This window comes from Oncorhynchus tshawytscha, linkage group LG28, assembly GCF_018296145.1.
Source record: "Oncorhynchus tshawytscha isolate Ot180627B linkage group LG28, Otsh_v2.0, whole genome shotgun sequence".
Lineage (NCBI taxonomy): Eukaryota > Metazoa > Chordata > Actinopteri > Salmoniformes > Salmonidae > Oncorhynchus > Oncorhynchus tshawytscha.
The window spans coordinates 41,320,806-41,392,894 of record NC_056456.1 but is presented as its reverse complement, the minus strand read 5'-3'; the positions used below and the strand labels follow the sequence as shown (position 1 = coordinate 41,392,894).

Below are 72,089 nucleotides of genomic sequence, written 5' to 3'. Positions count from 1 at the left end.
CACACCATCCTATTATAACTACTGTATATACTGTCTATACAACCCATCCTATATAACTAAATCAAATCAAATCAAATTACCTATATAACTACTGTCTATACACACCATCCTATTATAACTACTGTTTATACTGTCTATACACACCATCCTATATAACTACTGTCTATACACACCATCCCATTATAACTACTGTCTATATACACCATCCTATTATAACTACTGTCTATAGACACACCATCCTATTATAACTACTGTCTATACACACCATCCTATTATAACTACTGTATATACTGTCTATACAACCCATCCTATATAACTAAATCAAATCAAATCAAATTACCTATATAACTACTGTCTATACACACCATCCTATTATAACTACTGTTTATACTGTCTATACACACCATCCTATATAACTTCTGTCTATACACACCATACTGTATAACTACTGTCTATACACACCATCCTATTATAACTACTGTCTATACACACCATCCTATATAACTACTGTCTATACACACCATCCCATATAACTACTGTCTATACACACCATCCTATATAACTACTGTCTATACACACCATCCTATATAACTACTGTCTATACACACCATCCCATATAACTACTGTCTATACACACCATCCCATATAACTACTGTTTATACTGTCTATACACACCATACTATATAGCTACTGTCTATACACCCCATTCTATATAACTACTGTCTATACACACCATCCTATATAACTACTGTCTATACACCCCATTCTATATAACTACTGTCTATACACACCATCCTATATAACTACTGTTTATACTGTCTATACACACCATCCTATATAACTACTGTCTATACACACCATCCTATATAACTACTCTATACACACCATCCTATATAACTACTGTCTATACACACCATCCTATATAACTACTGTCTATACACACCATCCTATATAATTACTGTCTATAGACACCGTCCTATATAACTACTGTCTATACACAGCATCCTATATAACTACTGTCTATAGACACCATCCTATATAACTACTGTCTATACACACCATCCTATACAACTACTGTCTATTATGGTTCCCCATTAGCTGCTGCCTTCCTGGGGTTTATTATGGATCCCCATTAGCTGCTGCTTGTCTTCCTGGGGTTTATTATGGATCCCCATTAGGTGCTGCCTTCCTGGGGTTTATTATGGATCCCCATTAGCAGCTACTCTTCATGGGGTTTATTATGGATCCCCATTAGCAGCTACTCTTCCTGGGGTTTATTATGGATCCCCATTAGCAGCTACTCTTCCTGGGGTTTATTATGGATCCCCATTAGCTGCTACTCTTCCTGGGGTTTATTATGGATCCCCATTAGCTGCTACTCTTCCTGGGGTTTATTATGGATCCCCATTAGCAGCTACTCTTCCTGGGGTTTATTATGGATCCCCATTAGCAGCTACTCTTCCTGGGGTTTATTATGGATCCCCATTAGCTGCTACTCTTCCTGGGGTTTATTATGGATCCCCATTAGCAGCTACTCTTCCTGGGGTTTATTATGGATCCCCATTAGCTGCTACTCTTCCTGGGGTTTATTATGGATCCCCATTAGCTGCCTGCCTTCCTGGGGTTTATTATGGATCCCCATTAGCTGCCTGCCTTCCTGGGGTTTATTATGGATCCCCATTAGCTGCTGCCTTCCTGGGGTTTATTATGGATCCCCATTAGCAGCTACTCTTCCTGGGGTTTATTATGGATCCCCATTAGCTGCCTGCCTTCCTGGGGTTTATTATGGATCCCCATTAGCTGCTACTCTTCCTGGGGTTTATTATGGATCCCCATTAGCTGCTACTCTTCCTGGGGTTTATTATGGATCCCCATTAGCTGCTGCCTTCCTGGGGTTTATTATGGATTCCCATTAGCAGCTACTCTTCCTGGGGTTTATTATGGATCCCCATTAGCTGCCTGCCTTCCTGGGGTTTATTATGGATCCCCATTAGCTGCTACTCTTCCTGGGGTTTATTATGGATCCCCATTAGCTGCCTGCCTTCCTGGGGTTTATTATGGATCCCCATTAGCAGCTACTCTTCCTGGGGTTTATTATGGATCCCCATTAGCTGCCTGCCTTCCTGGGGTTTATTATGGATCCCCATTAGCTGCCTGCCTTCCTGGGGTTTATTATGGATCCCCATTAGCAGTTACTCTTCCTGGGGTTTATTATGGATCCCCATTAGCAGCTACTCTTCCTGGGGTTTATTATGGATCCCCATTAGCAGCTACTCTTCCTGGGGTTTATTATGGATCCCCATTAGCAGCTACTCTTCCTGGGGTTTATTATGGATCCCCATTAGCAGCTACTCTTCCTGGGGTTTATTATGGATCCCCATTAGCTGCCTGCCTTCCTGGGGTTTATTATGGATCCCCATTAGCTGCTACTCTTCCTGGGGTTTATTATGGATCCCCATTAGCTGCCTGCCTTCCTGGGGTTTATTATGGATCCCCATTAGCAGCTACTCTTCCTGGGGTTTATTATGGATCCCCATTAGCAGCTCCTCTTCCTGGGGTTTATTATGGATCCCCATTAGCTGCTACTCTTCCTGGGGTTTATTATGGATCCCCATTAGCTGCTACTCTTCCTGGGGTTTATTATGGATCCCCATTAGCAGCTACTCTTCCTGGGGTTTATTATGGATCCCCATTAGCAGCTACTCTTCCTGGGGTTTATTATGGATCCCCATTAGCAGTTACTCTTCCTGGGGTTTATTATGGATCCCCATTAGCAGTTACTCTTCCTGGGGTTTATTATGGATCCCCATTAGCAGCTACTCTTCCTGGGGTTTATTATGGATCCCCATTAGCAGCTACTCTTCCTGGGGTTTATTATGGATCCCCATTAGCTGCCTGCCTTCCTGGGGTTTATTATGGATCCCCATTAGCTGCTACTCTTCCTGGGGTTTATTATGGATCCCCATTAGCTGCTACTCTTCCTGGGGTTTATTATGGATCCCCATTAGCAGCTACTCTTCCTGGGGTCCATCAAAATTAAAGCAGTGTATACAATTTGAAAAATATTACAATACATTCACAGATTTCACAACACACTGTGTGCCCTCAGGCCCCTACCACTACCACATATTTACAGTACTAAATACATGTGTACGTATAGTGTGTATGTTATAGTGTGTATGTTATAGTGTGTGTGTGTATGTTATAGTGTGTATGTTATAGTGTGTGTGTGTGTGTATAGTGTGTATGTTATAGTGTGTGTGTGTGTATAGTGTGTATGTTATCATGTGTGTGTGTGTGTGTGTGTATGTTGTGTGTGTGTGTATAGTGTGCATGTTATAGTGTGTGTGTTAGTATAGTGTGTATGTTATAGTGTGTGTGTGTGTATAGTGTGTATGTTATCGTGTGTGTGTGTGTATAGTGTGTGTGTGTGTATGTTATAGTGTGTGTGTAGTATAGTGTGTATGTTATAGTGTGTATGTTATAGTGTGTGTGTGTATAGTGTGTATGTTATCGTGTGTGTGTGTGTATAGTGTGTATGTTATATGTTGTGTGTGTGTGTGTATAGTGTGTATGTTATAGTGTGTGTTTGTGTATAGTGTGTATGTTATGTGTGTGTATAGTGTGTGTGTGTATAGTGTGTTATGTGTATGTGTTTGTGTGTATGTTATAGTGTGTAGTGTGTGTTATAGTGTGTGTGTGTAGATAGTGTGTATATTATAGTGTGTGTATGTGTGTGTGTGTGTGTAGTGTGTATTTTATCGTGTTATGTGTGTATAGTGTGTATGTTATATGTGTGTGTGTGAGTATAGTGTTATAGTGTGTATGTTATCGTGTGTATAGTGTGTATGTTATAGTGAGTGTGTATAGTGTGTATGTTATAGTGTGTGTGTGTGTGTATAGTGTGTATGTTATAGTGTGTGTGTGTGTGTTATAGTATAGTGTGTATGTTATAGTGTGTGTGTGTATAGTGTGTATGTTATAGTGTATGTTAAGTGTGTGTGTATGTGTGTGTATAGTGTGTATGTTATCGTGTGTATAGTGTGTAGTGTTATTTTATGTATGTGTGTATAGTGTGTATGTTATTGTGTGTGTGCATGTGTCTGTGTATATGTTTGTGTTGCTTCACAGTCACCGTTGTTCCATAAGGTTTAAAAAAAAAAAAAAAATTTGCATCAGTTACTTGATGTGGAATAGAGTTCCATGTAGTCATGGCTCTATGTAGTACTGTGGAATAGAGTTCCATGTAGTCACCTCCATAGTCTGTCTGTTCTGGACTTGGGGACTGTGAAGAGACCCCTGGTGGTATGTCTAGTGGGGTATGTATGGTTGTCTGATCTGTGTGCCAGTAGTTTAAACAGACAGCTCGATGCATTCAACATGTCAATACCTCTCATAAATACAAGTAGTGATGAAGTCAATCTCTCATCCACTTTGAGCCAGGAGAGATTGACATGCATATTATTAATATTAGCTGTCTGTATATCCAAGGGCCAGCCGTACTGCCCTGTTCTGAGCCAATTGCAAAAGTCTTTGTGTCTTGTCGAAGGACACCTGGATAGTTCATCAGATTGACTTCATGGCCTTCATTGGAAAGGTTATCAACCTGACTGCATTCGTGGAAAGAACTGCCAAATTGAAGATCATTTGTGGAAGCAGCAACAGAGTTTTTATTAAATTGAAGTTTAGGGTTGGAAGAGATTTGGGGGAGGGTCTATTATAAATTAGTAGGGTTCTTTTTTATTTTCTCAGAAGTACTGAGTTATAGGTAGGAGGATTAAGAAATGTGGAGCTGATGTTGTAACCCGGGATTGACCACACACTCCAGCACGGTAGGTGGCGGCATGTACCTTTAACGTTGGTTTGCGGACCGTCGGCGTATGCCTTCTTCCGACGACATCCCCACACCCTCCACTTCCTGTAAACAAAGCTCGTCTCTTTAACTCGCTGTTTGTGTTCACAAAAATGGCTCAAGCTGGACTCTTCCTCGACCAAGACCAATTCAACTGTTCCATATGTCTGGATGTGCTGAGGGATCCTGTGACCATCCCGTGTGGTCACAGCTACTGTTCGGTCTGTATTAAAGGATACTGGGACCAGGACGATTTTCTGGGTTTTTACTGCTGTCCGCAGTGCCGCCAGAGCTTCAACCCGAGGCCTCTCCTGGGCAGAAACACCATGCTATCCGATGTGGTGGACAAGTTCAAGAAGACAGGACTTCAAGCTGCTCCCCCGGAACAGTGCTACGCCGGACCGGAGGACGTGGAATGTGACGTGTGCACCGGGAGGAAGAACCGAGCCGTTAAATCCTGTCTGGTGTGTTTGGCCTCTTACTGCGACACCCACCTCCTGCCTCACTACGAATCAGCTCCGTTTAAGAAACACAAGTTGGTCCAGGCCTCCAAGAAACTACAGGAGACGATCTGTCCGCATCACGACAAGCTGCTGGAGGTGTACTGTCGGACCGACCAACACTGTATATGTTACCTGTGTATGACGGCGGAGCATAAGGGCCACGACACGGTCCTGGTGGAGACTGAGATCCAGCAAAAACAGGTGGGATATCGGCACGGCCGTTCTCTGTTGATCATTAACTGCTCGTTGTCACCCAAGACAAACTTATAGGATTGATCTAACCATAGAAGTAGAAATTAGAATATTTCTAATGGACATTAACCTTTTTTTTTTTTTGTCGTGATAAAAGGTCAGACATTTTGGTCAACCATTGCCCTTATGAATAATGACTCTGTTCCATTACATTACACATGAAGCCTAAATCACACCGAGAGACGGGGTCGGGATTTGTGTGGAAGAGTTGAGTGTCAATTCACATGCACTGCGTCGCACATGGGCAATTTAGTTGTCATGTGAATCCATAATAAACTGTTGTGTTTGTTATGTTCGCTATGTAGCCCTTATGCATTATTGTTGTGTGTATCTTTTGGCTCACCTTATGTCCTATGGGGGCCACCGTACCTGCCTGCTCTAAACAGTTATGATGTTAGTTCACAGAATGTGTGGGGACAGTTGTAACTAATACACACCAGAGCAGTTCATAAAGAGTTCAGCTAGTCTGGTTCTTTCTTCACAATAGTATTCTCTCTTGAAATCAGAGTTCGTGGAGTTTCCCAGCCATGGTTGCAGTGTGTGTGTGTGTGTGTGTGTGTGTGTGTGTGTGTGTGTGTGTGTGTGTACACACTACCATTCAAAAGTATGGGGTCACTTAGAAAATACCTTGTTTTTGGAAGAAAAGCTCTCCATTAAAATAACATCAAATGTCATTGGTCACATACACATGGTTAGCAGATGTTAATGCGAGTGTAGCGAAATGCTTGTGCTTCTAGTTCCGACAATGCAGTAATAACCAACGAGTAATCTAACCTAACAATTTCACAACAACTACCTTGTACACACAAGTATAAAGGAATTAATAAGAATATGTCATAGAAATATATGGATGAGCGATGGCCGTGCGGCATAGTTTAGTAGGATGGAGGCTGTATGGATCTGAACTACTACAGTGTAGTTTAGTAAGATGGAGGCTGTATGGGTCTGTAACTACTACAGTGTAGTTTAGTAGGATGGAGGCTGTATGGGTCTGTAACTACTACAGTGTAGTTTAGTAGGATGGAGGCTCCATAGCTCTATGGATCTGTAACTACTACAGTGTAGTTTAGTAGGATGGAGTCTGCTCCATAGCTCTATGGATCTGTAACTACTACAGTGTAGTTTAGTAGTATGAAGGCTCCATAGCTGTATGGGTCTGTAACTGCTACAGTGTAGTTTAGTAGGATGGAGGCTGTATGGATCTGTAACTGATACAGTGTAGTTTAGTAGGATGGAGGCTGTGTGGGTCTGTAACTGCTACAGTGTAGTTTAGTAGGATGGAGGCTGTATGGATCTGTAACTACTACAGTGTAGTTTAGTAGGATGGAGGCTGTATGGGTCTGTAACTACTACCTTGTAGTTTAGTAGGATGGAGGCTCCATAGCTGTATGGATCTGTAACTGCTAGAGTATAGTTTATTAGGATGGAGGCTCCATAGCTGTATGGATCTGTAACTGCTACAGTGTAGTTTAGTAGGATGGAGGCTGTAGGGTCTGTAACTACTACAGTGTAGTTTAGTAGGATGGAGGCTGTATGGGTCTGTAACTACTACAGTGTAGTTTTTAGTAGGATGGAGGCTGTATGATGGTCTGTAACTGCTACAGTGTAGTTTAGTAGGATGGAGGCTGTATGGATCTGTAACTACTACAGTGTAGTTTAGTAGGATGGAGGCTCCATAGCTGTATGGGTCTGTAACTGCTACAGTGTAGTTTAGTAGGATGGAGGCTGTATGGATCTGTAACTGCTACAGTGTAGTTTAGTAGGATGGAGGCTGTATGGATCTGTAACTGCTACAGTGTAGTTTAGTAGGATGGAGGCTGTATGGATCTGTGACAGATGATTCTATCATCTTTTAGTTGAAGGTTTTTTTTCTCGCTGATTAAAGATAAGGGCCATATGTTTCGAAAGCGGTATTACGTGTGATTATTGTTGACGTTTCTAAACGTTAAAACACTGACTCATGTAGTTAACATGAGTCAGTCGTGGGTGAAGCTAATGACTGAGAACTGCAGCGAGAAGGCAGAGTGCTGCCTAGAGCATTAGATAGCTAGGTTTACCAGTACTGTGATGATATTGTGTAAAATAATGCATTTTGTGTCAGACCTACACACGGTATGTTAAAGAGCTGAGAGATGATGGTGACATTTTTGTGAAGACAATGGCTTTAATAGCATGATAGCATGATTTAAAAGTCCTGAAAAATGATTATCAGCCCCAGACTACCCTTTACAGTTCTAGCTGAAGTCAATGTTTATGTCATGAAGCAATGTTAATGATCTGTCTGTCTGCCTGTCCGTCTGTACATTTCTCTTCAGAGCCAGCTGGGGGAGCTGAAGAGGAGGTCTCAGCAGAGGATCCAGGAGAGGGAGAAGGACATGCAGGAGCTGAGACAGGCCATCAGCTCTCTAACTGTGAGTATCTGTCTGTCTAACGATGGGAGAAGGACTTGCAGTTGCAGATTCTCCAATTGTGAGTAGCAATATGGGGAATGGACTGGGCCACACTAGTCCTGATACTAAACCTCTGTCTGTTTCTGTTAGTATTCATTGAACTTATTTGATCATTAAAATATGCAACACGACTTCAGCCTTACACAATATTGCATTAGTACTTTAGATATATTCAGGACCTATATAGGGGCGGCAGCGTAGCCTAGTGGTTAGAGCGTTGGACTAGTAACCAGAAAGTTGCAAGTTCAAACCCCTGACAAGGTACAAATCTGTCGTTCTGCACCAGAACAGGCAGTTAACCCACTGTTCCTAGGCCGTCATTGAAAATAAGAATTTGTTCTTAACTGACTTCCCTGGTTAAATAAAAGGTAAAATAAAAAAATAAATATAGACATCTGCTGTGTGTCTGTGCCCCTCCAGCGTTCAGCGCGGTCGGCCGTGGAGGACACTGAGAGGGTGTTTACAGAGCTGATCCGCTCCATGGAGCTGAAGAGGTTTGAGGTGAGGGAGTTGATCAAAGCCCAGGAGAAGACTGCTGTCAGCCAAGCTGAAGGACTGCTGGCCAAACTGGAGCAGGAGATGTCTGAGTTGAGGAGGAGAGATGCTGAGTTGGAGCAGCTTTCACACACTGAGGACCACATCTTCTTCCTACAGGTGACTGATGTAGAGTAGGTATCCATGTCTCTCTCCTGGCCAGGCTATGTCTCTCTCTCTCTCCTGGCCAGGCTATGTCTCTCTCTCTCTCTCCTGGCCAGGCTATGTCTCTCTCTCCTGGCCAGGCTATGTCTCTCTCTCCCGGCCAGGCTATGTCTCTCTGACCTGGCCAGGCTATGTCTCCTATGTCTCTCTGACCTGGCCAGGCTATGTCTCTCTGACCTGGCCAGGCTATGTCTCTCTGACCTGGCCAGGCTATGTCTCTCTGACCTGGCCAGGCTATGTCTCCTATGTCTCTCTGACCTGGCCAGGCTATGTCTCTCTGATGTCTCTCTAACCCATCTGTCTCTGTGTTGTTGTAGAGCTGTCAGTCTCTGAGCTCCTCTCCTGTGATTGGAGGCCTGCCAGCTGTGACCTTCGACCCCAACTTCACCTTTAACATGGTGATGTCATCGGTAGCTGACTTCAGAGGGCTCCTGGAGGAGGTGTGTCAGGGGAGCTTCATCAGCATCTACGAGAAAGGTACATAACCATTTATCTCCTGAGAGAGGTACATAACCATTTATCTCCTGAGAGAGGTACATAACCATTTATCTCCTGAGAGAGGTACAGAACCATTTATCTCCTGAGAGAGGTACAGAACCATTTATCTCCTGAGAGAGGTACAGAACCATTTATGTCCTGAGAGAGGTACATAACCATTTATCTCCTGAGAGAGGTACATAACCATTTATCTCCTGAGAGAGGTACAGAACCATTTATCTCCTGAGAGAGGTACAGAACCATTTATCTCCTGAGAGAGGTACAGAACCATTTATCTCCTGAGAGAGGTACAGAACCATTTATCTCCTGAGAGAGGTACAGAACCATTTATCTCCTGAGAGAGGTACAGAACCATTTATCTCCTGAGAGAGGTACAGAACCATTTATCTCCTGAGAGAGGTACAGAACCATTTATCTCCTGAGAGAGGTACAGAACCATTTATCTCCTGAGAGAGGTACAGAACCATTTATCTCCTGAGAGAGGTACAGAACCATTTATCTCCTGAGAGAGGTACAGAACCATTTATCTCCTGAGAGAGGTACAGAACCATTTATCTCCTGAGAACCTCTTCTTTACTCTTCTTTCAAGTTAAAAGTTAAAGTGGGACTTCTTAAAATATGTATATCATAAAAATAAATAAAAAATTCAGACACCAAAACCATTTGATACTGGAAGTTAAACAAAAATAGTCAGCACCTGTCCTTAAAAGGCCTGATTTTGATTTATTTATTCCTCTGAGAACTAGGCAGGATCCATACAGTACCTTGAGTAAATACAGCAGACTGTCTGTGTTTCTCCCCAGTGAGAGAGGTGTCTATAGTAGAGTCACCAGAACCCCCCAGCTGTTTCCAGGCTGATCCAACAGCATGTGAGTTACTGTGCACCTTTACTCTACCTCTACCTCTACTCTACCTCCTATCAACCTCTAATCTACCTCCTACCTCTACTCTATCTCTAATCTACCTCCTATCTACCTCTAATCTACCTCCTATCTACCTCTACTCTACCTCCTACCTCTCTACCTCCTATCTACCTCTAATCTACTCTACCTCTAATCTACCTCCTACCTCTACTCTACCTCCTACCTCCTACCTCCCTCTAATCTACCTCCTACCTCTACTCTACCTCCTATCTACCTCTACTCTACCTCTAATCTACCTCCTATCTCTACCTCTACCTCTACTCTACCTCCTATCTACCTCTAATCTACCTCCTATCTCTACTCTACCTCTAATCTACCTCCTACCTCTAATCTACCTCTACTCTACCTCCTATCTACCTCTACTCTACCTCTACTCTACCTCCTATCTACCTCTAATCTACTCTACCTCTAATCTACCTCCTACCTCTACTCTACCTCTACTCTACCTCCTATCTACCTCTAATCTACCTCCTATCTCTACTCTACCTCTACTCTACCTCCTACCTCTACTCTACCTCCTATCTACCTCCCTATCTCTACTCTACCTCCTATCTACCTCTAACCTCCTCTACTCTCTACCTCTACCTCCTACCTCTACTCTACCTCCTACCTCTACTCTACCTCTACTCTACCTCCTATCTACCTCTAATCTACCTCCTATCTCTACTCTACCTCTACTCTACCTCCTACCTCTACTCTACCTCCTATCTACCTCTACTCTACCTCCTACCTCTACTCTACCTCTGATCTACCTCTACTCTACCTCTAATCTACCTCCTACCTCTACTCTACCTCCTACCTCTACTCTACCTCCTACCTCCTATCTCTACTCTACCTCCTATCTCTACTCTACCTCCTATCTCTACTCTACCTCCTATCTCTACTCTACCTCCTAATCTACCTCCTATCTCTACTCTACCTCCTACCTCTACTCTACCTCCTACCTCCTACCTCTACTCTACCTCCTACCTCTACTCTACCTCCTATCTACCTCCTATCTCTAATGTAATGATTCAACCCTTTCTCATCCATTGCAGTGCTTTTAAAATGTATTTAGCCTTTATTTAACTTAGGTCAGTTGGTTCTGTGTTTCTGGCACTGGGCCTAGGAGTTGTTTCTGGACTAGAGTCTGTTTGGCACTGGGTCTAGGAGTTGTTTGTGGACTAGAGTCTGTTTGGCACCGGGCCTAGGAGTTGTTTCTGGACTAGAGTCTGTTTGGCACCGGGCCTAGGAGTTGTTTCTGGACTAGAGTCTGTTTGGGACCGGGCCTAGCAGTTGTTTGTGGACTAGAGTCTGTTTGGGACCGGGCCTAGCAGTTGTTTGTGGACTAGAGTCTGTTTGGGACCGGGCCTAGCAGTTGTTTCTGGACTAGAGTCTGTTTGGCACCGGGCCTAGCAGTTGTTTGTGGGCATTGCCTATGTTCTGACCCGTTCTGTCTCCTCCTACCTAGTGGTGGCTCCTCCGCCAGCTCTGGCTGCAATAGAGCAGAGCTCCAGTGGGGAGGATCTCAACCCGTTCCTCAGCCCGGGAACTGCAGTCCCCACATTCGGGGGCTTCGCGTTCTCACCCTTCGGTAAGTTGAAACCTAATAGTAGATAATGCTGAAACCAACTCTACAACTCTTTTGGTCAAATCCAGTACTAGACGATGATAGTTTTGGGTTTTAGTCTGATGTGGAGACTTGCTCTACCTGTTGTTTTGAGGGAGACCTGTCGGATCAACCTGAAAGGTAGGTGTAGGAGCTAGTTGTACTTTAACATGACTCAGCCATCCCCGACAGCAGTGTTGCTCAACTCCGGTCCCACAGCCCAACTCCGGTCCCCCTTCCCACAGCCCAACTCCGGTCCAGCCCCCCTCAAAAGCCCAACTCCGGTCCACAGCCCCTCAAAAGCCCAACTCCGGTCCACCCCTCAACAGCCCAACTCCGGTCCACCCCTCAACAGCCCACTTCCGGTCCACCCCTCAACAGCCCACCTCCGGTCCAGTCCCCCTCAACAGCCCAACTCCGGTCCACCCCCTCAACAGCCCAACTCCGGTCCACCCCTCAACAGCCCAACTCCGGTCCACCCCCTCAACAGCCCAAGTCCGGTCCACCCCCTCAACAGCCCAACTCCGGTCCACTCCGGTCCCCCTCAACAGCCCAACTCCGGTCCACCCCTCAACAGCCCAACTCCGGTCCACCCCCTCAACAGCCCAACTCCGGTCCACCCCCTCAACAGCCCAACTCCGGTCCACCCCTCAACAGCCCAACTCCGGTCCACCCCTCAACAGCCCAACTCCGGTCCACCCCCTCCAGCCCAACTCCCTCAACAGCCCATCTCCGGTCCACCCCCTCAACAGCCCAACTCCAGTGATCCGGTCCCCCCCAACAGCCCAACCTCTGTCCCAGGTTGTATCTAGTTTTACAGTAAAGTGAAGACACGTCACTATACAGCTGTGTCCCAGGTCTTCCTAGAGTTGTGCTGACTATCTCTTCTGTCGTCTCAGGATCCAAGCTCTCCTCCTCCAACGGCTCCAGACAGAGGATGATGCAGCGGAAGTCACGCAGGAAGCTGTAACTCCGGCAGAGAGAATGGTTTTGCTGAAGAGAGGGAGAGGGGATGCCCAAGCAGAGGTTGTGACTGTGGGAAGACCGGTTGGAGAGAACCAGACGGGACCTCTCTCTTGTCAGACATAATGTATTCACCTGATGAATCAGTACCTGTTGCTTTCAACAGTGATACAGTATCACTTTTTAAAGACATGATTTACAATTATGTTTTTTTTTTCCCAGACATATTTAATTATAATAAATCAGTCTGTAATGAATGCTTTTAAGTGACACAATGAAATAAATACACAGATCTGCTTTTAAAATGGTCTGTCTTGCTTCTTCATTCTGGTGGTGTATTCATTAGTGGGACACTGTTGCTGAATGTTTACGTCTGTTTGCTTCCTAGTCCTATAGCTGGCATCACAACACAAACACAGGCCTAGGGAGGAAGTTCCTGAACAATGAGGGCAGTCCTGTCCCACAGAGAATAAATCACTGAGCGTGGTACTGTAGTGTTAAATGCACTTTAACAAAAGTTGCAGCGATGTGTTGGGGTTAGCATGTAGTTGGAGATAAACGTTAACGTGCCGTTTCACAACGTATGCGGGAATGTCTACCTGTCCTTGTCTCCGTGGTAACCATGGTTAGTCTGGGGTTTAACACGCCTGTTATAGTGTGGACTGGTTAGTCTGGGGTCTAACACACACCTGTTATAGTGTGGACTGGTTAGTCTGGGGTTTAACACGCCTGTTATAGTGTGGACTGGTTACTGTCTGGGTCTAAACACACACCTGTTATAGTGTGGACTGATTAGTCTGGGGTTTAACACGCCTGTTATAGTGTGGACTGGTTAGTCTGGGGTTTAACACGCCTGTTATAGTGTGGACTGGTTAGTCTGGGGGTCTAACACACACCTGATATAGTGTGGACTGGGTCTAACACACGCCTGTTATAGTGTGGACTGGGTCTAACACACACCTGTTATAGTGTGGACTGGTTAGTCTAACAGGGGTCTACCCACACACACCTGTTATAGTATGGACTGGGTCTAACACACACCTGTTATAGTGTAGTCTGGGGTCTAACACACACCTGTTATAGTGTAGACTGGGTCTAACATACACCTGTTATAGTGTAGACTGGGTCTAAAACACACCTGATATAGTGTGGACTGGGTCTAACACACGCCTGTTATAGTGTGGACTGGGTCTAACACACACCTGTTATAGTGTGGATATAATAGGCTGACCTCTGAAACCAGACTGTAACAGGCGTGTGTTGAACCCCAGACTAACCAGTCTACACTATAACAGGCGTGTGTTAGACCCAGTCTACACTATAACAGGTGTGTGTTAGACCCCAGACTAACCAGTCTACACTATAACAGGTGTGTGTTAGACCCCAGACTAACCAGTCTACACTATAACAGGTGTGTGTTAGACCCCAGACTAACCAGTCTACACTATAACAGGTGTGTGTTAGACCCCAGTCTAACCAGTGTTAGACCCCAGACACTATAACAGGTGTGTGTTAGACCCAGTCCACACTATAACAGGTGTATGTTAGACCCCAGACTAACCAGTCTACACTATAACAGGTGTGTGTTAGACCCAGTCCACACTATAACAGGTGTGTGTTAGACCCCAGACTAACCAGTCCACACTATAACAGGTGTGTGTTAGACCCCAGACTAACCAGTCCACACTATAACAGGTGTGTGTTAGACCCAGTCTACACTATAACAGGTGTGTGTTAGACCCAGTCCACACTATAACAGGTGTGTGTTAGACCCCAGACTAACCAGTCCACACTATAACAGGTGTGTGTTAGACCCCAGTAACCAGTCTACACTATAACAGGTGTGTGTTAGACCCAGTCCCACTATAACTAACCAGTCTACACTATAACAGGTGTGTGTTAGACCCCAGACTAACCAGTCCACACTATAACAGGTGTGTGTTAGACCCCAGACTAACCAGTCCACACTATAACAGGTGTGTGTTACCAGTCCACACTATAACACCCAGTCTACACTATAACAGGTGTGTGTTAGACCCCAGTCTAACCAGTCCACACTATAACAGGTGTGTGTTAGACCCAGTCTACACTATAACAGGTGTGTGTTAGACCCCAGACTAACCAGTCCACACTATAACAGGTGTGTGTTGTTAGACCCCAGACTAACCAGTCCACACTATAACAGGTGTGTGTTAGACCCAGTCTGACACTATAACAGGTGTGTGTTAGACCCCCCAGACTAACCAGTCCACACTATAACAGGTGTGTGTTAGACCCCAGACTAACCAGTCCACACTATAACAGGTGTGTGTTAGACCCCAGACTAACCAGTCCACACTATAACAGGTGTGTGTTGACCCCAGACCAGTCACACTATAACAGGTGTGTGTTAGACCAGTCCACACTATAACAGGTGTGTGACCCCAGACTAACCAGTCTACACTATAACAGGTGTGTGTTAGACCCCAGACTAACCAGTCCACACTATAACAGGTGTGTGTTAGACCCCAGACCCCAGACTAACCAGTCCACACTATAACAGGTGTGTGTTAGACCCCAGACTAACCAGTCCACACTATAACAGGTGTGTGTTAGACCCCAGACTAACCAGTCCCACATAACAGGTGTGTAACCAGTCCACACTATAACAGGTGTGTGTTAGACCCCAGACTAACCAGTCTACACTATAACAGGTGTGTGTTAGACCCCAGACTAACCAGTCCACACTATAACAGGTGTGTGTTAGACCCCAGACTAACCAGTCTACACTATAACAGGTGTGTGTTAGACCCAGTTAGACCCAGTCCACACTATAACAGGTGTGTGTTAGACCCAGTCCACACTATAACAGGTGTGTGTTAGACCCAGTCCACACTATAACAGTCCACACTATAACAGGTGTGTGTTAGACCCAGTCCACCACTATAACAGGTGTGTGTTAGACCCCAGACTAACCAGTCCACACTATAACAGGTGTGTGTTAGACCCCAGACTAACCAGTCCACACTATAACAGGTGTGTGTTAGACCCCAGACTAACCAGTCTACACTATAACAGGTGTGTGTTAGACCCCAGACTAACCAGTCCACACTATAACAGGTGTGTGTTAGACCCAGTCTACACTATAACAGGTGTGTGTTAGACCCCAGACTAACCAGTCTACACTATAACAGGTGTGTGTTAGACCCCAGACCCAGTACACTATAACAGGTGTGTGTTAGACCCAGTCTATAACACTATAACAGGCGTGTGTTAGGACCCCAGACTAACCAGTCTACACTATAACAGGCGTGTGTTAGACCCCAGACTAACCAGTCTACACTATAACAGGTGTGTGTTAGACCCCAGACTAACCAGTCCACACTATAACAGGTGTGTGTTAGACCCAGTCCACACTATAACAGGTGTGTGTTAGACCCAGTCCACACTATAACAGGTGTGTGTTAGACCCAGTCCACACTATAACAGGTGTGTGTTAGACCCAGTCTACACTATAACAGGTGTGTGTTAGACCCAGTCTACACTATAACAGGTGTGTGTTAGACCCCAGACCCCACACACTATAACAGGTGTGTGTTAACCAGTCTACACTATAACAGGTGTGTGTTAGACCCCAGACCCAGTCCACACTATAACAGGTGTGTGTTAGACCCCAGACTAACCAGTCCACACTATAACAGGTGTGTGTTAGACCCCAGACTAACCAGTCCAGACCCAGTCTACACTATAACAGGTGTGTGTTAGACCCAGTCTACACTATAACAGGTGTGTGTTAGACCCAGTCTACACTATAACAGGTGTGTGTTAGACCCCAGACTAACCAGTCCACACTATAACAGGTGTGTGTTAGACCCCAGACTAACCAGTCCACACTATAACAGGTGTGTGTTAGACCCCAGACTAACCAGTCCACACTATAACAGGTGTGTGTTAGACCCAGTCCACACTATAACAGGTGTGTGTTAGACCCAGTCCAGTCCACACTATAACAGGGTGTGTGTTAGACCCCAGACTAACCAGTCTAACACTATAACAGGTGTGTTTCAGACCCCAGACTAACCAGTCCACACTATAACAGGTGTGTGTTAGACCCCAGACAGTCCACACTATAACAGTAGACCCCACACTATAACAGGTGTGTGTTAGACCCCAGACTAACCAGTCTACACTATAACAGGTGTGTGTTAGACCCAGTCTACACTATAACAGGTGTGTGTTAGACCCAGTCCACACTATAACAGGTGTGTGTTAGACCCAGTCTACACTATAACAGGTGTGTGTTAGACCCCAGACTAACCAGTCCACACTATAACAGGTGTGTGTTAGACCCCAGACTAACCAGTCTACACTATAACAGGTGTGTGTTAGACCCCAGACTAACCAGTCTACACTATAACAGGTGTGTGACCCCAGACTAACCAGACCCAGTAGACCCAGTCTACACTATAACACTATAACAGACTAACCAGTGTGTTAGGACCCCAGACTAACCAGTCCACACTATAACAGGTGTGTGTTAGACCCAGTCCACACTATAACAGGTGTGTGTTAGACCCCAGTAACCAGTCCACACTATAACAGGTGTGTGTTAAGACTAACCAGTCCACACCAGGTGTGTGTTAGTAACCACACTATAACAGGTGTGTGTTAGACCCCAGACTAACCAGTCCACACTATAACAGGTGTGTGTTAGACCCAGTCTACACTATAACAGGTGTGTGTTAGACCCAGTCCACACTATAACAGGTGTGTGTTAGACCCCAGACTAACCAGTCCACACTATAACAGGTGTGTGTTAGACCCAGTCTACACTATAACAGGTGTGTGTTAGACCCCAGACTAACCAGTCTACACTATAACAGGTGCGTGTTAGACCCAGTCCACACTATAACAGGTGTGTGTTAGACCCAGTCTAACCAGTCCACACTATAACAGGCGTGTGTTAGACCCCAGACTAACCAGTCTACACTATAACAGGTGTGTGTTAGACCCCAGACCCAGTCACACTATAACAGGTGTGTGTTAGACCCAGTCTACACTATAACAGGTGTGTGTTAGACCCCAGACTAACCAGTCCACACTATAACAGGTGTGTGTTAGACCCAGTCCACACTATAACAGGTGTGTGTTAGACCCCAGACTAACCAGTCTACACTATAACAGGTGTGTGTTAGACCCCAGACTAACCAGTCCACACTATAACAGGTGTGTGTTAGACCCCAGACTAACCAGTCTACACTATAACAGGTGTGTGTTAGACCCAGTCCACACTATAACAGGTGTGTGTTAGACCCAGTCCACACTATAACAGGTGTGTGTTAGACCCCAGACAAACGAGTCCACACTATAACCGGTGTATGTTAGACCCAGTCCACACTATAAAAGGTGTGTGTTAGACCCCAGACTAAACAGTCCACACTATAACAGGTGTATGTTAGACCCAGTCCACACTATAACAGGTGTGTGTTAGACCCAGTCCACACTATAACAGGCGTGTGTTAGACCCCAGACTAACTAGTCCACACTATAACAGGTGTGTGTTAGACCCAGTCCACACTATAACAGGCGTGTGTTAGACCCAGTCTACACTATAACAGGTGTGTGTTAGACCCAGTCCACACTATAACAGGTGTGTGTTAGACCCCAGTAACCACACTATAACAGGTGTGTGTTAGACCCAGTCCACACTATAACAGGTGTGTGTTAGACCCAGTCTACACTATAACAGGTGTGTGTTAGACCCAGTCCACACTATAACAGGTGTGTGTTAGACCCAGTCCACACTATATCAGGTGTGTTTTAGACCCAGTCTACACTATAACAGGTGTGTGTTAGACCCAGTCCACACTATAACAGGTGTGTGTTAGACCCAGTCTACACTATAACAGGTGTGTGTTAGACCCCAGACTAACCAGTCCACACTATAACAGGCGTGTGTTAGACCCCAGACTAACCAGTCTACACTATAACAGGTGTGTGTTAGACCCCAGACTAACCAGTCCACACTATAACAGGTGTGTGTTAGACCCCAGACCAGTCCACACTATAACAGGGTGTGTTGTAACCAGTCCACACTATAACAGGTGTGTGTTAGACCCAGTCCACACTATAACAGGTGTGTGTAAGACCCCAGACTAACCAGTCCACACTATAACAGGTGTGTGTTAGACCCAGTCCACACTATAACAGGTGTGTGTTAGACCCCAGACTAACCAGTCCACACTATAACAGGTGTGTGTTAGACCCAGTCTACACTATAACAGGTGTGTGTTAGACCCAGTCCACACTATAACAGGTGTGTGTTAGACCCCAGACTAACCAGTCTACACTATAACAGGTGTGTGTTAGACCCAGTCCACACTATAACAGGTGTGTGTTAGACCCAGTCCACACTATAACAGGTGTGTGTTAGACCCCAGACTAACCAGTCCACACTATAACAGGTGTGTGTTAGACCCAGTCTACACTATAACAGGTGTGTGTTAGACCCAGTCCACACTATAACAGGTGTGTGTTAGACCCCAGACTAACCAGTCTACACCATAACAGGTGTGTGTTAGACCCAGTCTACACTATAACAGGTGTGTGTTAGACCAAGTCTACACTATAACAGGTGTGTGTTAGACCCAGTCTACACTATAACAGGCGTGTGTTAGACCCCAGACTAACCAGTCCACACTATAACAGGTGTGTGTTAGACCCAGTCCACACTATAACAGGTGTGTGTTAGACAGGTGTGTGTTAGACCCAGTCCACACTATAACAGGTGTGTGTTAGACCCAGTCCACACTATAACAGGTGTGTGTTAGACCCTATAACAGACTAACCAGTCTACACTATAACAGGTGTGTGTTAGACCCCAGACTAACCAGTCTACACTATAACAGGCGTGTGTTAGACCCCAGACTAACCAGTCCACACTATAACAGGTGTGTGTTAGACCCCAGACTAACCAGTCCACACTATAACAGGTGTGTGTTAGACCCCAGACTATAACACCAGACCCCACACTATAACAGGTGTGTGTTAGACCCCAGACTAACCAGTCCACACTATAACAGGTGTGTGTTAGACCCAGTCCACACTATAACAGGTGTGTGTAGACCCCAGACTATAACAGTCCACTATAACAGGTGTGTGTTAGACCCCAGACTAACCAGTCCACACTATAACAGGTGTGTGTTAGACCCCAGACTAACCAGTCCACACTATAACAGGTGTGTGTTAGACCCAGTCCACACTATAACAGGTGTGTGTTAGACCCAGTCTACACTATAACAGGTGTGTGTTAACCCAGTCCACACTATAACAGGTGTGTGTTAGACCCCAGACTAACCAGTCCACACTATAACAGGTGTGTTAGACCCAGTCCACACTATAACAGGTGTGTGTTAGACCCAGTCCACACTATAACAGGTGTGTGTTAGACCCCAGACTAACTACACCAGTGTGTTAGACCCACTATAACAGGGGTGTGTTAGACCCAGTCCACACTATAACAGGTGTGTGTTAGACCCACTAACCCACACTATAACAGGTGTGTGTTAGACCCCAGACTAACCAGTCCACACTATAACAGGTGTGTGTTAGACCCCAGACTAACCAGTCTACACTATAACAGGTGTGTGTTAGACCCCAGACTAACCAGTCTACACTATAACAGGTGTGTGTTAGACCCAGTCCACACTATAACAGGTGTGTGCTAGACCCAGTCTAACCAGTCCACACTATAACAGGAGTGTGTTAGACCCCAGACTAACCAGTCTACACTATAACAGGTGTATGTTAGACCCAGTCCACACTATAACAGGTGTGTGTTAGACCCAGTCCACACTATAACAGGCGTGTGTTAGACCCCAGACTAACCAGTCTACACTATAACAGGTGTATGTTAGACCCAGTCCACACTATAACAGGTGTGTGTTAGACCCAGTCCACACTAACAGGTGTGTGTTAGACCCAGTCTACACTATAACAGGCGTGTGTTAGACCCCAGACAAACCAGTCCACACTATAACAGGTGTATGTTAGACCCAGTCCACACTATAAAAGGTGTGTGTTAGACCCCAGACTAACCAGTCCACACTATAACAGGTGTGTGTTAGACCCCAGACTAACCAGTCCACACTATAACAGGTGTGTGTTAGACCCAGTCCACACTATAACAGGTGTGTGTTAGACCCAGTCTACACTATAACAGGTGGTGTAGTGTTAACAGACCCCAGACTAACCAGTCTACACTATAACAGGTGTGTGTTAGACCCAGTCCACACTATAACAGGTGTGTGTTAGACCCCAGACTAACCAGTCCACACTATAACAGGTGTGTGTTAGACCCCAGACTAACCAGTCCACACTATAACAGGTGTGTTAGACCCAGTCTACACTATAACAGGTGTGTGTTAGACCCCAGACTAACCAGTCTACACTATAACAGGTGTGTGTTGACCCAGTAACAGGTGTGTGTTAGACCCCAGACCCAGTCCACACTATAACAGGTGTGTGTTAGACCCCAGACTAACCAGTCTACACTATAACAGTGTGTGTTAGACCCAGTCCACACTATAACAGGCGTGTGTTAGACCCCAGACTAACCAGTCCACACTATAACAGGTGTGTGTTAGACCCCAGACTAACCAGTCCACACTATAACAGGTGTGTGTTAGACCCTAGACTAACCAGTCCACACTATAACAGTGTGTGTTAGACCCCAGACTAACCAGTCCACACTATAACAGGTGTGTGTTAGACCCAGTCCACACTATAACAGGTGTGTGTTAGACCCCAGACTAACCAGTCCACACTATAACAGGTGTGTGTTAGACCCAGTCTACACTATAACAGGCGTGTGTTAGACCCAGTCTACACTATAACAGGTGTGTGTTAGACCCCAGACTAACCAGTCCACACTATAACAGGTGTGTGTTAGACCCAGTCCACACTATAACAGGTGTATGTTAGACCCCAGACTAACCAGTCTACACTATAACAGGCGTGTTAGACCCAGTTGACACTATAACAGGCGTGTGTTAGACCCCCGACTAACCAGTCTACACTATAACAGGTGTGTGTTAGACCCCAGACTAACCAGTCCACACTATAACAGGTGTGTGTTAGACCCACAGACTAACCAGTCCACACTATAACAGGCGTGTGTTAGACCCCAGACTAACCAGTCCACACTATAACAGGTGTGTGTTAGACCCCCGACTAACCAGTCTACACTATAACAGGTGTGTGTTAGACCCCAGACTAACCAGTCTACACTATAACAGGTGTGTGTTAGACCCAGTCTACACTATAACAGGTGTGTGTTAGACCCAGTCCACACTATAACAGGCGTGTGTTAGACCCCAGACTAACCAGTCTACACTATAACAGGTGTGTGTTAGACCCCAGACTAACCAGTCCACACTATAACAGGTGTGTGTTAGACCCCAGACTAACCAGTCTACACTATAACAGGTTTTAACACTTTTTACACAATTGGTGGCTGACAAAATACTTTTTTGCCCCACTGTATACACCAGACATATACACCAGACATATACACCAGACATATACACCAGACATATACACCAGACATATACACTAGACATATACACCAGACATATACACCAGACATATACACTAGACATATACACCAGACATATACACTAGACATATACACCAGACATATAAACCAGACATATACACCAGACATATAAACCAGACATATACACCAGACATATACACTAGACATATACACCAGACATATAAACCAGACATATACACCAGACATATACACTAGACATATACACCAGACATATACACCAGACATATACACCAGACATATACACTAGACATAGACATATACACTAGACATATACACCAGACATATACACCAGACATATACACCAGACATATACACTAGACATATACACCAGACATATACACTAGACATATACACCAGACATATACTCTAGACATATACACCAGACATATAAACCAGACATATACACCAGACATATACACTAGACATAGACATATACACCAGACATATACACCAGACATATACACCAGACATATACACTAGACATAGACATATACACCAGACATATACTCTAGACATATACACCAGACATATACACCAGACATATACTATAGACATATACACCAGACATATACACTAGACATAGACATATACACCAGACATATACACCAGACATATACACCAGACATATACACTAGACATATACACCAGACATATACACCAGACATATACACTAGACATAGACATATACACCAGACATATACACCAGACATATACACCAGACATATACTCTAGACATATACACCAGACATATACACCAGACATATACACTAGACATATACACCAGACATATACACCAGACATATACACTAGACATAGACATATACACCAGACATATACACCAGACATATACACCAGACATATAAACCAGACATATACACTAGACATAGACATATACACCAGACATATACACTAGACATATACACCAGACATATACACCAGACATATACACTAGACATAGACATATACACCAGACATATACACAAGACATAGACATATACACTAGACATATACACCAGACATATACACCAGACATATACACAAGACATAGACATATACACTAGACATATACACCAGACATATACACCAGACATATAAACCAGACATATACACTAGACATATACACCAGACATATACACTAGACATATACACCAGACATATACTCTAGACATATACACCAGACATATACACCAGACATATACACTAGACATATACACCAGACATATACACCAGACATATACACTAGACATATACATATACACCAGACATATACACTAGACATATACACCAGACATATACACTAGACATATACACTAGACATATACACTAGACATATACACCAGACATATACACTAGACATATACACTAGACATATACACCAGACATATACACTAGACATATACACCAGACATATACACTAGACATATACACCAGACATATACACCAGACATATACACTAGACATATACACCAGACATATACACTAGACATATACACCAGATATATACACTAGACATATACACTAGACATAGACATATACACTAGACATATACACTAGACATATACACTAGACATATACACCAGACATAGACATATACACCTGACATATACACTAGACATATACACTAGACATAGACATATACACTAGACATATACACTAGACATATACACTAGACATATACACTAGACATAGACATATACACCTGACATATACACAAGACATAGACATATACACTAGACATATACACTAGACATAGACATATACACCAGACATATACACTAGACATAGACATATACACTAGACATATACACAAGACATATACACTAGACATATACACCAGACATATACACTAGACATATACACTAGACATATACACTAGACATATACACTAGACATATACACCAGACATATACACTAGACATAGACATATACACTAGACATATACACCAGACATAGACATATAAACTAGACATATACACCAGACATATACACTAGACATAGACATATACACCAGACATATACACTAGACATATACACTAGACATATACACCAGACATATACACTAGACATAGACATATACACCAGACATATACACTAGACATAGACATATACACCAGACATATACACTAGACATAGACATATACACTAGACATATACACCAGACATATACACTAGACATATACACTAGACATATACACCAGACATAGACACCAGACATATACACCAGACATATACACCAGACATATAAACCAGACATATACACTAGACATATACATATACACTAGACATATACACTAGACATAGACATATACACCAGACATATACACCAGACATATACACCAGACATATAAACCAGACATATACACTAGACATAGACATATACACCAGACATATACACTAGACATATACACTAGACATAGACATATACACTAGACATATACACTAGACATATACACTAGACATATACACTAGACATATACACTAGACATATACACTAGACATAGACATATACACTAGACATATACACTAGAGATATACACTAGACATATACACCAGACATATACACTAGACATATACACCAGACATATACACTAGACATAGACATATACACTAGACATATACACTAGACATAGACACCAGACATATACACTAGACATATACACTAGACATATACACCAGACATATACACTAGACATATACACTAGACATATACACTAGACATATACACTAGACATATACACCAGACATATACACTAGACATATACACCAGACATATACACTAGACATAGACATATACACTAGACATATACACTAGACATAGACACCAGACATATACACTAGACATAGACATATACACCAGACATATACACTAGACATAGACATATACACCAGACATATACACTAGACATATACACTAGACATATACACCAGACATATACACTAGGCATAGACACTAGACATAGACATATACACTAGACATATACACTAGACATAGACATATACACTAGACATAGACATATACACTAGACATAGACACTAGACATAGACATATACACTAGACATATACACTAGACATATACACTAGACATAGACATATACACTAGACATATACACTAGACATATACACTAGACATAGACATATACACTAGACATAGACACTAGACATATACACTAGACATATACACCAGACATATACACTAGACATATACACTAGACATAGACACTAGACATATATACTAGACATAGACATATACACTAGACATATACACTAGACATATACACTAGACATATACACCAGACATATACACTAGACATATACACTAGACATAGACACTAGACATAGACATATACACTAGACATAGACATATACACTAGACATATACACCAGACATATACACTAGACATATACACCAGACATATACACTAGACATATACACTAGACATAGACACTAGACATAGACATATACACTAGACATAGACATAGACATATACACTAGACATAGACATATACACTAGACATATACACTAGACATAGACATATACACTAGACATATACACCAGACATAGACATATACACTAGACATATACACCAGACATAGACATATACACTAGACATATACACTAGACATAGACATATACACTAGACATATACACTAGACATATACACTAGACATATACACTAGACATATACACTAGACATATACACTAGACATATACACCAGACATATACATATACACTAGACATAGACATATACACTAGACATATACACCAGACATAGACATATACACCAGACATATACACTAGACATATACACCAGACATATACACTAGACATATACACCAGACATATACACCAGACATATACACTAGACATATACACTAGACATATACACTAGACATATACACCAGACATATACACTAGACATATACACTAGACATATACACCAGACATATACACCAGACATATACACTAGACATATACACTAGACATATACACTAGACATATACACCAGACATATACACCAGACATATACACTAGACATATACACTAGACATATACACTAGACATATACACTAGACATATACACTAGACATATACACCAGACATATACACCAGACATATACACTAGACATATACACTAGACATATACACTAGACATATACACTAGACATATACATATACACCAGACATATACACCAGACATATACACTAGACATATACACTAGACATATACACTAGACATATACACTAGACATATACACTAGACATATACACTAGACATATACAATAGACATATTTTATTTATTTTATTTCACCTTTATTTAACCAGGTAGGCCAGATCACCTTTATTTAACCAGGTAGGCTAGTTGAGAACAAGTTCTCATTTGCAACTGCGACCTGGCCAAGATAAAGCATAGCAGTGTGAGCAGACAACACAGAGTTACACATGGAATAAACAATTAACAAGTCAATAACACAGTAGAAAACAAAGGGGGAGTCTATATACAATGTGTGCAAAAGGCATGAGGAGGTAGGCGAATAATTACAATTTTGCAGATTAACACTGGAGTGATAAATGATCAGATGTGAGGTAGAGATATTGGTGTGCAAAAGAGCAAGTAAATAAATAAAAACAGTATGGGGATGAGGTAGGTGAAAATGGGTGGGCTATTTACCAATAGACTATGTACAGCAGCAGCGATCGGTTAGCTGCTCAGATAGCTGATGTTTGAAGTTGGTGAGGGAGATAAAAGTCTCCAACTTCAGCGATTTTTGCAATTCGTTCCAGTCACAGGCAGCAGAGTACTGGAACGAAAGGCGGCCAAATGAGGTGTTGGCTTTAGGGATGATCAGTGAGATACACCTGCTGGAGCGCGTGCTACGGATGGGTGTTGCCATCGTGACCAGTGAACTGAGATAAGGCGGAGCTTTACCTAGCATGGACTTGTAGATGACCTGGAGCCAGTGGGTCTGGCGACGAATATGTAATGAGGGCCAGCCGACTAGAGCATACAGGTCGCAGTGGTGGGTGGTATAAGGTGCTTTAGTGACAAAACGGATGGCACTGTGATAGACTGCATCCAGTTTGCTGAGTAGAGTGTTGGAAGCCATTTTGTAGATGACATCGCCGAAGTCGAGGATCGGAAGGATAGTCAGTTTTACTAGGGTAAGCTTGGCGGCGTGAGTGAAGGAGGCTTTGTTACGGAATAGAAAGCCGACTCTTGATTTGATTTTCGATTGGAGATGTTTGATATGAGTCTGGAAGGAGAGTTTGCAGTCTAGCCAGACACCTAGGTACTTATAGATGTCCACATATTCAAGGTCGGAACCATCCAGGGTGGTGATGCTAGTCGGGCATGCGGGTGCAGGCAGCGATCGGTTGAAAAGCATGCATTTGGTTTTACTAGCGTTTAAGAGCAGTTGGAGGCCACGGAAGGAGTGTTGTATGGCATTGAAGCTTGTTTGGAGGTTGGATAGCACAGTGTCCAATGACGGGCCGAAAGTATATAGAATGGTGTCGTCTGCGTAGAGGTGGATCAGGGAATCGCCCGCAGCAAGAGCAACGTCATTGATATATACAGAGAAAAGAGTCGGCCCGAGAATTGAACCCTGTGGCACCCCCATAGAGACTGCCAGAGGACCGGACAGCATGCCCTCCGATTTGACACACTGAACTCTGTCTGCAAAGTAATTGGTGAACCAGGCAAGGCAGTCATCCGAAAAACCGAGGCTACTGAGTCTGCCGATAAGAATATGGTGATTGACAGAGTCGAAAGCCTTGGCAAGGTCAATGAAGACGGCTGCACAGTACTGTCTTTTATCGATGGCGGTTATGATATCGTTTAGTACCTTGAGCGTAGCTGAGGTGCACCCGTGACCGGCTCGGAAACCAGATTGCACAGCGGAGAAGGTACGGTGGGATTCGAGATGGTCAGTGACCTGTTTGTTGACTTGGCTTTCGAAGACCTTAGATAGGCAGGGCAGGATGGATATAGGTCTGTAACAGTTTGGGTCCAGGGTGTCTCCCCCTTTGAAGGTGTCTCTACACTCTAACCACTAGGCTACCTGCCGCCCCTACACTCTAACCACTAGACTACCTGCCTCCTCTACACTCTAACCACTAGGCTACCTGCCTCCTCTACGCTCTAACCACTAGCCTACCTGCCGCCTCTACACTCTAACCACTAGGCTACCTGCCTCCTCTACACTCTAACCACTAGGCTACCTGCCTCCTCTACACTCTAACCACTAGCCTACCTGCCTCCTCTACACTCTAACCACTAGCCTACCTACCTCCTCTACACTCTAACCACTAGGCTACCTGCCGCCCCTACACTCTAACCACTAGCCTACCTACCTCCTCTACACTCTAACCACTAGGCTACCTGCCGTCCCTACACTCTAACCACTAGCCTACCTGCCTCCTCTACACTCTAACCACTAGCCTACCTACCTCCTCTACACTCTAACCACTAGGCTACCTGCCGCCCCTACACTCTAACCACTAGCCTACCTACCTCCTCTACACTCTAACCACTAGGCTACCTGCCGCCCCTACACTCTAACCACTAGCCTACCTACCTCCTCTACACTCTAACCACTAGCCTACCTGCCTCCTCTACACTCTAACCACTAGCCTACCCTACCTCCTCTACACTCTAACCACTAGCCTACCTACCTCCTCTACACTCTAACCACTAGCCTACCTACCTCCTCTACACTCTAACCACTAGCCTACCTACCTCCTCTACACTCTAACCACTAGCCTACCTACCTCCTCTACACTCTAACCACTAGCCTACCTACCTCCTCTACACTCTAACCACTAGGCTACCTGCCTCCTCTACACTCTAACCACTAGGCTACCTACCTCCTCTACACTCTAACCACTAGCCTACCTACCTCCTCTACACTCTAACCACTAGGCTACCTACCTCCTCTACACTCTAACCACTAGACTACCTACCTCCTCTACACTATAGCCACTAGCCTACCTACCTCCTCTACACTCTAACCACTAGCCTACCCTACCTCCTCTACACTCTAACCACTAGCCTACCCTACCTCCTCTACACTCTAACCACTAGACTACCTACCTCCTCTACACTATAGCCACTAGCCTACCTACCTCCTCTACACTCTAACCACTAGCCTACCCTACCTCCTCTACACTCTAACCACTAGCCTACCCTACCTCCTCTACACTCTAACCACTAGACTACCTACCTCCTCTACACTATAGCCACTAGCCTACCTACCTCCTCTACACTCTAACCACTAGCCTACCTACCTCCTCTACACTCTAACCACTAGCCTACCTACCTCCTCTACACTATAGCCTGAAGTTATAGAAGAACATGAAAGACACACAGTGAGTATTATGTAAACATCACCTTTTCTACACACGAGGAGAGGTCCTCGAGACACACACATAGGACTGTGGTCACACCAAGCGACACAACAAGCTTGAGCGGTAGCCGAGTCTTACCAGGTACATGTTGAAAGATTAGTGTATTTTAAAAACTGATTGTTAAAAGGAATTTATAACGAATAGTATACTTTGTGCTCACAACAGTGTCAAATGTGAGATAGCTGATGACCGAGTGGTTGAACAACAGCTGGCCGACCAACCAGGATGCAGAGGACATGGAGACCGTGATCCAGAGGTCTCAGTGGACCAGACAGAATGGGACAGTCAAGAGAGCGTCTGTATCCGCGTCTGCTGGATACTCCAGGCATAGTGGCTAGTTTTTTAACAAAAAACATTAGACTTCAATTTGATTCTGTTTGCCTGTCTGACGCGACCCACGTGACTCACAGCGTAGGGAGGTTTCATTGGTTCACTCAGAGGAGATCTCTTATGGTTTAGATTAGAAAATCCAAACGTTGTAATAGAAAGGGGGCGGGGCTCAGGGGCCAACCAGTAAAAGCCCAGCCCCCTTCATTATCAACGCATTGTGCCAACAACATCAAAGAGCCATTCCAGACTCTGAAGTCAGGAGGTGTTAACCAGACTAGTCATTTATGGAAAAGTAATTGTTTGTCTGGCTACAACATAACACAATTTGAATCCATACGGGGCAAAATCTCAAAAGCATTACAAACAGCATTGGGTGTGTTGTTACGTTCCCCAGATTATGTGTTGTAGATTGTGTATTTGCATGTGTTTATTTCAGGAAATGGCTTCCTGAAATCCCTCAAGCAGCTGATTGGTCGACTCCAGGGCTAATTGGAGAGCTGACCCCGCCCCCTCGTCAAGACACAGCTGTCTCCAATTACCCATTCCTTCAGAAGCTATATAAAAGCCAGTGTTCTGTTCAGGAGGGAGATCTTTTCTTTTTGCTAAAGAGATTTGCTGGGAGGTCATTGTAGAGATTGTGATAGAGGTTGATTTTGCTGGGAGTACAATGCTGGAAAGTGGTATGTTCTGTGAGTTTGTTGCTCAGAAAGAACTTATTTGATGTCCTTTGTTTCTTAGTTTGTTTGAAATTGTTTAATATTCTGTTTCATTTGTTCCCAGGGGGGAAGGGGAAGGCACCTAGGGAGTGTTTAGGCAAGAGGCCCGCGGGCATACATATACCCGTAGCATAATCGCTGTCTAGGCACACTAGGTAAGACCTGGGCGGACCACCCCTTGTATTTTGGTTAGGGCACCAGGTGGTGCTAAATTAGGTAAGTAGTGGGTAGGCAGGTAAGATAGGAGAGGGGGCTTTGAGATTTACTTTCTTTGCTTTGGTTCCGTCCAGCCCCTTTTCCCCATATTACCGTGTAAAGGAATAAAGTCCTTGTAAACGGTACCACATTCTGCCTGTTGTCATTCTTACTTGCACCTAGTTGTAGCAGGGTGTTGCGTTCCCTCTTCATAGAGGCGTGCGTAACATGTGTAAACGGTGGGAATGTCATTAAGGTGTAAATGTTAAGTTGTCTATTGTTTGTTTATTGTAAAAATAAATGAAAGTATATAGTAGATCAGTACTGTTCTACATGTAACCTGGTCCCATCTGTTACCAGATCATCAGTACTGTTCTACATGTAACCTGGTCCCATCTGTTACCAGATCATCAGTACTGTTCTACATGTAACCTGGTCCCATCTGTTAGTAGATCATCAGTACTATCCTACACTAAACATATAAAATATAAACACAACATGTAAAGTGTTGGTCCCATGTTTCATGAGCTGAAATAAAATATCCCAGAAATGTTCCATACGCACAAACATATTTCTCTCCAATTTTAGCCCCAAATTTGTTTACATCCCTGTTAGTGAGCATTTATCCTTTGCCAAGATAATCCATCCACCTGACAAGTGTGGCATATCAAGAAGCTGATTAAACAACACGATCATTACACAGGTGCACCTTATGCTGGGGACAATAAATGGTCAATCTAAAATGTGCAGTTTTTTCACACAATGCGACAAGTTTTGAGGGAATGTGCAATTGGCATGCTGACTGCAGGAATGTCCACCAGAGCTGTTGCTAGAGAATTTAATGTTAATTTCTCTAACATAAGCCGCCTCCACTGTCGATTTAGAGCATGTTTGGGATGCTCTGGATCGATGTGTTTGACAGCGTGTTCCAGTTCCAATATCCAGCAACTGCAGCCATTGAAGAGGAGAGGGACAACATTCCACAGGCCACAATCAACAGCCTGACCGACTCAATGTGAAGGAGCTGTCGTGCTGCATGAGGCTAATGGTGGTCACACTAGATACTGACTGGTTTTCTGATCCACACCCCTACTTTTTTAAACGTATCTGTGACCAACAGCTGCATATATGAAATCAATAGAATAGACTTATATTGTTCAGTACAAAATATGTGACTTGTTTCATGAAACTAGGTATATGTCGCTAATTCACGGGAGAGACATTTTAACGTTTATTCAAATTATTTGTACCAAAATGTGTTTTTTGGGCAGCAATTCCTTTTGGAACATGTACATTTTCATGTGCAATAGCTCATAGATCTGACGGTGTGATACCAGGACAACAACCTCTCCCTCAATGTGAGCAAGACAAAGGAGCTGATCGTGGACTACAGGAAAAGAAGGGCCGAACAGGCCCCCATTAACATCGACGGGGCTGTAGTGGAGCGGGTCGAGAGTTTCAAGTTCCTTGGTGTCCACATCACCAACAAACTATCATAGTCCAAACACACCAAGACAGTTGTGAAGAGGGCACGACAATACCTTTCCCCTCTCAGGAGACTGAAAAGATTTGGCATGGGTCCCCAGATCCGCAAAAAGTTCTACAGCTGCACCATCGAGAGCATCCTGGGGCCAAGCTTCCTGCCATCCAGGACCTCTATACCAGGTGGTGTCAGAGAAAGGCCCCATAAAATTGTCAAAAACTCAAGTCACCCAAGTCATAGACTGTTCTCTCTGCTACTGCACGGCAAGCGGTACCGGAGCACCAAGTCTAGGACCAAAAGGCTCCTTAAGAGCTTCTACCCCCAAGCCATAAAACAGATGAACAATTAATCAAATGGCCACCCGTACTATTTACATTGACACACCACCCCCTCTGTTTTTACACTGCTGCTACTCTCTGTTTATTATCTATGCATAGTCACTTTGCATGTACAAATTACCTTGACTAATCTGTAACCCCATACATTGACTCGGTACCGGTACCCCCTGTATATAGCCTCATTATTGCTCTTTTATTGTGTTACATTTTATTATCTTCTTAACCAACAATTCAGTTCAAGAAATAGAAATAAGGGCTTGTAAGTAAGCATTTCACGGTAAGGTCTACTACACCTGTTGTATTCAGCACGTGACAAAGTTTGATTTGAATCCTACAGGTTAGTATATATATATAAATATATTAATACTACAGGTTAGAATATATATAATACTACAGGTTAGTATATATAATACTACATGTTAGATATATATATATATATATATATAGTATATAATAATACTACAGGTTTATATATATATATACTAACCTGTAGTATATAATAATACTAACCTGTAGCATTATTATATAATTATACTATCCTGTAGTATATATATATACTGACCTGTAGTATTATATATATATATATATATATAGGTTATATATATATATATATATATATATATATATATATATATATATATATATATATATATATATATATATAAATAATACTACAGGTTAGTATATATAATACTACAGGTTAGTATATATATATAATACTACAGGTTAGTATATATATATATATATATATATATATATATATAATACTACAGGTTAGTATATATAATACTACAGGATAGTATATACATATATAATAATGCTACAGGTTAGTATATATAATACTACAGGTTAGTATATATATATATATATAATACTACTACAGGTTAGTATATATAATACTACAGGTTAGTATATAATACAACAGGTTAGTATATATAATACTGCAGGTTAGTATATATAATAATACTGCAGGTTAGTATATATAATAATACTGCAGGTTAGTATATATAATACCACAGGTTAGTATATATAATAATACTGCAGGTTAGCATATATAATACAGATTAGTATATATAATACTACAGGTTAGTATATATAATAATACTGCAGGTTAGTATATATAATAACACAGGTTAGTATATATAATAATACTGCAGGTTAGCATATATAATACAGATTAGTATATATAATATTACAGGTTAGTATATATAATAATACTGCAGGTTAGTATATATAATACTACTACAGATTAGTATATATAATACGACTACAGGTTAGTATATATATATATATATAATATATATACTACTAGAGATTAGTATATATAATACTACAGATTAGTATATATAATAATACTGCAGGTTAGTATATATAATACTACTACAGATTAGTATATATAATACTACAGGTTAGTATATATAAAATACTACTAAAGGTTAGTATATATAATAATACTACAGATTAGTATATATAATACTACTACAGGTTAGTATATATAATACTACTAAAGGTTAGTATATAAAATACTACTACAGGTTAGCATATATAATACTACTACAGGTTCAGACATGTTTCATGACATCAGTTCAGACCAGCATATCTTTTCAGTTCATAAAGATGTTCTTTACATTCATATACAGAGAAAATAAATCCTTTTTGGACACAACGATTATATACAGTGCAGTGATCTATGATTTCCATTCTAGATTTTGTCCTTTTTATTGGCAGACATTTTGGAATCATTTCAGAAAAAAACATTACTTGAAAGGAACCTAATTCCACTTCTCACGTTCTTTGCAGAAATAAAGCAAATAGATACATCTAGGAGCCTTCTGTCGTATGGTGACCAACAGGCACTTTGGAATGGGAATCTATAAATGTAGAATTAAAGAAAAGTCATTTGGACAACCTGGTCTCCTCAATAATTGTAAAAAGAAAAAAAAATAACCTTTATAAGCTTGGTATTATAAAATACAATGTTAAAACCATATTTCTAGCCAATACATCTATTTGAGAGTAGAAGAGAAAGAGAGGACGTTTTATATTTATATCTTATATAACATAGGATGAACTCTACAGATCAGGACTCCAGATCCTCAGATGAAATGTAATCCTGAAGGACAATGCACAACATAACGGACGGCGGCTGTGCAGATCCCCTGCTGGGTGGCGATAAAAGCTGCTGATTCAACACGGAGAATCGTCTGAAAATTACCAGAAAATTAACACAGCCATCTGCTTTCAACCGTTTGTCGACGAGGTCTGTTTTGTCCTTATTAACACTGCTTATTAATATCATCATAACACCATATGATAACACCATATGATTACACCATATGATAACAGCATATGATAACACTACATCATTACACCATATGATTACACCATATGATAACACCACATCATAACACCATATCATTACACCATACGATAACACCATATCATTACACTGTATGATAACACCATATGATTACACCATATGATAACACCATATCATAACACCATATGATAACACCATATCATTACACTGTATGATAACACCATATGATTACACCATATGATAACACCATATCATTACACCATATGATAACACCATATCATTACACCATATGATAACACCATATGATAACACCATATCATTACACCATATGATAACACCATATCATTACACCATATGATAACACCATATGATAACACCATATCATTACACCACATCATAACACCATATCATTACACCATATGATAACACCATATCATTACACCATATGATAACACTATATCATAACACCATATCATTACATATCAACACTGCTCAAATTGTAAAAATAAAAAACAAAGAAGCAAAAACAGTTATTACATACTACACTGAGTATATCAAACATTAAGAACACATCCTAATATTGAGTTGCACCTCTTTTTCCCCTCAGAACAGCCTCAAATCATCCGGGTGTGGACTCTACAAGGTGTTGAAATCGTTCCACAGGGATGCTGGCCCATGTGCGACCACAGTTGTGTCAAGATGGCTGGATGTGCTTCGGGTGGTGGACCTCTCTTGGTACAGATGGGAAACTGTTGAGCGTGAAAAACCCAGCAGCGTTGCAGTTGTTGACACTCAAACCGGTGCGCCTGGTACCTACTCCTCCGTTCTAAGGCATTTCCATATTTTGTCCTAATCATTCACCCTCTGAAAGGCACACATACACAATCCATGTCTCAAGGCTTAAAAATCATCCTTTAACTGGTCTCCTCACCTTCATCTACACTGATTTGAAGTGGATTTAACAAGTGACATCAATAAGGGATCATAGCTTTCACCTGGATTCTCCTGGTCGGTCTGTCATGGAAAGAGCAGAGTGTTCCTAATGTTTTGTCCACATTGAACCATGAGCTGTTTTCATTGTGTTGACATACTGTGTACCGATGGCTGATATAGAAAATAAAGGACCACATTTCACCAACTTATTTTTCAAAGACATAAAACATCTACGTTAAAATAGTTACTGAAGCGTTACACAGACATGTCTGAGATCTGGTTGGTCTCTCTCTCTGGATCCTGGTCATATCAGAGCTATAGAGATCTGGTTGGTCTCTCTCTCTGGATCCTGGTCATATCAGAGCTATAGAGATCTGGTTGGTCTCTCTCTCTGGATCCTGGTCATTTCAGAGCTATAGAGATCTCGTTGGTCTCTCTCTGGATCCTGGTCATATCAGAGCTATAGAGATCTGGTTGGTCTCTCTCTCTGATCCTGGTCATATCAGAGCTATAGAGATCTGGTTGGTCTCTCTCTCTGGATCCTGGTCATATCAGAGCTATAGAGATCTGGTTGGTCTCTCTCTGGATCCTGGTCATATCAGAGCTATAGAGATCTGGTTGGTCTCTCTCTGGATCCTGGTCATATCAGAGCTATAGAGATCTGGTTGGTCTCTCTCTCTGGATCCTGGTCATATCAGAGCTATAGAGATCTGGTTGGTCTCTCTCTGGATCCTGGTCATATCAGAGCTATAGAGATCTGGTTAGTCTCTCTCTGGATCCTGGTCATATCAGAGCTATAGAGATCTGGTTGGTCTCTCTCTCTGGATCCTGGTCATATCAGAGCTATAGAGATCTGGTTGGTCTCTCTCTCTGGATCCTGGTCATATCAGAGCTATAGAGATCTGGTTTGGTCTCTCTCTCTGGATCCTGGCCATATCAGAGCTATAGAGATCTGGTTGGTCTCTCTCTGGATCCTGGTCATATCAGAGCTATAGAGATCTGGTTGGTCTCTCTCTGGATCCTGGTCATATCAGAGCTATAGAGATCTGGTTGGTCTCTCTCTCTGGATCCTGGTCATATCAGAGCTATAGAGATCTGGTTAGTCTCTCTCTGGATCCTGGTCACATCAGAGCTATAGAGATCTGGTTGGTCTCTCTCTGGATCCTGATCATATCAGAGCTATAGAGATCTGGTTGGTCTCTCTCTCTATATATGGCTCTGTGTCAGGTCACGACCTCAGAGGAGACAACCTGTATGGCAGTTACATGATGTAGAATAACAGCAAAAGCCACAATATGGCATCACATTTTACATTTGTAATTATTTGGTGAATATATTGTTCATGTCAAAGAATACATTTATATCACATTATATGAGAGAGCCTGGCTAGTGGGAGGAGTTAGTTACTCTATGAGAGAGCCTGGCTAGTGGGAGGAGTTAGTTACTATATGAGAGAGCCTGGCTAGTGGGAGGAGTTAGTTACTCTATGAGAGAGCCTGGCTAGTGGGAGGAGTTAGTTACTCTACGAGAGAGCCTGGCTAGTGGGAGGAGTTAGTTACTCTATGAGAGAGCCTGGCTAGTGGGAGGAGTTAGTTACTCTATGAGAGAGCCTGGCTAGTGGGAGGAGTTAGTTACTATATGAGAGAGCCTGGCTAGTGGGAGGAGTTAGTTACTCTATGAGAGAGCCTGGCTAGTGGGAGGAGTTAGTTACTCTATGAGAGAGCCTGGCTAGTGGGAGGAGTTAGTTACTATATGAGAGAGCCTGGCTAGTGGGAGGAGTTAGTTACTCTATGAGAGAGCCTGGCTAGTGGGAGGAGTTAGTTACTATATGAGAGAGCCTGGCTAGTGGGAGGAGTTAGTTACTCTATGAGAGAGCCTGGCTAGTGGGAGGAGTTAGTTGCTCTATCAGAGAGCCTGGCTAGTGGGAGAAGTTAGTTACTCTATGGGAGAGCCTGGCTAGTGGGAGGAGTTAGTTACTATATGAGAGAGCCTGGCTAGTGGGAGGAGTTAGTCACTTTATGTTTGAACATATTATTTGAAAGAGAGCATCAACTCTTCTTATTTTCTAAAGATAACTAAAGGACATGAATCTGAATTGTCTGGGAAGATAAGTGGTTGGTGAGGGGTCTGAGCCAATTACACAATCCGGTGGGCGAGTGGGTTCTCAGCCAATCAGGTGGGCAGGTTGAGTGTGGACGGTGTCTCGGCCAGGGGTTTGAGACAATCAGGTGGGCAGGTTGAGTGTGGACGGTGTCTCGGCCAGGGGTTTGAGACAATCAGGTGGGCAGGTTGAGTGTGGACGGTGTCTCGGCCAGGGGTTTGAGACAATCAGGTGGGCAGGTTGAGTGTGCACGGTGTCTCGGCCAGGGGTTTGAGACAATCAGGTGGGCAGGTTGAGTGTGGACGGTGTCTCGGCCAGGGGTTTGAGACAATCAGGTGGGCAGGTTGAGTGTGGACGGTGTCTCGGCCAGGGGGCCCACCATGCAATCTGTGGGCAGGAGGAGCTCTTGGAACTGAGCATGGAGAGCTGTGTTCCCCGTTGACACCACTGCTGACCAGGGATGGGTGGCGCTGCTGATGCTTCAGATCCACGGTAAAGTACCGGTACCCTCCAGCTACGCCACTTCCTCTTGATCTCAGACTGCACCTGGAATAACAGACAACAACAGAGTTACAATGTAACAGTCTAGTCCACTAGGTGGTTACTAAACAATAACAGAGTTACAATGTAGGCGGAGGAGCACTAGGTGGTTACTAAGCATAACAGAGCTATGTTCCCCAGTCTAGTCCACTAGGTGGTTACTAAACCAGGTTACAATGTAACAGTCTAGTCCACTGGTGGTTCAAACAATAACAGAGTTATAATGTAACAGTCTAGTCCACTAGGTGGTTACTAAGCTAACAGAGTTACAATGTAACAGTCTAGTCCACTAGGTGGTTACTAAACAATAAGAGTCACAATGTAACATAGTCCACAGGTGGTTACTAAACAATAAGAGTTACAATGTAACAGTCTAGTCCACTAGGTGGTTACTAAACAATAACAGAGTTATAATGTAACAGTCTAGTCCACTAGGTGGTTACTAAACAATAAAGAGTCACAATGTAACAGTCTAGTCCACTAGGTGGTTACTAAACAATAACAGAGTCATAATGTAACAGTCTAGTCCACTAGGTGGTTACTAAACAATAAGAGTTACAATGTAACAGTCTAGTCCACTAGGTGGTTACTAAACAATAAGAGTCACAATGTAACAGTCTAGTCCACTAGGTGGTTACTAAACAATAACAGAGTATAATGTAACAGTCTAGTCCACTAGGTGGTTACTAAACAATAAGAGTCACAATGTAACAGTCTAGTCCACTAGGTGGTTACTAAACAATAACAGAGTTATAATGTAACAGTCTAGTCCACTAGGTGGTTACTAAACAATAAGAGTCACAATGTAACAGTCTAGTCCACTAGGTGGTTACTAAACAATAACAGAGTTATAATGTAACAGTCTAGTCCACTAGGTGGTTACTAAACAATAAGAGTCACAATGTAACAGTCTAGTCCACTAGGTGGTTACTAAACAATAAGAGTTATAATGTAACAGTCTAGTCCACTAGGTGGTTACTAAACAATAACAGAGTTATAATGTAACAGTCTAGTCCACTAGGTGGTTACTAACACTACTACTTCGTATAATACTGCAGGCAGTTATTCATAATGACACTGGGCTATAATCAGCTGATGCTATCATCAGATGCCATCCACATCAGATACCATGTCTAGAGAGGGTAAAGAAGCCTCCTACCTCTCCATTGAGGAAACAGTAGAGGACAGCCACAACAAAACCCTGGAAAGGGAAAGAAGAAGAGAGATGAGCAGTTCGATTGCACTTTTCAACAATGCTCTCAGAGTTACTGCTATTCCACTAACCCACCGTCTTAGAAGGAGTGTGTTACCTGGAAAGATCCCAGGCCCAGCTCAAACACCAGCCTCTCCTTCTTGCTGACGTCCTCTGGTGAGAAGGCAAACACAGTGTAGTGGATCCCGAAGAGGGGGATGAGTAAAAGGGTGGACCGAGCCAGACGCCTGACAACAACACATCATATTGTTACTACTTATACAAAACGAATACACAACACAACATTGTCACAACCTTAGAACAACAAATACACAATGTTATACTGTTTCAACCTTAGATAAACCAATACACAATATTGCACTGTTTCAATCTTAGCACAACTAATACAACTATAATAAAATGAACACACATCACTGTTACAAGCTTAGAACAACTAATACACAACATTACACTGTAACAACCTTAGAACAACAACCATACAACACTCTTACAACCGTCGAACAACCAATACATTCCTGTCACAACCTAAGAGAAACCAACACACAACAAAAACAACTAACAGGCAACATTATATATCCTACTAATAACAACACTACTACAACCTGACTAAGACAAACACTCAGACATCCTCCTGACAACAACACCACTACAACCTGACTATGACTCAGACATCCTCCTGACAACAACACTACTACAACCTGACTAAGACTCAGACATCCTCCTGACAACAACACTACTACAACCTGACTAAGACTCAGACATCCTCCTGACAACAACACACTACAACCTGACTAAGACAAACAATCAGACATCCTCCTGACAACAACACCACTACAACCTGACTAAGACTCAGACATCCTCCTGACAACAACACTACTACAACCTGACTAAGACTCAGACATCCTCCTGACAACAACACCACTACAACCTGACTAAGACCTCAGACATCCTCCTAAGACAAACAATCAGACATCCTCCTGACAACAACACTACTACAACCTGACTAAGACTCAGATATCCTCCTGACAACAACACACTTCAACCTGACTAACACTCAGACATCCTCCTGACAACAACATCACTACAACCTGACTAACACTCAGACATCCTCCTGACAACAACACTACTACAACCTGACTAACACTCAGACATTCTCCTGACAAAAACACTACTACAACCTGACTAAGACAAACACTCAGACATCCTCCTGACAACAACACCACTACAACCTGACTAAGACTCAGACATCCTCCTGACAACAACACCACTACAACCTGACTAACACTCAGACATTCTCCTGACAAAAACACTACTACAACCTGACTAAGACAAACACTCAGACATCCTCCTGACAACAACACCACTACAACCTGACTAAGACAAACACACAGACATCCTCCTGACAACAACACTACTACAACCTGACTAACACTCAGACATCCTCCTGACAACAACACTACTACAACTGACAACACTCAGACATCCTCCTAACCACTCAACCTGACTAAGACAAACACTCAGACATCCTCCTGACAACAACACTACTACAACCTGACTAAGACTCAGACACTGACAACAAGACATACAACCTGACTAAGACTCAGACATCCTCCTGACAACATCACTACTACAACCTGACTAAGACTCAGACATCCTCCTGACAACAACACTACTACAACCTGACTAAGACTCAGACATCCTCCTGACAACAACACCACTACAACCTGACTAAGACAAACAATCAGACATCCTCCTGACAACACACTACTACAACCTGACTAAGACTCAGACATCCTCCCGACAACAACACCACTACAACCTGACAAACACTCAGACATCCTCCTGACAAACAACAACCTGACTAAGACAACCTGACAACAACACTAGACAACCTGACTAACACAGACATCCTCCTGACAACAACATCACTACAACCTGACTAACACAGACATCCTCCTGACAACAACACTACTACAACCACTAACAGACATCCTCCTGACAAAAACACCACTACAACCTGACTAAGACAAACACTCAGACATCCTCCTGACAACAACACCACTACAACCTGACTAAGACTAACACTCAGACATTCTCCCGACAACAACACCACTACAACCTGACTAACACTCAGACATCCTCCTGACAACAACAACACTACAACCTGACTAACACTCAGACATCCTCCTGACAACAACATCACTACAACCTGACTAAGACTAACACTCAGATTCCGGGTTGCTTCTGAGAATAACATTGACGTATACACTGACACAGTGACTGAGTTCATCAGGAAGTGCATAGGAGATGTTGTTCCCTCTGTGACTATTAATATCCACCTGAACCATATACTGTGGATAGATGGCAGCATTCGCGCAAAACTGAAAGCGCTAACAAATGCATTTAACCACGGTGACTGAGAACATGGTTGAATACAAACAGTCCGTAAGGCAATAAAACAGGCAAAATGTCAGTATAGAGATAAAGTGGAGTGGCAACGCAACGGCTCAGACACGAGACCTAAGTGGCAGAGACTCCAGACAATCACGGATTACAAAGGGAAAACCAGCCACTTCATGCTCCCAGGCAAGCTAAACTCCTTCTTCGCCTTCTTTGAGAAAAACACAGTGCCAACGATGGGGCCACACCCAAGACTGCTCTCGCTCTGCGTGGCCAATGTGAGTAAGACGTTTAAGCGTGTTAACCCTCGCATGGCTGCCGGCCCCGACGGCATCCCTAGCCGCGTCCTCAGAGAATGCACAGACCAGCTGGTTGGAGTGTTTGCGGACATATTCAATCTCTCCCAATCCCAGTCTGCTGTCCCCACTTGTCTCAATATGTCCACCATTGTTCCTGTACCCAAGAAAGCAAAGGTAACTGAACTAAATGACTATCGCCCTGTAGCACTCACTTCTGTTATCATTTTGTTACCCACTTCAATTTGCATACCGCCCCAATAGATCCACAGATGATGCAGTCGCCATCGCACTGCACACTGCCCTATCCCATCTGGACAAGAGGAATACCAATGTAAGATGCTGTTCATTGACTTCAGCTCAGCCTTCAACACCATTGTCCTCTCCAAGCTCATCATTAAGTTTGGGGCCCTGGGTCTGAACCCTGCCCTCTGCAACTGGGTCCTGGACTTCCTGATGGGCCGCCCCCAGATGGTGAAGGCAGGACAGAACATGTCCACTTTGCTATTCCTCAACACGGGGGCCCCTCAGGGGTGCGTGCTCAGTCCACTCCTGTAATCCATGTTCACTCATGACTGCATGGCCAGGCACGCCTCCAACTCAATCATTAAGTTTTCAGACAACACAACAGTAGTAGGTCTGATCACCAACAACAACAACGAGACAGCCTATAGGGAGGAGGTCAGAGACCTGGCCGTGTGGTACCAGGACAACAACCTCAATGTGATCAAGACAAAGGAGATGATCGTGGACTACAGGAAAAGGAGGGCCAAGCACGCTGCAATTCACATCGACAGGGCTGTAGTGGAGCAGGTTGAGAGCTTCAAGTTCCTTTGAGTCCACATCAACAACAAACAATCATGGTACAAACACACCAAGACAGTCGTGAAGAGGAAAAGACCAAATCTATTCCCCATCAGGAGACTGAACATATTTGGCATGGGTCCTCAGATCCTCAAAAGGTTCTACAGCTGCACCATCGAGAGCATCCAGACTGGTTGCATCATATGGCAACTGCTCGGCCTCCGACCGGAAGGCACTACAGAGGGTAGTGCGTACTGCCCAGTACATCACTGGGGCCAAGCTTCCTGTCATCCAGGACCTCTATACCAGGCGGTGTCAGAGGAAGGCCCTAAAAATTGTCAAAGACTCCAGCCACCCTGGTCATAAACTGTTCTCTCTGCTACTGCACGGCAAGCGGTATTGGAGCGCCAAGTACTATTTTTCAACATTGTTGAATAATAGTGAAGATATCAAAACTATGAAATAACACATAAATCATGTGGTTTCCAAAAAAGTGTTAAACAAATCACAATATATGTTATATTTGAGATCCTTTGCCTTGATGACTGCTTTGCAAATTCTTGGCATTTTCCCAACCAGCTTCATGAGGGAGTCACCTTCTTAAAATGTTTGAGCCAATCAGTTGTGTTGTGACAAGGTAGGGGTGGTATACAGTAGATAGCCCTATTTGGTAAAAGACCAGGTCCATATTATGGCAAGAACAGCTCAAATAAGTAAAGAGAAACAACAGTCCATCATTATTTTAAGACATGAAGTTCAGTCAATATGGAAAATGTCATGAACTTTGAAAGTTTCTTCAAGTGCAGTCGCAAAAACCATCAAGCGCTATGATGAAACTGGCTCTCATGAGGACCGCCACAGGAAAGGAAGACCCAGAGTTACCTCTGCTGCAGAGGATAAGTTCATAAGAGTTACCAGCCTCAGAAATTCACAGAGTTCAAGTAACAGACACATCTCAACATCAACTGTTCATAGGAGACTGTGTGAATCAGGCCTTCATGGTTGAATTTCTGCAAAGAAACCACTACTAAAGCACACACATAGAAGTAGAGACTTGCTTGGGCCAAGAAACACAAGCAATGGACATTAGACCGGAGGAAATCTGTCCTTTGTTCTGATGATTTTTGGTTCCCACCGCCTTGTCTTTGTGAGACGTAGAGTAGGTGAACGGATGATCTCCGCATGTGTGGTTCCTACTGTGAAGCATGGAGGAGGAAGTGTGATGGTGCTTTGTGGGTTACACTGTCTGTGATTTATTTAGAAATCAAGGCACACTTAACCAGCATGGCTACCACATCATTCTGCAGCGATATGCCATCCCATCTGGTTTGCGCTTAGTGGGACTATCATTTGTTTTTCAACAGGACAATGACCCAACACACCTCCAGACTGTGTAAGGGCTATTTGACCAAAAAGGAGAGTGATGGAGTGCTCCATCAGATGACGTGGCCTTCACAATCATCCAACCTCAACCTAATTGAGATGGTTTGGGATGAGTTTGACCGCAGAGTGAAGGAAAAGCAGCCAACAAGTGCTCAGTATATGTGGGAACTCCTTCAAGATGGTTGAAAAATCATTCCAGGTGAAGCTGGTTGAGAGAATGCCAAGAGTGGCTACTTTGAAGAATCTATTTTATATCTAAATATATTTAATATATTTTGATTTGTTTAACACTTTTTTTTGGTTACTACATGATTCCATACGTGCTATTTCATAGTTGTGATGTCTTCACGATTATTCTACAATGTAGAAAATAGTTAAAAATAAAGAAAAAAAATGAATGAGTAGGTGGGTCTACACTTTTGACTGGTACTGTATATATTTCTTCTGCGGAATCCGACATTGCTCGTACTAATATTTATATATTTCTTAATTCCATTATTTTTCTTTAAGATTTGTGTGTTTTGTTGTGAATTGTTAGATATTACTGCACTGTTGGAGCTAGGAACACAGACATTTAGCTATAACATCTGCTAAACATGTGTATGCGACAAATAACATTTGATTTGACCTGACTAAGAATAACACACAGACTTTAACATATGAGGAAACTCACACACACACACAGACACACACTCACAGACACACACACACACACACACACACACACACACACACACACACACACACACACACACACACACACACACACACACACACACACACACACACACACACACTCAGACTTACAGTGTGATGACTGATAGCTCTGACATCCTGCAGGAATGTTGTACAGCCTGAGTGGGCTCACTGAAGCATTTCTGAGCACAGCTGCTACAATAGAGACAGACAGACAGACAGACAGACAGACAGACAGACAGACAGACAGACAGACAGACAGACAGACAGACAGACAGACAGACAGACAGACAGACAGACCCAAAGACAGACAGACCACGACAGACACAGACAGACAGACCCAAAGACGGACAGACACAGACAGACAGACAGACAGACAGACCCAAAGACAGACAGACACAGACAGACAGACAGACAGACAGACAGACCCAAAGACAGACAGACACAGAGAGACACCACCAGTAAAACACACACAGTCACACACACAAGTCTTAACTATACAGCACATCAGACAGTCTCATTAAATACCTCTTCTTATAAAAGACTAGACCGCGGCTAATATAAACAGACCACATTATGTCGATGAGCTAAAGATTCCAGCAGCCTTCATAGACATGTGGCTGTAGAGGTGGAGCTAAGACCAGGTACATACAGGTATATACTGGACATAGAGGATGGGCTAAGACCAGGTACATACAGGTAGATACTGGACATAGAGGTGGAGCTAAGACCAGGTATTTACAGGTAGATACTGGACATAGAGGTAGGGCTAAGACCAGGTACTTACAGGTAGCTCCTGGACATAGAGGTAGAGCTAAGACCAGGTATTTACAGGTAGCTCCTGGACATAGAGGTAGAGCTAAGACCAGGTACTTACAGGTAGATACTGGACATAGAGGTAGGGCTAAGAACAGGTACATACAGGTAGATACTGGACATAGAGGTAGGGCTAAGACCAGGTACTTACAGGTAGATACTGGACATAGAAGATGGGCTAAGACCAGGTACATACAGGTATATACTGGACATAGAGGATGGAGCTAAGACCAGGTATTTACAGGTAGCTCCTGGACATAGAGGTAGAGCTAAGACCAGGTACTTACAGGTAGATACTGGACATAGAGGTAGGGCTAAGACCAGGTACATAAGACAGGTAGATACTGGACATAGAGGTAGGGCTAAGACCAGGTACATACAGGTAGATACTGGACATAGAGGATGGGCTAAGACCAGGTACATACAGGTAGATACTGGACATAGAGGTAGGGCTAAGACCAGGTACAGGTAGATACTGGACAGGGCTAGTATACAGGTAGATACTGGACATAGAAGATGGGCTAAGACCAGGTACATACAGGTAGATACTGGACATAGAGGATGGGCTAAGACCAGGTACATACAGGGAGATACTGGACATAGAGGATGGGCTAAGACCAGGTACTGGACATAGAAGATGGGCTAAGACCAGGTACAGTAGATAGATACTGGACATAGATACTGGACATAGAAGATGGGCTAAGACCAGGTACTTACAGGTAGATACTGGACATAGAAGATGGGCTAAGACCAGGTACTTACAGGTAGATACTGGACATAGAAGATGGGCTAAGACCAGGTACTTACAGGTAGATACTGGACATAGAAGATGGGCTAAGACCAGGTACTTACAGGTAGATACTGGACATAGAAGATGGGCTAAGACCAGGTACTTACAGGTAGATACTGGACATAGAGGTAGGGCTAAGACCAGGTACGTACAGGTAGACACTGGACATAGAGGTAGGGCTAAGACCAGGTACTTACAGGTAGATACTGGACATAGAGGATGGGCTAAGACCAGGTACGTACAGGTAGATACTGGACATAGAGGTAGGGCTAAGACCAGGTACTTACAGGTAGATACTGGACATAGAGGATGGGCTAAGACCAGGTACATACAGGTAGATACTGGACATAGAGGTAGAGCTAAGACCAGGTACTTACAGGTAGATACTGGACTCATTCCCTCTGATGTCAGGCGACTGCAGCTTCTGGACCAGAATGACTATGATCCCAATAAACAGGACAAAGTTGATCTAGAGAAGCACATAGCAAGGATGATTATCGTTATTACATTACTGTTATCATCATTACTTTTCATTATGTTTTAACACAAGAATACACACCAAAACTCAATGTAAAAAAATGCAGTAGACCGGTCAGATCATTTTCCAATCAAATGTTATCATGTTGTCACATGCGCCGAATACAACAAGTGTAGACCTCAACGTGCAATGCTTACTGACATGCCCTTAACCAACAATGCAGTTTTACAAAAAAACTAAATAAATGTAGTAAATAAACTAAAGTAAAAAAAATAAAACAACAATAAAATAACAATAACAGAGTCAATGTGGAGGCTATATACAGGGTGTACCAGTACAGAGTCAATGTGGAGGCTATATACAGGGTATTACGGTACAGAGTCAATGTGGAGGCTATATACAGGGTATTACGGTAAAGAGTCAATGTGGAGGCTATATACAGGGTATTACGGTACAGAGTCAATGTGGAGGCTATATACAGGGGGTACTGGAACAGAGTCAATGTGGAGGCTATATACAGGGTGTTACGGTACAGAGTCAATGTGGAGGCCATATACAGGGTGTTACGGTACAGAGTCAATGTGGAGGTTATATACAGGGTGTTACGGTACAGAGTCAATGTGGAGGCTATATACAGGGTAACGGTACAGAGTCAATGTGGAGGCTATATACAGGGGGTAATGGTACAGAGTCAATGTGGATGCTATATACAGGGGGTACCGGTACAGAGTCAATGTGGAGGCTATATACAGGGGGTACCGGTACAGAGTCAATGTGGAGGCTATATACAGGGTTTTACAGTACAGAGTCAATGTGGAGGCTATGTACAGGGGGTAACGGTACAGAGTCAATGTGGAAACTATATACAGGGGGTAACGGTACAGAGTCAATGTGGAGGCTATATACAGGGGGTACTGGTACCGAGTCAATGTGGAGGCTATATACAGGGGGTACTGGTACCGAGTCAATGTGCGAGGGTACAGATTAGTCGAGGTAACTGAGGTAATATGTACATGAAGGTAGGAGTAAATTGATTGTAAATAGTCCATTTGATTAGCTGGTCAGCAGTCTTATGGGGCTAGAAGCTGTTAAGCCGTTTGGATCTATACTGAGGTGGTATACTCCTCGATGCCATGGGATGAATCCCGGAACATATTCCAGTCTGTGCTAGCAAAACAGTCCTGTAGCTTAGCATCTGCGTCATCTGACCACTTCAGTATCCAGCGAGTCACTGGTACTTCCTGCTTTAGTTTTCGCTTGTTAGCAGAAATCAGGAGGATAGAACTATCGTCAGATATATCCAAATGGATGAAATTAGGCTACAATTTGTTTTCCTCTGGTTGCTGTTACGGATACAAGTGTTACGGATACAAGTGTTACGGATACAAGTGTTACGGATACAAGTGTTACGGATACAAGTGTTACGGATACAAGTGTTACGGATACAAGTGTTACGGATACAAGTGTTACGGATACAAGTATCCTGTGTGTGTATCCTGTGTGTTTCTTTTCTCTCCTTCTCCCCTCACAGGTGAAAATCATCACTCCCCAATCAGACAACAATCAATCATCAATCAGAAGACACACCTCCTCCTGTTTCCTACCCAATCACAGTTCCTTTCCCTTGGTTTAAAAACCCCATCAGTTGTTTGCTCTAGAGCTCAATCTCTCTGTAAATGCCATGTCTGTAGGTCTCTGTGTTTCACTCTCTCTTTGTGTCTTAACCTCTCTTTTGTTTGAGCACCTCAAAATCACTTTCATCTCCTGTGAGTATTGTTTTTAGTTATGGTGTTTGTGTTTGATTGCTGGTGGGAAAAGGGGAAACCAAGACAAGTCGCCCATGGGCATACACTACCCGTAGGTAGACTTTGTTAAAAACACTAGTTAGAACTGGGCGGACCACCCACTGTATTTTTGGTTAGTTAGTTAGCTGTTGTTAAAATAGGCTAGTCTAGCTTAGGGGTGTTTTGGATGCTTATTGTTTCTTTCCTTGGGTCCAGCTCAGCCCCTTTTCCTGCTCCCCCCATTACCGTGTGTTTTACAATAAACCCTGAGTTTGACGGTATAATTTCAGTTGTCGTGGTTATTTCGTTCACACTTTTACTTTGTCACAATTATAATTTGCATGAGTTATGTTACGGGTCTCATTACCATCCCCCCTCTAGACTGTCGGGCCAAAAGGGATTCGTAACAGTTGCACAGAAATGAGGTAAAAACAAATTTAAGTTTCCCTGCATTAAGGTTCCCGGCCACTAGGAGCACCGCCTCTGGATGAGCATTTTCTTGCCTATGGCCTTATACTGCTCGCTATCTGAGTGGCTACTCCTGGCTAACGTCTGTCCCGAAGCACCAGTTAGCCTGGAACTAGCCTCGAGCTAGGCCCATCTCCTGGGTAGCCGAACAATATATACCATATGTGAGTCTCTCACTGTTGCCGCCTGTTATAGACCCCCCTCAGCTCCCAGCTGTGCCATGGACACCATATGTGAATTGATTGCCCCCCATCTATCTTCAGAGCTCGTACTGTTAGGTGACCTAAATTGGGATATGCTTAACACCCCAGCAGTCCTACAATCTAAGCTAGATGCCCTCAATCTCACAAATTATTAAGGAAACCACCAGGTACAACCCTAAATTTGTAAACATGGGCACCCTCATAGATATTATCCTGACCAACTTGCCCTCCAAATACACCTCCGCTGTCTTCAACCAGGATCTCAGCGATTACTGCCTCATTGCCTGTGTGCGTAATGGGTCCGCGGTCAAACGACTACACCTCATCACTGTCAAACGCTCCCTAAAACACTTCAGCGAGCAGGCCTTTCTAATTTAAAAGTGCTTTCCTCACCATCTTAAATAAGCATGCCCCTTTCAAAAAATGTAGAACCAGGAACAGATATAGCCCTTGGTTCACTCCAGACTTGACTGTCCTTGAACAGCACAAAACACATCCTGTGGCGTTCTGCACTAGCATTGAATAGCCCCCGCAATATGCTTCTTTTCAGGGAAGTCAGGAACCAATACACTCAGTCAGTTATGAAAGGCTTTGACTGGAATGAATTGCAAAAATCTCTAAAGCTGTACACAGCCAATGTGTAAATAGACCACCCAACTACCTCATCCCATACTATTACTTACCCTCTTGCTTTTTTTGCACCCCAGTATCTCTATTTGCACATCGTCATCTGCACATCTATCACTCCAGTATTGCTTTATCTTGGCCAGGTCGCAATTGTAAATGAAAACTTGTTCTCAACTTTCCTACCTGGTTAAATAAAGGTGAAATTAAATAAATAAATGCTAAATTGTAATTATTTTCACCTCTATGGCCTATTTATTGCCTTACCTCCCTAATCTCCTACATTTGCACACACTATACATATATATTTTTGTGTTTGACTGTACGTTTGTTTATGTGTAACTCTATGTGTAACTTTATGTGTTTTTGTCGAACTGCTTTGCTTTATCTTGGCCAGGTCACAGTTGTAAATGAGGACTTGTTCTCAACTGGCCTACCTGGTTAAACAAAGGGTTAGGGTTATATATAAACACCTGGTTAAATAAAGGGTTAGGTTTATATATATATATATACACCTGGTTAAATAAAGGGTTAGGGTTATATATAAACACCTGGTTAAATAAAGGGTTAGGGTTATATATAAACACCTGGTTAAATAAAGGGTTAGTTATATATATATATATAAACACCTGGTTAAATAAAGGGTTAGGTTTATATATATATATACACCTGGTTAAATAAAGGGTTAGGGTTATATATATATATAAACACCTGGTTAAATAAAGGGTTAGGGGTTTATATATATATATATATATAAACACCTGGTTAAATAAAGGGTTAGGTTTATATATATATATATACACCTGGTTAAATAAAGGGTTAGGGTTATATATATATATAAACACCTGGTTAAATAAAGGGTTAGGGTTTATATATATATATATATAAACACCTGGTTAAATAAAGGGTTAGGTTTATATATAAACACCTGGTTAAATAAAGGGTTAGGGTTATATATATATATAAACACCTGGTTAAATAAAGGGTTAGGTTTATATATATATATATATATATAAACACCTGGTTAAATAAAGGGTTAGGTTTATTTATATATATATATATATATATACACCTGGTTAAATAAAGGGTTAGGGTTATATATATAAACACCTGGTTAAATAAAGGGTTAGGTTTATATATATATATATAAACACCTGGTTAAATAAAGGGTTAGGTTATATATATAAACACCTGGTTAAATAAAGGGTTAGGGTATATATATATAAACACCTGGTTAAATAAAGGGTTAGGTTTATATATATATAAACACCTGGTTAAATAAAGGGTTAGGTTTATATATAAACACCTGGTTAAATAAAGGGTTAGGGTTATATATATATAAACACCTGGTTAAATAAAGGGTTAGGTTTAAATAAAGGGTTATATATATATAAACACCTGGTTAAATAAAGGGTTAGGGTTATATATATAAATACCTGGTTAAATAAAGGGTTTATATATTATTTATATATATATATATAAACACCTGGTTAAATAAAGGGTTAGGGTATATATATATATATATAACACCTGGTTAAATAAAGGGTTAGGATTATATATATAAACACCTGGTTAAATAAAGGGTTAGGGTTATATATATATATAAACACCTGGTTAAATAAAGGGTTAGGGTTATATATATAAATAAACACCTGGTTAAATAAAGGGTTAGGGTTATATATATAAATATGGTTAAATAAATATATATATATATAAACACCTGGTTAAATAAAGGGTTAGGGTTATATATATAAACACCTGGTTAAATAAAGGGTTAGGGTTATATATATAAACACCTGGTTAAATAAAGGGTTATATATATAAATACCTCGTTAAATAAAGGGTTAGGGTTATATATATATAAACACCTGGTTAAATAAAGGGTTAGGGTTATATATATATATAAACACCTGGTTAAATAAAGGGTTAGGGTTATATATATATATAAACACCTGGTTAAATAAAGGGTTATATATATATAAATACCTGGTTAAATAAAGGGTTAGGGTTATATATATATATATATATATATACACACACACACCTGGTTAAATAAAGGGTTAGGGTTATATATATAAACACCTGGTTAAATAAAGGGTTAGGGTTATATATATAAATACCTGGTTAAATAAAGGGTTAGGGTTATATATATAAATACCTGGTTAAATAAAGGGTTAGGGTTATATAAACACCTGGTTAAATAAAGGGTTAGGGTTATATATATAAATACCTGGTTAAATAAAGGGTTATATATATATAAATACCTGGTTAAATAAAGGGTTAGGGTTATATATATATATATAAACACCTGGTTAAATAAAGGGTTAGGGTTATATATATAAACACCTGGTTAAATAAAGGGTTATTATATATAAACACCTGGTTAAATAAAGGGTTAGGGTATATATATAAACACCTGGTTAAATAAAGGGTTAGGGTTATATATATATAAACACCTGGTTAAATAAAGGGTTAGGGTTATATATATATATATATATATATATAAACACCTGGTTAAATAAAGGGTTAGGGTTATATATATATACACACCTGGTTAAACAAAGGGTTATATATAAACACCTGGTTAAATTTAGGGTTATATATATATAAACACCTGGTTAAATAAAGGGTTATATATATAAACACCTGGTTAAATAAAGGGTTATATATATAAACACCTGGTTAAATAAAGGGTTAGGGTTATATATATAAACACCTGGTTAAATAAAGGGTTATATATATATAAACACCTGGTTAAATAAAGGGTTAGGGTTATATATATAAACACCTGGTTAAATAAAGGGTTAGGTATATATATATATATAAATACCTGGTTAAATAAAGGGCTAGGGTTATATAGATATATACACACCTGGTTAAATAAAGGGTTAGGGTTATATATATAAACACCTGGTTAAATAAAGGGTTAGGGTTATATATATAAACACCTGGTTAAATAAAGGGTTAGGGTTATATATATAAACACCTGGTTAAATAAAGGGTTATATATATATAAATACCTGGTTAAATAAAGGGTTAGGGTTATATATATATATAATATACACACCTGGTTAAATAAAGGGTTAGGGTTATATATATAAACACCTGGTTAAATAAAGGGTTAGGGTTATATATATAAACACCTGGTTAAATAAAGGGTTAGGGTTATATATATAAATACCTGGTTAAATAAAGGGTTAGGGTTATATATATAAACACCTGGTTAAATAAAGGGTTAGGGTTATATATATAAACACCTGGTTAAATAAAGGGTTATATATATATAACACCTGGTTAAATAAAGGGTTAGGGTTATATATATATATAAACACCTGGTTAAATAAAGGGTTAGGGTTATATATATAAACACCTGGTTAAATAAAGGGTTAGGGTTATATATATAAATACCTGGTTAAATAAAGGGTTAGGGTTATATATATAAATACCTGGTTAAATAAAGGGTTAGGGTATATATAAACACCTGGTTAAATAAAGGGTTAGGGTTATATATATATATAAACACCTGGTTAAATAAAGGGTTAGGGTTATATATATATATATATATAAACACCTGGTTAAATAAAAGGGTATATATATATAAACACCTGGTTAAACAAATATATATAAACACCTGGTTAAATAAAGGGTTATATATATATTAGGGTTAAATAAAGGGTTATATATATAAACACCTGGTTAAATAAAGGGTTAGGGTTATATATATAAACACCTGGTTAAATAAAGGGTTAGGGTTATATATATAAACACCTGGTTAAATAAAGGGTTATATATATATAAATACCTGGTTAAATAAAGGGTTAGGTTATATATATATATAAACACCTGGTTAAATAAAGGGTTAGGTTATATATATATAAACACCTGGTTAAATAAAGGGTTAGGGTTATATATATATAAACACCTGGTTAAATAAAGGGTTAGGGTTATATATATATATATATAAATATATATATATATAAAAACACCTGGTTAAATAAAGGGTTAGGGATATATATATAAATACCTGGTTAAATAAAGGGTTAGGGTTATATATATAAACACCTGGTTAAATAAAGGGTTAGGGTTATATATATAAACACCTGGTTAAATAAAGGGTTAGGGTTATATATATAAATACCTGGTTAAATAAAGGGTTATATATATAAATACCTGGTTAAATAAAGGGTTAGGTTATATATATATATATATAAACACCTGGTTAAATAAAGGGTTAGGGTTATATATATAAACACCTGGTTAAATAAAGGGTTAGGGTTATATATATAAATACCTGGTTAAATAAAGGGTTAGGGTTATATATATAAACACCTGGTTAAATAAAGGGTTAGGGTTATATATATAAATACCTGGTTAAATAAAGGGTTAGGGTTATATATATAAACACCTGGTTAAATAAAGGGTTAGGGTTATATATATAAACACCTGGTTAAATAAAGGGTTAGGTTATATATATATAAACACCTGGTTAAATAAAGGGTTAGGGTTATATATATATAAACACCTGGTTAAATAAAGGGTTAGGGTTATATATATATATAAACACCTGGTTAAATAAAGGGTTAGGGTTATATATATATAAACACCTGGTTAAATAAAAGGGTTATATATATATAAATATACCTGGTTAAATAAAGGGTTAGGGTTATATATATATAAACACCTGGTTAAATAAAGGGTTAGGGATATGTATATAAACACCTGGTTAAATAAAGGGTTAGGGATATATATATAAACACCTGGTTAAATAAAGGGTTAGGGATATATATATAAACACCTGGTTAAATAAAGGGTTAGGGTTATATATATAAACACCTGGTTAAATAAAGGGTTAGGGATATGTATATAAACACCTGGTTAAATAAAGGGTTAGGATATATATATGGAGGGTTATATAAACACCTGGTTAAATAAAGGGTTAGGGATATGTATATAAACACCTGGTTAAATAAAGGGTTAGGGATATATATATAAACACCTGGTTAAATAAAGGGTTAGGGATATGTATATAAACACCTGGTTAAATAAAGGGTTAGGGATATGTATATAAACACCTGGTTAAATAAAGGGTTAGGGATATATATATAAACACCTGGTTAAATAAAGGGTTAGGGTTATATATATATAAACACCTGGTTAAATAAAGGGTTAGGGATATATATATAAACACCTGGTTAAATAAAGGGTAAATAAAGGGATATGTATATAAACACCTGGTTAAATAAAGGGTTAGGGATATGTATATAAACACCTGGTTAAATAAAGGGTTAGGGATATATATATAAACACCTGGTTAAATAAAGGGTTAGGGTTATATATATATATAAACACCTGGTTAAATAAAGGGTTAGGGTTATATATATATATAAACACCTGGTTAAATAAAGGGTTAGGGTTATATATATATATAAACACCTGGTTAAATAAAGGGTTAGGGATATGTATATAAACACCTGGTTAAATAAAGGGTTAGGGATATATATATAAACACCTGGTTAAATAAAGGGTTAGGGATATGTATATAAACACCTGGTTAAACAAAGGTGAAATACAAAATAAGATAAAAACTGGCAAGTGTCTTCACTGACATTTTCAACCTCTCCCTGTCCGAGTCTGTAATGCCTACATGTTTCAAGCAGATCACCATAGTCCCTGTGACCAAAGAAGCGAAGGTAACCTTCCTAAATGACTACTGACCCGTAAGCACTCACATTGGTAGCCATGAAGTGCTTTGAAAGGCTGGTAATGGCTCACATAAACACCATCATCCCAGAAACCCTAGACCCACTCCAATTCACATACTGCCTTAACAGATCCATAGATGATGCAACCTCTATTTCACTCCACACTGCCTTTTCCCACCTGGATAAAAGGAACACCTACGTGAGAATGCTGTTCATTGACTACAGCTCAGCGTTCAACACCATAGTACCCTCAAAGCTCATCACTAAGCTAAGGACCCTGGGACTAAACACCTCCCTCTGCAACTGGATCCTGGACTTCCTGATGAGCCGCCCCAGGTGGTAAGGGTAGGTAACAACACATCCGCCACGCTGATCCTCAACATCCGCCACGCTGACCTTCAGGGGTTCGTGCTCAATTCCCTCCTGTACTCCCTGTTCACCCACGACTGCTTGGCCAAACATGACTCTAATATCATCATTAAGTTTGATGACGACAAAACAGTGGTAGATCTGATCACTGACAACGATGAGACAGCCATTCGGGAGCAGGTCAGAGACCTGGCAGTGTGATGCCAGGACAACAACCTCTCCCTCAATGTGATCAAGACAAAGGAGTTGATTGTGGACTACAGGAAAAGGGCCGAACAGGCTCCCATTAACATCAACGGGGCTGCAGTGCAGCAGGTCGAGAGATTCAAGTTCCTTGGTGTCCACATCACCAGCGAGCTATCATGGTCCAAACACACCAAGACAGACGTGAAGAGGGCACGACAAAACCTTTTCCCCCTCAGGAGATTGGCATGAGATCCTCAAAAAGTTCTACAGCTGCACCATCGAGAGCATCCTGACCACTTGCATCACCGCCTGGTATGGTAACTGCTCAGCATCTGACCGTAAGGCACTACATAGGGAAGTACATATGAACCAGTACAACACCAAGCTTTCTGCCATCCAGGACCAATATACTAGGTGGTGTCAGAGGAAGCCCCAAGTCACAGACTGTTCTCTCTGCTACTGCACGGCAAGCCTTACCAGAGCACCAAGTCTAGGACCAAAAGGCTCCTTAACACCTTCTAACCCATAAGCCTGCTAAACAATTAATCAATTAGCCACCTGGATTATTTACATTGACAACCCCCACCCTCCTCCATTTGTTTTTACACTGCTGCTACTCGCTGCTTATTACATATGCATAGTCACTTTACCCATACCTACAAGTACAAATTACCTTGACTAACCTGCACATTGACTCTGTACCGGTACCACCTGTTTATAGCCTCGTTATTGTTATTTTATTGTGTTACTTTAAAAAAAATGGTACTTTGCTTTAGTGCCGAATACCTGTTGTATACCAATAAAATGTGATTTAATTGAATGAATCAAAATAGGGTCAATGCAGATAGTCTGTAGCTGTTGGTTAACTATTTAGCAGACTTAAAGGGTTGGGAGTAGAAGCTGTTTGGGGCCCGTGGTTCCAGACTTGGTACATTGGTACCGCCTGCCGTGCGGTAGCAGAGAGAACAGTCTATGACTTGGGTGGCTGGAGTCTTTGACCATTTTTAGGGCCTTCCTCTGACACCGCCTGGTATAGAGGTCCTGGATGTCAGGAAGCTTGGCCCCAGTACTGGGGCATACACACTACCCTCTGTAGCGCCTTGCGGAGGGATGCCAAAGAGTTGACATACCAGGCGGTGATGCAGCCAGTCAAGATGTTCTCAATGGTGCAGCTGTAGAACTTTTTGAGGATCTGAGGACCCATACCAAATCTTTTCAGCCTTCAGAGGGGGAAGAGGACTTGTCGTGACTTCTTCACGACTGTGTTGGTGTGTGGACAATGTTAATTTCTTAGTGATATTTAAATTTGTAAAAAAAAAAAAAATGTAACCTTTATTTAAGTAGGCAAGTCAGTTAAGAAAAAGTATTATTTACAATGACGGCCTACCCCGGCCAAACCCAGACGACGCTTAGCCAATTGTGCGCCGCCCTATGGGACTCCCAATCACGGCCGGTTGTGATACAGCCTGTATCCGGCACTGAGATGCATATAGACCGCTACGCCACTCGGGAGCCCCGAAGAACTTGAATCTCTTGATCCGATCCACCACAGCCTCGTCAATGTGGATGGGCGTGGCTCGGCCCTCTGTTTCCTGTAGTCCACAATCAGCTCCTTTGTCTTGCACACATTGAGGAGAGGTTGTTATCCTGGCACCACCCGGCCAGGTCTCTGACCTCCTCCCTATAGGCTCTCATCGTCGTTGTTTATCAGGTCTACCACCGTTATATAATAGCTCTCTAAGGTCTAAGAGGAAGAACCAAACCTTGTGTATTCTACTATTACTACTTTCAAGAGGAAGTTGAAAGCCTGACTGAGTTCCTTAAACTCAGCGTCTCCCGCCGACCCTTTGACCACAGTTTGAGAACCACTGATCTAGGGAATAGGGTCAGATTTGGGTCAGCCGTGATAAAGCCTGTTCCACCCACCATGATGGAGACGACCGTAGGTCCCTTGATCACCCACCAGAGGGCAGTGGTGTTGTTGGTATCCCAGCAACTACAGGGTACAGGACAAGAGACACAGCAGGGGGTGAGACTGATATTGTCCCAAAAGGCAACCTATGCCCTTTATAGTGCGTATGACCAGGGCCCATAGGGGATAGGGCACTATATAGGGGATAGGGCACTATATAGGGAATAGGGCACTATATAGGGAATAGGGCACTATATAGGGAATAGGGCACTATATAGGGAATAGGGCTCCGTTTGGGACACAAATATTATTATTCATATTATAAGGTTCTAAACGATGACATCACATCAGCGATAATAAATAAATATATTAGGCTGTGGTTTGATATAGCCTTCACCTGGTACAGGTTATTAAAGGAAGCACATTAAAAACATTGACCTGGTACAGGCTAAAGGAAGCACATTAAAAACATTGACCTGGTACAGGCTAAAGGAAGCACATTAAAAACATTGACCTGGTACAGGCTAAAGGAAGCACATTAAAAACATTCACCTGGTACAGGCTAAAGGAAGCAGCATATGTCATGTGCAGACTGTCTTTAAGTTTGTTATTCAGGTGTAAACAGATAGTGAATATGCAGTTCCTAGGTCTGTTGTAAACATCTTTACATGAGTCATGTAAAGATGTAACCCTGGTTTGGACGTACCTTGTGTCGTCAAAGTGAAGCCTCAGGGCAGCCCAGACAGTTACACAAATGGTGGGAGTACCTAAACACACAGACAGAGAGAACGGATCAGGAATCTGATCTGAAACCTGAAGACAGAGAGAACAGATAAGGAATCTGATCTGAAACCTGAAGACAGAGAGAACAGATGAGGAATCTGATCTGAAACCTGAAGACAGAGAGAACAGATACGGAATCTGATCTGAAACCTGAAGACAGAGAGAACAGATGAAGAATCTGATCTGAAACCTGAAAACAGAGAGAACAGATGAAGAATCTGATCTGAAACCTGAAGACAGAGAGAACAGATACGGAATCTGATCTGAAACCTGAAGACAGGAGAACAGATGAGGAATCTGATCTGAAACCTGAAGACAGAGAGAACAGATAAGGAATCTGATCTGAAACCTGAAGACAGAGAGAACAGATAAGGAATCTGATCTGAAACCTGAAGACAGAGAGAACAGATAAGGAATCTGATCTGAAACCTGAAGACAGAGAGAACAGATGAAGAATCTGATCTGAAACCTGAAGACAGAGAGAACAGATGAGGAATCTGATCTGAATCCTGAAGACAGGAGAACAGATGAGGAATCTGATCTGAAACCTGAAGACAGAGAGAACAGATAAGGAATCTGATCTGAAACCTGAAGACAGAGAGAACAGATAAGGAATCTGATCTGAAACCTGAAGACAGAGAGAACAGATAAGGAATCTGATCTGAAACCTGAAGACAGAGAGAACAGATGAAGAATCTGATCTGAAACCTGAAGACAGAGAGAACAGATACGGAATCTGATCTGAAACCTGAAGACAGGAGAACAGATGAGGAATCTGATCTGAATCATGAAGACAGAGAGAACAGATGAGGAATCTGATCTGAAACCTGAAGACAGGATTAACATGGTCTATAGACATCTAGAGGGGGTATTAACATGGTCTATAGACATCTGAGGACAACGACAGTTCAACCAGGGGTATTGGGTTTAACATGGTCTTAGGTTCAACCAGAAGATGAGGACAACGAGGACGGCTCTGGTGCGCATGGTCTATAGACATCTAGAGGGGGTATTAACATGGTCTACATGGTCTATAGACATCTAGAGGGGGTATAAACATGGTCTATAGACATCTAGAGGGGGTATTAACATGGTCTACATGGTCTACAGACATCTAGAGGGGGTATTAACATGGTCTATAGACATCTAGAGGGGGTATTAACATGGTCTACATGGTCTATAGACATCTAGAGGGGGTATTAACATGGTCTATAGACATCTAGAGGGAGTATTAACATGGTCAACATGGTCTATAGACATCTAGAGGGGGTATTAACATGGTCTACAGACATCTAGAGGGGGTATTAACATGGTCTACATGGTCTATAGACATCTAGAGGGGGTATTAACATGGTCTATAGACATCTAGAGGGGGTATTAACATGGTCTACAGACATCTAGAATGGGGGTATTAACATGGTCTATAGACATCTAGAGGGGGTATTAACATGGTCTAACATAGACATCTAGAGGGGGTATTAACATGGTCTATAGACATCTAGAGGGGGTATTAACATGGTCTATAGACATCTAGAGGGGGTATTAACATGGTCTACATGGTCTATAGACATCTAGAGGGGGTATTAACATGGTCTATAGACATCTAGAGGGGGTATTAACATGGTCAACATGGTCTATAGACATCTAGAGGGGGTATTAACATGGTCTATAGACATCTAGAGGGGGTATTAACATGGTCTACAGACATCTAGAAGGGGTATTAACATGGTCTATAGACATCTAGAGGGGGTATTAACATGGTCTATAGACATCTAGAGGGGGTATTAACATGGTCTACAGACATCTAGAAGGGGTATTAACATGGTCTATAGACATCTAGAGGGGGTATTAACATGGTCTACAGACATCTAGAGGGGGGAGGGGTATTAACATGGTCTACATGGTCTATAGACATCTAGACATCTAGGGGGTATTAACATGGTCTATAGACATCTAGAGGGGGTATTAACATGGTCTATAGACATCTAGAGGGGGTATTAACATGGTCTACATGGTCTATAGACATCTAGAGGGGGTATTAACATTAGACATCTAGAGGGGGTATTAACATGGTCTATAGACATCTAGAGGGGGTATTAACATGGTCTACAGACATCTAGAGGGGGGGTATTAACATGGTCTACAGACATCTAGTCATCTAGGGGGTATTAACATGGTCTACATGGTCTATAGACATCTAGAGACATCTAGGGGGTATTAACATGGTCTATAGACATCTAGATGGGGAGTATTAACATGGTCAACATGGTCTATAGACATCTAGAGGGGGGGTATTAACATGGTCTACAGACATCTAGAGGGGGTATTAACATGGTCTACATGTCTATAGTCTATAGACATCTAGAGGGGGTATTAACATGGTCTATAGACATCTAGAGGGGGTATTAACATGGTCTACAGACATCTAGAAGGGGTATTAACATGGTCTATAGACATCTAGAGGGGGTATTAACATGGTCTATAGACATCTAGAGGGGGTATTAACATGGTCTATAGTCATCTAGAGGGGGTATTAACATGGTCTATAGACATCTAGAGGGGGTATTAACATGGTCTACAGACATCTAGAGCCAAATCCACCACCAACACAGGGATGTGTTGTGTCTCCACTCCACCACCAACACAGTCTCTCCTCAGGGATGTGTTTTGTCTCCACTCCACCACCAACACAGGGATGTGTTTTGTCTCCACTCCACCACCAACACAGGGTCTCCTCAGGGATGTGTTTTGTCTCCACTCCACCACCAACACAGGGATGTGTTTTGTCTCCACTCCACCACCAACACAGTCTCTCCTCAGGGATGTGTTTTGTCCCCCAGGGATACACCACCAACACAGTCTCTCCTCAGGGATGTGTTTTGTCTCCACTCCACCACCAACACAGGGTCTCCTCAGGGATGTGTTTTGTCTCCACCCCTGTACATCTTGTACACTAATTGTTGTACTAGTTCCCATCCTGACAGGTCACCTTGTTAAGTTTGCTGATGACACTGCCTTGATCAGCCTGTTGCATGATGACGAGGAACATCATGGCCCGGTCCTAGATGACTTTGTAGAGTGGTGTTACGAATCACACTTGAATCAACCTCAGGAGGCTGAAGAAATTTGGCTTCTCTCCATAAGCACTCACAAACTTCTACAGATGCACAATCGAGAGCATCCTTTCGGGCTGTATCACCGCCTGGTACGGCAACTGCTCCGCCCACAACCGTAAGGCTCTCCAGAGGGTAGTGAGGTCTGCACAACGCATCACCGGGCAAACTACCTGCCCTCCAGGACACCTACACCACCCGATGTCACAGGAAGGCCATAAAGATCATCAAGGACAACAACCACCGAGCCACTGCCTGTTCACCCCGCTACCATCCAGAAGGCGAGGTCAGTACAGGTGCATCAAAGCTGGGACAGAGAGACTGAAAAACAGCTTCTATCTCAAGGCCATCAGACTGTTAAACAGCCACCACTAACATTGAGAGGCTGCTGCCACACTGTCATGACCTGACTCAACTCCAGCCACTTTAATAATGGAAAAATTTACAGTATGTAAAAATGTATCACTAGCCACTTTAAACAATGCCACTTTACATAATGTTTACATACCCTACATTACTCATCTCATGTATATACTGTACTCGATACCATCTACTGCATCTTGCCTATGCTGTTCTGTACCATCACTCATTCATATATTTTTATGTACATATTCTTCATCCCTTTACACTGTGTGTACAAGGTAGTTGTTGTGAAATTGTTAGGTTAGATTACTCTTTGGTTATTACGTTAATACTGCATTGTCGGAACTAGAAGCACAAGCATTTCGCTACCCTCGCATTAACATCTGCAAACCATGTGTATGTGACAAATAACATTTGATTTGATTTGATAAGGGCCGTGACATTGTAAATATGACATTTGAGTAATTTAGCAGACGCTGTTATCGAGAGCGACTTACAGGAGCAATTAGGGTTAAGTGCCTTGCTCAAGAGCACATCGACAGATTGATTAAACAGTCAGGTCGGGAATTCAAACCAGCAACCTTTTCGGTTGTAGGCCCAACACTCTTAACCGCTAGGCTGCCTGCCACCCTGTAATAATGGACCAGGAACAAAGCCAACCGGGAACCAAAAGCTGTAACAGCCAATATTCAGAAAAAAAAGTAGCTGTGGGCTAGCAGAGATCAAACCCAGTTGGTAGCAGTTTATTCTACTCACCCCACCCTACCACGGTGTACCAGTAGAAGTACCGCCTCTCTGGGAAGAAGGTTTGGACCAGCAGGGTGAAGAGGTACAGGCCTTCGATGAACAGCCAGAAGTAGTTGGACATCACACAGTAGTGGAATAATACCATGACTGCTTTACACTCCACCTAGTGGACACATACAGTATAACAGCATCACTGCTTTACACTCCACCTTGTGGACACATACAGTATAACACCATGACTGCTTTACACTCCACCTTGTGGACACATACAGTATAACACCATGACTGCTTTACACTCCACCTAGTGGACACATACAGTATAACACCATGACTGCTTTACACTCCACGGTGTGGACACATACAGTATAACACCATGACTGCTTTACACTCCACCTAGGTGTGTGTGTGTGTGTGTGTGTGTGTGTAACTGTGTGTGTGTGTGTGTGTGTAACTCACTGGGTGTGTGTGTGTGTGTGTGTGTGTAACTCACTGGGTGTGTGTGTGTGTGTGTGTGTGTGTGTGTGTGTGTGTGTAACTCACGGTGTGTGTGTGTGTGTGTGTGTGTGTGTGTGTGTGTGTGTGTGTGTGTGTGTGTAACTCACGGTGTGTGTGTGTGTGTGTGTGTGTGTGTGTGTGTGTGTGTGTGTGTGTGTGTAACTCACGGTGTGTGTGTGCATGTGTGTGTGTGTAACGTGTGTGTGTGTGTAACTCACTGGTGTGTGTGTGTGTAACTCACTGTGGTGTGTGTGTGTGTGTAACTCACTGGGTGTGTGTGTGTGTGTGTGTGTAACTCACTGGGTGTGTGTGTGTGTGTGTGTGTGTGTGTGTGTGTGTGTAACTCACTGGTGTGTGTGTGCGTGTGTGTGTGTGTGTAACTCACTGGGTGTGTGTGTGTGTGTGTGTGTGTAACTCACTGGGTGTGTGTGTGTGTGTGTGTAACTCACTGGGTTTATGTGTGTGTGTGTGTGTGTAACTGTGTGTGTGTGTAACTCACTGGGTGTGTGTGTGTGTGTGTGTGTGTAACTCACGGTGTGTGTGTGTGTGTGTGTGTGTGTGTGTGTGTGTAACTCACTGGGTGTGTGTGTGTGTGTGTAACTCACTAGGTGTGTGTGTGTGTGTGTGTGTGTGTGTGTGTGTGTGTGTGTAACTCACTGGTGTGTGTGTGTGTGTGTGTGTGTGTGTAACTCACTGGGTGTGTGTGTGTGTGTGTGTGTGTGTGTAACTCACTGGGTGTGTGTGTGTGTGTGTGTAACTCATGGTGTGTGTGTGTGTGTGTGTAACTCACTGGGTGTGTGTGTGTGTGTGTGTAACTCACTGTGTGTGTGTGTGTGTGTAACTCACTGGGTGTGTGTGTGTGTGTGTGTGTGTGTGTGTGTGTGTGTGTGTGTGTGTGTGTGTGTGTGTGTGTGTAACTCACTGTGTGTGTGTGTGTGTGTGTGTGTGTGTGTGTGTGTGTGTGTGTGTGTGTGTGTGTGTGTGTAACTCACGGTGTGTGTGTGTGTGTGTGTGTGTGTAACTGTGTGTGTGTGTGTGTGTGTGTGTGTGTGTGTGTGTGTGTGTGTGTGTGTAACTCACTGGGTGTGTGTGTGTGTGTGTGTGTGTGTGTGTGTGTGTGTGTGTGTGTGTGTGTGTGTGTGTGTAACTCACGGTGTGTCTGAAGCAGTGGTTTTCTTCCTCCTGAGTGTACAGAACCCCGTCCTTGATGAACACAGAGATAGCTCTCAGCATGAAGGAGACGAACAGGTTCATATGGATATAGTTCCTGGTACAGTGGAGCTTCCTTGGGGAGAGGAGGGAGGAGAGAGATGGAAGAGGTGGTTAAAAACCCAGCACCTATGATTCAAATGAGAGCCAGGCGGAGCTGAGATCCAGTACCGTTTCGTTACTTGAATTATCTAATAAAAAATGGTTGTCCACATCTCATTTTCCACAGCAGGCAACAGCAAAATCAGACAACCCCATAATAGAAAATTTCACCTATTCAATTGTTCAGCTGTTACAATCAAATGGCTAGAGGCACACAGGGAGAGATATATGCAGATATATCCTGTCATGTAGACTATTCCTACAACATTCATATGTCCTGTCATGTGGACTATTCCTACAATCATATGTCATTACATACAGAACCAGTTGGGTCCATACTAACATACATACAGAACAGTTGGGACCAAACAGAACCAGTCCATACTAACATTACATACAGAACCAGTTGGGTCCAAACTAACATTACATACAGAACCAGTTGGGTCCATAGAGAACCAGTTGGGTTCATACTAACATTACATACAGAACCAGTTGGGACCATACAGAACCAGTTGGGTCCAAACTAACATTACATACAGAACCAGTTGGTCCAAACTAACATTACATACAGAACCAGTTGGGTCCATAGAGAACCAGTTGGGTTCATACTAACATTATATACAGAACCAGTTGGGTCCATACAGAACCAGTTGGGTCCAAACTAACATTACATACAGAACCAGTTGGGTCCATACTAACATTACATACAGAACCAGCTGGGTCCAAACTAACATTTCATACAGAACCAGTTGAGTCCATACTAACATTACATACAGAACCAGTTGGGACCAAACAGAACCAGTTGGGTACAAACTAACATTACATACAGAACCAGTTGGGTCCACACTAACATTACATACAGAACCAGTTGGGTCCATACAGAACCAGTTGGGTCCATACAGAACCAGTTGGGTCCATACTAACATTACATCCAGAACCAGTTGGGTCCAAACTAACATTACATACAGAACCAGTTGGGTCCATACTAACATTACATACAGAACCAGTTGGGTCCATACAGAACCAGTTGGGTCCAAACTAACATTACATACAGAACCAGTTGGGTCCATACAGAACCAGTTGGGTCCATACTAACATTACATACAGAACCAGTTGGGTCCAAACTAACATTACATACATAACCAGTTGGGTCCAAACTAACATTACATACAGAACCAGTTGGGTCCAAACTAACATTACATACAGAACCAGTTGGGTCCATACAGAACCAGTTTGGACCAAACTAACATTACATACAGAACCAGTTGGGTCCAAACTAACATTAGACATAGTTCTCGGTTCAGCCTAAGTATGAAATGTAGAGTGGTAATATTGGTCTGAAATGTAGAGTGGTAATATTGGTCTGAAATGTAGAGTGGTAATATTGGTCTGAAATGTAGAGTGGTAATATTGGTCTGAAATGTAGAGTGGTAATATTGGTCTGAAATGTAGAGTGGTAATATTGGTCTGAAATGTAGAGTGGTAATATTGATCTGAAATGTAGAGTGGTAATATTGATCTGAAATGTAGAGTGGTAATATTGGTAAGAAATGTAGAGTGGTAATATTGGTCTGAAATGTAGAGTGGTAATATTGGTCTGAAATGCAGAGTGGTAATATTGGTAAGAAATGTAGAGTGGTAATATTGGTCTGAAATGTAGAGTGGTAATATTGGTCTGAAATGTAGAGTGGTGATATTGGTCTGTCTGAAATGCAGAGTGGTAATATTGGTCTGAAATGTAGAGTGGTAATATTGGTCTGAAATTCAGAGTGGTAATACTGGTCTGAAATGTAGAGTGGTAATATTGGTCCGTCTGAAATGCAGAGTGGTAATATTGGTCTGAAATGTAGAGTGGTAATATTGGTCTGAAATGCAGAGTGGTAATATTGGTCTGTCTGAAATGTAGAGTGGTAATATTGGTCTGTCTGAAATGTAGAGTGGTAATATTGGTCTGTCTGAAATGTAGAGTGGTAATATTGGTCTGTCTGAAATGTAGAGTGGTAATATTGGTCTGTCTGAAATGTAGAGTGGTAATATTGGTCTGAAATGTAGAGTGGTAATATTGGTCTGAAATGTAGAGTGGTAATATTGGTCTGAAATGTAGAGTGGCAATATTGGTCTGTCTGAAATGTAGAGTGGTAATATTGATCTGAAATGTAGAGTGGTAATATTGGTCTGAAATGCAGACTGGTAATATTGGTCTGTCTGAAATGTAGAGTGGTAATATTGGTCTGAAATGCAGAGTGGTAATATTGGTCTGAAATGTAGAGTGGTAATATTGGTCTGTCTGAAATGCAGAGTGGTAATATTGGTCTGAAATGTAGAGTGGTAATATTGGTCTGAAATGCAGAGTGGTAATATTGGTCTGTCTGAAATGTAGAGTGGTAATATTGGTCTGTCTGAAATGTAGAGTGGTAATATTGGTCTGTCTGAAATGTAGAGTGGTAATATTGGTCTGTCTGAAATGTAGAGTGGTAATATTGGTCTGTCTGAAATGTAGAGTGGTAATATTGGTCTGAAATGTAGAGTGGTAATATTGGTCTGAAATGTAGAGTGGTAATATTGGTCTGAAATGTAGAGTGGTATTATTGGTCTGTCTGAAATGCAGACTGGTAATATTGGTCTGAAATGTAGAGTGGTAATATTGGTCTGTCTGAAATGTAGAGTGGTAATATTGGTCTGAAATGTAGAGTGGTAATATTGGTCTGAAATGTAGAGTGGTAATATTGGTCTGAAATGTAGAGTGGTAATATTGGTCTGTCTGAAATGTAGAGTGGTAATATTGTCTGAAATGTAGAGTGGTAATATTGGTCTGAAATGTAGAGTGGTAATATTGGTCTGTCTGAAATGTAGAGTGGTAATATTGGTCTGTCTGAAATGTAGAGTGGTAATATATTGTGGTAATATTGGTCTGAAATGTAGAGTGGTAATATTGGTCTGAAATGTAGAGTGGTAATATTGGTCTGTCTGAAATGTAGAGTGGTAATATTGGTCTGAAATGTAGAGTGGTAATATTGGTCTGAAATGTAGAGTGGTAATATTGGTCTGAAATGAAATGGTAAGAGTGGTAGTGGTAATATTGGTCTGAAATTGGTAATATTGTCTGAAAAGATGAAATGTAGAGTGGTCTGAAATTGGTAATATTGGTCTGAAATGTAGAGTGGTAATATTGGTCTGTCTGAAATGCAGAGTGGTAATATTGGTCTGAAATGCAGAGTGGTAATATTGGTCTGAAATGTAGAGTGGTAATATTGGTCTGAAATGCAGAGTGGTAATATTGGTCTGAAATGTAGAGTGGTAATATTGGTCTGTCTGAAATGTAGAGTGGTAATATTGTCTGTCTGAAATGTAGAGTGGTAATATTGGTCTGTCTGAAATGTAGAGTGGTAATATTGGTCTGTCTGAAATGTAGAGTGGTAATATTGGTCTGTCTGAAATGTAGAGTGGTATTGGTGGTCTGAAATGTAGAGTGGTAATATTGGTCTGAAATGTAGAGTGGTAATATTGGTCTGAAATCAGAGTGGTAATATTGGTCTGAAATGTAGAGTGGTAATATTGGTCTGTCTGAAATGCAGAGTGGTAATATTGGTCTGAAATGTAGAGTGGTAATATTGTCTGAAATGTAGAGTGTGGTCTGTCTGAAATGTAGAGTGGTAATATTGGTCTGTCTGAAATGTAGAGTGGTGAAATGTATTGGTCTGTCTGAAATGCAGAGTGGTAATATTGGTCTGTCTGAAATGTAGAGTGGTAATATTGGTCTGTCTGAAATGTAGAGTGGTAATATTGGTCTGTCTGAAATGTAGAGTGGTAATATTGGTCTGTCTGAAATGTAGAGTGGTAATATTGGTCTGTCTGAAATGTAGAGTGGTAATATTGGTCTGAAATGCAGAGTGGTAATATTGGTCTGAAATGTAGAGTGGTAATATTGGTCTGAAATTCAGAGTGGTAATACTGGTCTGAAATGTAGAGTGGTAATATTGGTCTGAAATGTAGAGTGGTAATATTGGTCTGAAATGTAGAGTGGTAATATTGGTCTGAAATGTAGAGTGGTAATATTGGTCTGAAATGTAGAGTGGTAATATTGGTCTGTCTGAAATGTAGAGTGGTAATATTGATCTGAAATGTCTGTAATATTGGTAAGAAATGTAGAGTGGTAATATTGGTCTGAAATGTAGAGTGGTAATATTGGTCTGAAATGCAGAGTGGTAATATTGGTCTGAAATGTAGAGTGGTAATATTGGTCTGTCTGAAATGTAGAGTGGTAATATTGTCTGAAATGTAGAGTGGTAATATTGGTCTGAAATGTAGAGTGGTAATATTGGTCTGAAATGTAGAGTGGTAATATTGGTAATATTGGTCTGAAATGTAGAGTGGTAATATTGGTCTGTCTGAAATGCAGAGTGGTAATATTGGGTCTGAAATGTAGAGTGGTAATATTGGTCTGTCTGAAATGCAGAGTGGTAATATTGGTCTGAAATGTAGAGTGGTAATATTGGTCTGAAATGTAGAGTGGTAATATTGGTCTGAAATGTCAGAGTGGTAATATGGTGGTCTGAAATGTAGAGTGGTAATATTGGTCTGAAATGTAGAGTGGTAATATTGGTCTGTCTCTGAAATGTAATAGAGTCTGGTAATATTGGTCTGAAATGTAGAGTGGTAATATTGGTCTGAAATGTAGAGTGGTAATATTGGTCTGTCTGAAATGTAGAGTGGTAATATTGGTCTGTCTGAAATGCAGAGTGGTAATATTGGTCTGTCTGAAATGTAGAGTGGTAATATTGTCTGTCTGAAATGTAGAGTGGTAATATTGGTCTGAATTGGTCTGTCTGAAATGTAGAGTGGTAATATTGGTCTGAAATGTAGAGTGGTAATATTGGTCTGTCTGAAATGTAGAGTGGTAATATTGGTCTGTCTGAAATGCAGAGTGGTAATATTGGTCTGAAATGTAGAGTGGTAATATTGGTCTGAAATTCAGAGTGGTAATATTGGTCTGAAATGTAGAGTGGTAATATTGGTCTGAAATGTAGAGTGGTAATATTGGTAAGAAATGTAGAGTGGTAATATTGGTCTGAAATGTAGAGTGGTAATATTGGTCTGTCTGAAATGCAGAGTGGCAATACTGGTCTGAAATGTAGAGTGGTAATATTGGTCTGAAATGTAGAGTGGTAATATTGGTCTGTCTGAAATGTAGAGTGGTAATATTGGTCTGTCTGAAATGTAGAGTGGTAATATTGGTCTGAAATGTAGAGTGGTAATATTGGTCTGTCTGAAATGTAGAGTGGTAATATTGGTCTGTCTGAAATGTAGAGTGGTAATATTGGTCTGAAATGTAGAGTGGTAATATTGGTAAGAAATGTAGAGTGGTAATATTGGTCTGAAATGTAGAGTGGTATTATTGGTCTGTCTGAAATGCAGAGTGGTAATATTGGTCTGAAATGTAGAGTGGTAATCTGAAATGCAGAGTGGTAATATTGGTCTGTCTGAAATGTAGAGTGGTAATATTGGTCTGTCTGAAATGTAGAGTGGTAATATTGGTAATCTGGTCTGAAATGTAGAGTGGTAATATTGGTCTGAAATGTAGAGTGGAATTGTCTGAAATGTAGAGTGGTAATAATCTGTCTGAAATGTAGAGTGGTAATATTGGTCTGAAATGTAGAGTGGTAATATTGGTAAGAAATGTAGAGTGGTAATATTGGTCTGAAATGTAGAGTGGTATTATTGGTCTGTCTGAAATGCAGAGTGGTAATATTGGTCTGAAATGCAGAGTGGTAATATTGGTCTGTCTGAAATGTAGAGTGGTAATATTGGTCTGAAATGCAGAGTGGTAATATTGGTCTGAAATGTAGAGTGGTAATATTGGTCTGTCTGAAATGCAGAGTGGTAATACTGGTCTGAAATGTAGAGTGGTAATATTGGTCTGTCTGAAATGTAGAGTGGTAATATTGGTCTGAAATGTAGAGTGGTAATATTGGTCTGTCTGAAATGCAGAGTGGTAATATTGGTCTGAAATGCAGAGTGGTAATATTGGTCTGAAATGTCTGAAATGTAGAGTGGTAATATTGGTCTGAAATGCAGAGTGGTAATATTGGTCTGAAATGTAGAGTGGTAATATTGGTCTGAAATGTAGAGTGGTAATATTGGTCTGTCTGAAATGTAGAGTGGTAATATTGGTCTGAAATGTAGAGTGGTAATATTGGTCTGTCTGAAATGCAGAGTGGTAATATTGGTCTGAAATGTAGAGTGGTAATATTGGTCTGAAATGTAGAGTGGTAATATTGGTCTGAAATGTAGAGTGGTAATATTGGTCTGTCTGGTAATATTGTAGAGTGGTAATATTGGTCTGTCTGAAATGTAGAGTGGTAATATTGGTAAGAAATGTAGAGTGGTCTGTCTGAAATGTAGAGTGGTAATATTGGTCTGAAATGCAGAGTGGTAATATTGGTCTGTCTGAAATGTAGAGTGGTA

The 72,089-nt window shown here is 41.7% G+C and overlaps 2 protein-coding genes across 2 annotated transcripts; one reads left to right on the top strand and one right to left on the bottom strand.

Moving 5' to 3' along the window:
* The first annotated feature begins 4,901 nt into the window (after positions 1-4,901).
* LOC112227300 (E3 ubiquitin/ISG15 ligase TRIM25) lies at positions 4,902-13,033 on the top strand. The gene is made up of 7 exons (XM_042308142.1): positions 4,902-5,556; positions 7,923-8,018; positions 8,478-8,711; positions 9,074-9,233; positions 10,058-10,123; positions 11,628-11,750; positions 12,665-13,033. Exons 1-7 carry the CDS (start codon positions 4,966-4,968, stop codon positions 12,733-12,735), a joined length of 1,341 nt encoding a protein of 446 aa, XP_042164076.1. The 5' UTR covers positions 4,902-4,965; the 3' UTR covers positions 12,736-13,033.
* Positions 13,034-38,427: 25,394 nt separating this feature from the next.
* LOC112226432 (pituitary adenylate cyclase-activating polypeptide type I receptor-like) lies at positions 38,428-66,093 on the bottom strand. Its single transcript, XM_042307877.1, has 9 exons — positions 66,056-66,093; positions 65,466-65,598; positions 63,828-63,981; positions 59,519-59,579; positions 58,827-58,896; positions 47,464-47,555; positions 39,999-40,128; positions 39,848-39,889; positions 38,428-38,694 (listed from the first exon to the last, which is right to left on the bottom strand). Exons 1-9 carry the CDS (start codon positions 66,091-66,093, stop codon positions 38,428-38,430), a joined length of 987 nt encoding a protein of 328 aa, XP_042163811.1.
* Positions 66,094-72,089: the final 5,996 nt, after the last annotated feature.

What these genes read in the sequence shown, in the direction of transcription:
- LOC112226432 (XM_042307877.1), bottom strand. Translation starts at nt 66,093, where the DNA reads ATGAACCCAACTGGTTCTCTATGGACCCAACTGGTTCT. An exon ending in CTATGGACCCAACTGGTTCT is followed by an intron (nt 65,599 to 66,055) that starts GTATGTAATGTT and finishes CCTCTCCCCAAG; the next exon opens with GAAGCTCCACTGTACCAGGA. An exon ending in ACCACTGCTTCAGACACACC is followed by an intron (nt 63,982 to 65,465) that starts GTGAGTTACACA and finishes TGTGTCCACTAG; the next exon opens with GTGGAGTGTAAAGCAGTCAT.
- LOC112227300 (XM_042308142.1), top strand. Translation starts at nt 4,966, where the DNA reads ATGGCTCAAGCTGGACTCTTCCTCGACCAAGACCAATTCAACTGTTCC. An exon ending in ACCACATCTTCTTCCTACAG is followed by an intron (nt 8,712 to 9,073) that starts GTGACTGATGTA and finishes GTGTTGTTGTAG; the next exon opens with AGCTGTCAGTCTCTGAGCTC. An exon ending in CTTCGCGTTCTCACCCTTCG is followed by an intron (nt 11,751 to 12,664) that starts GTAAGTTGAAAC and finishes CTGTCGTCTCAG; the next exon opens with GATCCAAGCTCTCCTCCTCC.